We start from the raw sequence: 71,934 nt of genomic DNA on the forward strand, positions 1-71,934 counted from the left end.
TTCCCGAGGTGAAGAGCAGAACCTGGCGTGCGCTGGCTCTTCCAGGAGGACCACTGAGTCCTGCTGCGGCTCCAACCGTATTCCTTAAAGTTCACGAAAGGTGAGGCTGGCGGCATGTGGGCGGGAAGGGCACATCCCACTCTTCAGCCCCAAGGGAAAACAGAACACAGGCCATCGCCACCGCCACCAGGGCACCATGTCACCTAACCAAGCTGGGATGGACATTTCCCTCCCTTGTCCACCCACGCATTCCTCACCAATAGACAGAGAAAGAGAGGAACAGAGACAGGGGTCAGCGTGGGGGACAGAAATGAAGGCGGGGAGGTGGTGAAAGACAGACACAGAGACAGAGACAGAGGCAGAGGCAGAGATGGATTGCCTGTGGCTGGAGAGATGGAGGAGAGTGAGGGAGGAAAGGAGAGAGGTGGCAGGGCATCATGGAAAGGAAAGAAGACGAAAGAGAGAGGTAGAGGCGGACAGAAAGTGAGAAAGATGGAGAGGGGCAGACGTGGGGTGGGGGCACGTGGCGAGTGGCTCCCGGGCAGGCGGGGCCCCCTGGCCAGTTGTGGAGAGGGATGGAGCCTGGCGATCTCAGGGAGGGAGGATGCCAGGGTGATCGCTGAGCAACACATCCATGGCTCTGGACATTTCGCTTCTCCCAAGAGCCAAGTCCATGATGATCCAGGTGGGAAGGGCTGGGTGGCAGGGAAGCCTGCCTGTGTGTTGTCAAGAATCTCAGGCGCTGAGGCGCTGGAGGAGTGCCCTGTGGTTGAAAGTGCAGGAGCGGTGGGGGTGTGGCAGGGGCGTGGGCGGCGGCGTTAGGGGCCAGGGATAGGGGTGTGGTATGTGGGGGCACGAGTGGTGGGTTGCTTGGGTGAGGCGACCTGAGAGCAGGAACCCCTGCGGGCGGCCAGCGAAGAATGGGCCTTCCCAGAACTGGTGCCTGGCGTTGGCGGGCAGCAGCAGGCAGGACAGCAGCAGCAGGCAGGACAGCTCCTGGGGAGCGCGGGGGAGTTGGGGGCGAAGATGCAAGGGTTGGCGGTGGAAGAGATGGGCGGTCTGGAGAGGCTCTGCCTGCTCTGGGCTCAGAAGGCAGGATGAGGCTTGCAGGGGCAGGGCCCCGTCAGGGGGGCGTGTCCGCGTGCGTGTGCGCAAAAGCGTGGGGCTCTTCCTTCGAGCCGGAATCGAACCAGCGACCTAAGGATGTCCACAGCTGTCTGTTCAGTCTACAGTCCTCCGCTCTACCAGCTGAGCTATCGAAGGGTGCACACCGGCGGGGCCGGGTCCTCTGCCTTTGTGCAGATGGGGGAGTCGAGCTGGCAGGTCCTGTCCCGGGGTGGGGTCCCATTACAACTGTCCGCCTTCCATCCCAGGGAGCCCTCCCTGCCCCGCCCTGCCCTGCCCAGACAGGCTCAGTCCTTGCCTTCAGGGCCCAGGACCAACACACACGCACGAACACACACACACACACACACACACACACACACTTACATGCGCACACACCCCTTCGGCCTGGGAGCGCCTGGTATCCAGCGGAAGCCTGGCATGCCCCGGGACCTGGTGGGGCCCTGGCCGGGCGGCGACCACCAAGACGCGCATCGCAGGGCGCGCAGGGCTCTCTCCTCTCGTGCTCTTGCCCTCTTGCCCCTATGCCAAACCTCTGCGTCCCGCCTTGGGCCGGGGTCTAGGAGGATGGCACTAAGGCGGCCTGAGAGGGCCAGGATCCGGGCACCAGGTGGAGACTGACCCAGGGGAAGGTTGCCTTCTCCACACCCCTCCCCGCCCGCCCCGGGGAAGGTGGGGGTGTGGATACCGCACGGGTGCGGGTTGGTACTGGAGGAGAACCAGATGGCGCGCGCGCGCGCGCGCGCGGGGAGGCGGCTGCGCAACTAGCACAGCCACAGTCCCCCGCGGTAGTGTCTGCTGGACACCTGGATCCCATCCGACCCTACCAGCCTGGCCCCTGAAGCCCCGGTCCGGGTTCCAGGTCCCCGTGCCCCAGCGGACTCGCCCTGCCACCCACAGCGCCAGCCCTGCCAGCCGCTCCCTCTTTGGTGCCTTCAGACCCCCTGCACACCACACTTGTGGCGGAAAGGACAGAGGGTTAGGGGAAGTGGCAGCCTCGCGTGCCCCGTCCAGGCCTTGCACAAGCACCAGAGATACTTGTGCCAGGGAGCCAGCCCGGCCCCCAGGGCACAGGAGGCCCCGGCTTCCTGCCTGTCCTCACCAAATAACTCCACCTGGTCCAAAGGGACAGAACAGAGGCGGCCCAGCTGGGCTGGGCTCCTGACCCCCGGAAGCAAGTCTTCTCCCACCCAGATGGGATCCCAATTCTGGTGTGCCCTAAATCCTGGCCCTAAATCGCCTCCCTCTCCCAGCCACTCAGCCCAGATTCCCCGGGGAGGCGCAGGCAGGCCCCTCCGCAGTGACCCAACCCGCCCAGTTTCTTGGGGCTTCGGGGGCGGAGAGGGCCCGCTCGCCCTGGCAGAACCCACAAACCTTCACTCACGCACCAACCCCACACCAAACCTACTCCCACCGGGACAGGGGAAGGGCCCAGCTGCAGGGGCTTCCCAAAACCTAGTGCTGCTGCTCAGCTGCTCAGCTGGCCCGGCTGCAAGAGCAGCCTGCGGGGACCCCCTTTCCTCTACCCAAAGCAACAAATCCAGGTGCCAGGACCCAGGGGACAAAGCCCAGGGGGCATACCCAAAGGGCCATTCCTTCTAATCTGGGACCCCACTGCTGGTCTCTGTACATGGGGTCACTCAAGTTAGGGGGCTCTCTCTGGCCACAGGACTCTTTTATCCTCCCGAAGCCCTGCGGGCGTCACAGTCTCACCCTGGCACTCCTACTGTTGCTGCCACTGGCACTTGATCTCTTTCGCTTAGAGGTACCCACACAGTGTTGGAGGGAGGGGTGCCTGCAAAGGAAGCCGGGCCACTGAGGAGCCCTCCATGGGTAGAGAGGAACAACCCCTTGAGTCCTTCAGTTTCACATACCCCACCCCCGCCATTCCTGCTGGATCCCTCCCTCTCTCCCTCCCTCTCCCTCCCTCTCTCTCTCCCTCTCTCTCTCTCTCTCTCTACCTCTCTCTATCTCTATCTCTATCTCTGCCTCTCTCTCTCTCTCTCTCTCACACACACACACACACACACACACATACACACACGGAGACATACACAAACACCTGCACTCCATGAAAGCATTCAAGCGCCCAGGGGAATGCAGGTCCCAGGCTGTCCCCTTTCCCTCCCATTTCCAGGCTGCATTGAGCTGCCCTCCCATGCAGGTTCCAGTGACCGTCCAGTCTGTGACTGGATTTCTCTGCACATCAAGCTCTGGACATCTCTTCTCGGGAAAGGCTGAGATCAAGGGACACTCTGGGCTGTTGCTCTGGCAGCCTGCACCCCATCCCCTCCTGATCCTCCAAAGCCCTGCCCATTGCCTCCTGCACACTCTCTTTGTGTCCTCAGTATCTTCATATTTAAGATAAATTTAAAAGAAAATATTTGCTGTTTATTTGAATCATTGATGTAAAATGATTTAGACTCATTAGCAGTGGTGGGAACTCCTCCTAGTGACCATAGCTTAAATCCTGAGTCTTATACCAATTTGCTACATTATGTACCAAGGGAGGACACTGCAAGTTCTTTCCCCAAATTTTTTTGATTTGATGGAAGGTGTTGAGCATCACTATTCACTTGAAAATGTAATTCCTTCTTTTCTAGAAAGTTAACTTTTGGAGCTTAGGGTCCTGTCCTGTAAAGGGGAGCTCAGTTCCCAACAAATAACAAGTCCTTATTGATTTGTTGAATGTATTTTATATCTTGATACCATCTCCTATTTGTGCTTTAGAGGAGGGAGTAAGAGAGGAAAAAAATCAAATTCATTGCTTTAAATGTCAGGCGTGCACTAAATCTTCAGCTCTAATCTAGTTACTTAGAAACCTAGAAAGAGCTATAAGAGCCTGGGTGTTACCAGTGACATTAGCCGAGTCTTGTAGTTACTCCCCTTATTGCTCCTGGATATCACAATTTTTGAGAATAAAATCAAAAGAGCCATGTGCAGGTTGGCTGTTGGGTACATCCAGCATACCTGAAGGAAAGAAAGTCCTTGAGTAATCAGTTGAATGTACACAGATTTCAGGGATGACCTGAGCTAAGATCTTACACAGGTCCTCCATAGAAACAGGTGGGAAAAGGTGCAGATAGATGGGCCTTTTAGAAGTTCTATGACTGTGTCTGCTTTTCAGTGAAATAGAAAGCTGAAAGTAAGAGTGCCTGAGAGGGTGTGGGCTGTTTAATAAACAAGATAAGGATAAAATCTTAGATTTTATCATGTGCATATATATTGTATCATGTGCATGTATCTTAGAATAGGATGGTGAAGAGATTGAAAAAAATGATGATTGTACATGGGCCCAGTGGCACATATCTGTTAATGCAAGTAACTCTGGGAGATTGAGACAGGAAGATCACAAGTTTGAGGCCAAGCCTGGGATAATTTAGTGAGACCCCTTCTCAGAATAAAAAGGGGTGAGGATGTAGCTCAGTGGTACAACCCCAGCCCGTTTCAATCATCAGTACCGCAAAATAAACTACAATAAAAAAGATTGTTTTTTAGACACACTTGAGATAACAGTGATGAATTTAAGTAGAGATCAGTTTAACATCACTGTGTTTTTCTCTGGTCTAGTTTATCTAGGTGAGTATGAGGGCAGAATGCTATATTTAGGTAAGAATTGCAATTTTGCTAAATGGATAAGCCTAAGTATAAGAGGGTCAACCGTACTCACATCTCTAGACCAAGGCTTTAGCCAGGAACTTGAAATTTTTCTTATTGCCTCTTATTAGGGTATGGGTCATCTCCTTTCTTTCATCACCCCCTTAAGTGAGTATCCTCCTGTTTAGGTGTTTTATCCTTTTCTATCTTCCCTCAGACACAATGAGAAAAAAATACAATTTGGCTGGATTCAGTCTGGGTTGCTATGGAAGCCAAATTCCATCCATTCACTCTCCAGGACCCACCCCCAACACAGATCTGGAAGTACAGTATACACATTGCTCAAAAGACGAAAATGTCTTATAGGAATTCCGATTATGAGTAAAACATTCTTGGTCTCTTGAGGGCAAGCATGCAGAGGCAATCAAGATCCTTAATCCAAATTGGTCAGAGTTGAAATACACCCCTTTTCCTGTGAGCATTGCCTCTTTGCTGAGGCCACCTGCCTAGAATCTAGCTGCTGTACTGTCTCTTCACTCTCCTTTTTCCTTACCTCCCAGTTAGAAAAAGATAGGGAGGTAAGGGAATAAGCTGCATTGGGAGACAGTAGTGGGACTTGAATATGGGGAGGCTGAAATGGAGAAGAGCAGTGCTGCAGTCTGGCTGGCTCTCAGCAGAGCAGATTAATAGGAAGCCAAGGAGCCCATTCTAAAGTCATGACTGTTCCCAGGAGACAGTAGAGACCATAGGGTCTGTGTCTTGTGCTCTTGCCAAAGAGGAGGTTACTTCCTCACAGACTGTCTATTTATGTGAAAAAGAAATAAAACTCACACCACTTCCTGTCCCTACTCAGTCCTTACACCAGTTCTTCTGCCACATGAACAGATAGCTTCTTCTTTTCCCCCCATATTTTTATTGATGCATTATAATTATACATAGTAGTGGGGTTCATTGCTACATATTTATATATGCACATGATATAGCAATATATTTGGCCATTATCATTCCCCAGTATTTCCCCCTTCCTCCCCTCCTTTCTCCCCCTGGTCCCTTTTCTTTACTGATCTCCTTTCAATTTTCATGAGATTCCACTCCCTCTCCATATTTCTTTTCCTTTTCCCTCCCTAACTTGCACATCTGAGAGAAAACATATGATTCTTGACTTCTTGTTTGGCTTAATTTGTTTAACATAATGCTTTCAAATTCCACCTGTTTCCTGCAAATGACATAATTTCATTCTTCTTTATGGCTGAATAAAACTCCTTTGTGTACCTCATTGTGTACCATGTTTTCTTTATCCATTCTTCCACTAATGGACACCTTGGCTGGTTCCATAATTTGGCTATTGTGAATTTTGGTGTTATAAACATGAATATGCATGTATTGCTATAGTATGATGATTTTAATTCTTTAGGAGAGACACTGAGGACTGGTATAGCTAGGGCTTTGGTGGTTCCATTCCTAGTGTTTTGAGAAAACTTTATACTGATTTCTATAGTTGGTTGATCCTTGCCAGCATTTATTATTGTTTGTATTCTTGATGGTAGATATTAACTGGTGTGAGATGGAAATCTCAGTGTAGTTTTGATTTGCATCTCCCTAATTGCTAGGGATGTTGAATGTTGTTTTTATTTTTTTTTCTTTTTGCACAAATTTGTTAACCATTTGTATTTCTTCTTTTGAGAAGTGTCTGTTTAGTTCATTTGCTGGTTAATTGATTGGGTTATTTATTTTTGTTTGTTTGATTTTTGTGGGGGTTTTTCGTGCTAATTTGTTTTTCAGTTCTTTGTATGTTCTAGTCATTAATCTGTCAGAAGAGTAGCTAGCAAAGATTTCCTCCCATTCTGTAGGTTCTTTCTTCACATTTTTGTTTGCTGTGCAGAAGTGTTTTTTTTAATTGTATGCTATCCCATTTATTAATTTTTTATTTTATTTTCCCGAGCTCTTCCTATTGAGGAAATCCTTGCCTCTGCCAATATGTTGGAGAGTTGACCCCACGTTTTCTTCTAGGAGTTGCAATACACCTCTCCACCATACAGATGAACTTCTTCTTTTAAGACTTATTGGAATGTTACTAATTGGTAAAAGTAGGACTGCTGCACCTAAACCCAAACCGGGGCCCACACCTCACAGTCACTCATCTCCTTGGGAAAAGTCAATGCAGGGCCTTAAGCATGCTAGGAAAATACTCTACTGTTCCAGCCACAGTGTTATATTTCATTATTGTTACTATCAATAGCCCAACTTCTGCAGTGGTAGGATTTGAACCCACACCTCCAAAAAGACTGAAGCTTCAATCCAGTGCCTTAGGCCACTTGGCCACACTACCAGCTGGTACCCAGCTTTCTGCCTATCTTTCCAATGGTAACTATGTTCCTTTACTTTTCAGCGGTTTTCTAGATTGTGTTGTAGGTGCCCTAACTTCAGGCAATCACCTTTGAGTCTGTGGAGGATAGATTTAGGGAACAGACAGTCCCTCAGCAAAAACTTCCTCTCATTGTTGACTCTGGAACGTTCCTGTTCCACTTGGGACTTCAAGGGAAAGGATAGTTTTAGTGAGTGAGTGGATGAATATGAGTAATGAGCAAGTGAAATCTATACCACACCATAGGCTATAGGCCGTTTGCAATTGTAGATTGTATTTAACCACAAATTTCCTAGGAGGATAAACCAGGTTTGAAGGTAGTTAAGACCACAAAATTCTGGCTCCAGAGAAATACAACTTAGAGCATTTGCAAATGACCAAGGGTCTACTTAAAGCTCCAATCTAACCAACTCGATAGCCCTGCTCTTCAACCAGCTAAGATATCACAGAGTCATATGTATATGTAGCTGTGCTATGTATAAGTATATGTATAAGAACACTGTGTGGCTGTGTTCTTTCCTCTGGGAAGGCAAGCACTTCCCAAGCTTTTACACTCTTCCAAGTCATCTGGGGATGTCTCTGTTCTGTTCCCAGAGACAGAATAGATGCTTATGCCATTTGAATTTCATTATTTTATTTTCCTGAGCTCTTCCTATTGAGTAAGTCCTTGCCTCTGCCAATATGCTGGAGGATGACTTTAATAGTCACCCAGGTCTGTTGAAATGTTGGCATTTCAACCTTGCAAATCGACCTTCTGAGCCAGATCTTGGGGCTCCAGAACTAGTTTTGACAAGCAGAGCAAAGAGCTCCAGTTGCTTGCTAACAAAAGCTGCCCCTCCACTGGCTGGCCCAGTGACACACCCAGAACAATTAAGCCCAGACCTTGGGAATACCTCCAGGCCTTCCTCTCCTATAAACCTGATCTAGTTCAATGACATAGTGGGCATTTTTCTGAGAAAAAACTTTGGAGAGAAGTGAACAGGGCCTGTTATCTCATTGAGGTTTCTTGTCTCGGCAGCCATCTTCTTCCCAGCAGGTAGTTTTACTATCACAGAATACTGTGACCTCTTTTATACAACACTCTCATTCTATGAATAAGATTGTTGCTGTTTTTCAAAAGGGCATTTATTCTTCTTCAATTTGAACATAGCACTTCACATCCCAAAATAATTATATCTCTGGAGTAACATTGACTACTCATTAAAATCATGTGTGTGGCATTTTAAAAATTCCAATATCAAGACCACTCCACAGACCAATTACATCAGAATCTCTATGGGTGGTATGGAAGCATCAGTAGTTAAGTATCCCGAGTGCAGCCAACCCAGTGTGAAGCTGAAGATCTCTGAAGAAGCCACATATTAAAGATTCTGCAGACTGATCTTGGCAGAGTAGAACAAAGTGACTGTGGAAAGCTAGAAATTTTGCAGGGTGAGAATCAGATTTATCTTAGACTATCTTAGGCCTTTTAGAAAAACAGCCATTTCCTTTTAACCTTTATATCTGACCTCACATTCTCTGGACAATTAGGTAAACCTCTCAGAATGTATTGTTAAATTTAGTGGATCTCTAGCTACCACCAATCTTAAAGCTAAGAATGCAAAAAAAAAAAATGCCATCTGACACTTATTGGAAAGACTTCCTCACTTTGCTGTAGCCTACTTACCTGATGCCCCCACCAATGTTTTTGTTGAATATGTGGATTTATAACTTTCTTTGGTTACAAAACTTCATGTAATTTCTTCACTTTGTAACGCATCATTTAAGGTAACTTGAATCCATGTTCTTGGACCATGGGCACTCTTATTTGGCTCAGAATTAAACAATTTTCTTATTTCCTTTAAAGTAGAGTTGTTGTTTCATGTAAACATTGTAGAACCAGTGCCTGAATTTACTCTAACAAGCCATTCTATTCCTTTTATGGACATGTCCCTTGTCCTTCCTGCCATGTCAAAACCCCTTTGGGCCAGTTGCTGTTCTCCAGACACTGCTCAGAAAGGCGAGTACCAGTTTCAATGCTTGAGTGGCAGCTGCCAAACTACTCTGCCTGGTGCCTACATGTGATGGTGAGTCTTCTTATATGAATATATGTCTCCTGAGTAAAAGTCCCTTGCTTTTTTTGTTCAAAGAGAACCCTGTTTTACAAATTAAATCCAGGGCTCTGCTTATGCGTTGCAAGTAATAAATCCCTCTCCATTCCTTTCTCTCCTGGTTGTATTTATTGGCTTTGCACTCACCACAAGGCAAACCCATTGAATTCAGTCACAGTAATTTCTCTTTTCTTTTGGTGGTGGTACTGGAGATTGAACCTTGCACACATGCACTCTACCACTGACATCCCCGGTTCCAGTAAATCTTTAGAGTAGATCTCAAGAGCGTTTTAGAAACCTGCCTTAAATAACCAGCCTCCCCTATAAAAAGAAAGAAGAGTGTAGGAAAATGCTTGATTAACAGGAGATAACCAGAAAAAGACCATATACAAAAGGCATATTTAAATGATGCATTCTCTGTGGATTTAGAGTTTCTAGTTATTAATCATCATTTTCTTTTTAAGTTTAAAAAATTTTTTTAGTTGTAGATGGACACAATATCTTTTTTTAATAATTATTTTTTAGTTGTAGGTGGACACAATACCTTTATTTTATTTTTATGTAGTGCTGAGGATCAAACCCAGTACTTCACACATGCTAGGCGATCGCTCTACCTCTGAGCCACAACCCCAGCCCCTGGACACAATATCTTTATTTTATTTATTTTTATGTGGTGCTGAGGGTCAAACCCAGTGCCTCAAGCACTCTACCATCGAACTACAACCCCAGCCCATCCCTTTCATTTTGATACAGAGGAGTCACCCTTTCAAATGAAGACTTCCTTTATAGATGGAAGTCTATTACACAAGGGTAACTTTTGGCTTCTCCTGTGTCCACGGTTTCTGAAAATGACTAGCTCAATAAATCTTTGTGGAAAAGAGGCATGTTTTGGATTGGCTAAGTCATATTTTGAGGTAGTATGTCCTGAACCCCATCAACCACATCGTGGAAACATGTAGGAAAGGCTCTTCTCTTGTCCCTTGGAGTTCGTCTGTTTGCTTTTCAGTCCCATTCTCCGAAGACATGAGACTTTCTCAGGCTCTCATGATCCCTACCACACGTGCCAGGCAAAGTCCAGATTTGCTGCCTCAGCTCTTGGAACAAATGTGTTCACAATGACACCTGAGAATGGAGAATGGGTTTTCCTATTCACTGTCGCATAGATCCCAGGTCATTCATTTTCAAACCTAGGAAGCTGACCTGAGTTATACACAGTATTCTAAAAGTATTGGTTTTTCTGTGGTAGGGCTTATAGAAGAGATGGGACAGAAATCCTCCTCCAAGCACCAAGTGCCCTCTTCCCACAACTTCTGCTGAGAGACTTGGAAGATGTTTGGAAGCCAGAAGCTTTGATGAGGTCTGGTATCAGTCTCAGAGGAGTCTGCCCCTTACACGTTAGAGATTTTGCCGCAGCCCGGCTGGCTGGGAAAAATAACCCGGGGGTGACGAACAATTTGTGTAGATTGATACAGCAGGAGTAGGAGCGGTTTATTGCAGGACAGGAGCAGTATTTATACATTCCACACAGCTTATCTAATTAGCATAAACTAGATACATCAGTCAACCAATAAGGAATCTCCACACTTAATGGCTTGCTTTTGTTACTTCTCAAACCACTCCCTCTGGCATTTTGCCAGGCACCATCCAGACTTGTTTAGGAACTCTAACATTCCCCTGGCAAAATGCCAGGTGTTATTTTGACTTGTTTACAGACTCTAACATTTCCCCCTTTTGTTTAATTTAAATAACGACCATAGTGGTTTTTACAGAAACACCATAAATAACCTGCTACAAACAGAAAGGGAGGATACAAAATGCCACAATACCAAGCCAATTGATGGCTCCATGCAAGAAGCCCTTGGAAAAATTATACCAGCAATGACACTGTTAGCAAAGATACCGAGTTACAATTTGTTGTAGATTATAGTTTGTTGTCTCAGTCCAGGTAAAGCAGTGTCTCAATAGATTAACTCACAGACCAGGTAAATCACAGTCCAGGTAAGTTCTGCAGGCAGCTAGCTTAAATCACAGTCCAAGTAAGTTCTGCAGGCAACTAACTTGATCCGAAGTCTCGTCCGTTTCTCAGCCGAAGACTCGTCCGGTTTTCAGCAACATTGGAAATTCTTCCACCTTGGTCTTTACCGGCACTGGGATGAAGGCAGGAACTCCGGATGGCTAAAGAAAATCCTGTAGCATTCTACTAAGAAAACAACCTTCTGAACAATTTAGTACATTATCTCAAGGTTTTTTTTTTTTTTGCATTTGAAATAAGCATTAATAGTGCTCATTACTCATCAGCTTCCAGGTGTGGGAGAACCATTGTAGCTTAGTTATTGGCATTGAAAATGACCAAACATCAGGGACACCAGTAGCGTCTTCTGCTGGCTGTAGTGCCTGGGCAGCCCCAGATGGCCCTGGGGAGTGTCCCAGACTCAAACTGCTACTGGGAACAGGGAGCAAGAGCCTGCGATACTGTGCCTCCGGGTCAGGCTTGGATTTGGGCTCTTGCAGTGGCATCCCGCTCCCCGGGCAGGGGGCGGGGAAGAGCCGGTTGCTGCCGCTTGGAAAGCCCTTGCTGCGCCATGACCAGCTCGCACATGGCAGCTGCTGCACCGATTCACGCACCCTCCGGTAACAAAAAGTATTCAGTAATAGCCTTTTGCTGCAAACGAAAAGTATTCAGTAATAGCCTTTTGCTGCAACTTTTTTCCTGATAATCCTTCTTCTTCTGAACTTTCTTTTTCTTTCTGACTAGAGTTCCTGGGCTTCCATCAACACATGCCCTAACTATTCTTGGTTCCACTGGGGTGCCTTCTTCCCTTAGTAATTTACTTCTCACCCCTTCCATATTTTCATCACAAAGACAATACAATACACTGAGACAAAACAAGACACAAACATACTGTATCAATCTTCTCCATTTTCTTGAAATGGTCATTTTTCCTCTCGCCCTATCTGCCTAGGGACGAGCAGATTTGCTCCCGTCCTATCTATGGACGGGCAGCTTTTTTTTGTCACTTACCCCCGAGTGTCCCAGGGCTCCCTGTAACGGGCCACCATCTGCCGGAGTACGGCTGGCTGCAGCAAAATAACTGGGGGGTGACGAACAATTTGTGTAGATTGATACAGCAGGAGTAGGAGCCGTTTATTGCAGGACAGGAGCAGTATTTATACATTCCACACAGCTTATCTAATTAGCATAAACTAGATACATCAGTCAACCAATAAGGAATCTCCACACTTAATGGCTCGCTTTTGTTACTTCTCAAACCACTCCCTCTGGCATTTTGCCAGGCACCATCCAGACTTGTTTACCAACTCTAACATTCCCCTGGTAAAATGCCAGGTGTTATTTTGACTTGTTTACAGACTCTAACAAGATTTTCCCAGGTCAGGAAGGCAAAGTGGTCATCATAGTGGGCCCATATTTCCCCCAGTGTCAGACAGAAAAAATCAGAAGTGGGTAGAGAGCAGGGGCTTCCCCCAGGAGACATTTATACAGATCATGATCCTTGTTTGATCTGCGGCCTTAGCTTCTAGTATCATGGCCTCGGAGAGTAAGTTGCAATTACTTGAGCCTAAGGATAAGTATCTGCTCTTTTTTTCTTCTCTGTCAATTTTGTTAGTCGTGGAACAACAAAATGAAGATGTCTCCTAGAAGAGCAAATAACACAGTACTATGTCTCAAGGGTTCGTGCACCAGGAGGTAACTAAGGTGAGTTCTAGCACCCTTTGGGCTCCAGTTATGGCAGTTTTTATACTCTGGGATTTATTTACCAACCTCAGATAACTTCACTGGTGAACTTTAGCAAATACTTCAGTAATTATGCCAGGTCTACACAACTTCTTCCAGAAAAACTGCAGAGGAGGTAATGAGAAATTGATATGACTCCATTTTTGAAAACAGCTTCTACCTCAAGGCCTGTCCAGAGGGAGGGGGCGTGACCCTTGTCCTTGGAAAAACCCACAGAGCACTCCTAGGAACATAGCCACCCTGCTGAGTTGTTTATCTGCAAATAACAGGAGAGATCTTCCGGCTCCAGGTGTCCCTGACTCAGTTAGGGGACCCATGGCAACCCCCTAGCAACCACCAATCAGCATGAGACAGGGAAAATACCTGGGATGCCAGAAGACCCCCTCAGTAGTCTTGATGATTGATAACATGTTAGTAAACCATGTAGTTTAGCACGTACACCCCTCACGGATTAAACCAATCAGTTCAAACGAATCCCCCTCATCACACACCTCCGGAAAATCAAATAACAACTCTAAAACATGATTAGCACATTCACTGGCGGGAACAAGTTGGGTAGGGGTGATTGGTTACTACAAGAGGGGGATTCGTTTGAACTGATTGGTTTAAGCCAAAAGGGGTGTACTTGCTGAACCACATGGTTTCCCAACACGTTATCAACCACCATAAACTACTGGGAGGGTCATCTGGCATCCCAGGTATTTCCCTGTCTCATGCTGATTGGTGGCTGCTAGGGGGTTGCTATGGGTCCTCACCCAGCCTGACTGAGTCAGGGACACCTGGCGCAGCAGATCTCTCCTGTTATTGGTAGATAAACCACTTAGCAGGGTGGGAATGTGCCTAGGAGTGCAAGGACAAAGGTGATGTCCCTTCCTTAGACAGGCTTTGCTCTGAGGTAGAGGCTGGTTTTTCAATTGTACTCAGCAGTAGAGCTCTTGTCTAGCACGTGTGAGACCCTGGATTTGATCTTCAGCACCACATGAAAATAAATAAATAAAATAGAGATACTATGTCCAACTACAACTAAAAAATAAATATAAAAAAAAAAAAAGAAAAGCAACTTTTCATCTAACATCATACTGGTGAAAGCCTGAATGTTTTCCTTGTAAGATTAGGGACAAAGACATTTGTTTTCCCACTTTTAGCAACTTTGTACTAGGGATTCTTGCCTATTCAATGAAGAATAAACTAAAATGGAAAGCATCAGGCCTGGGGATGTTTCTCAGTAGGAGAGCACTGGTCTAGCTTGTGCAAAGCCCAGAATTCAATCCCCAGCACTTTGGGGCGGGGCTGGGGCAGGGGAAACTGCCTGGTGGATGGAGGACAAAAGAAGCCATCCACGTTTAAATGAAGAACTAAAACTCTTTTGGAGCTAAGTCATGAGGTAGAGTTGAATTAGGGACTTTATGAATGCACCTAAAGCTAGCTAAGCCCCTTTTGCTTCTGTCCCTTCTGCCTTGGGTGAATATAGGACACACAATCTTGAAGGTAGAAACTGTGCCCTCAACAGACGTCAAAACTACTAGTGTCTTGATCTTGGACATCCAGCTTGCAGAACTATGAGAAACAAATTTCTGTTGTTTACAAATTGCTCTAAGTATTTTTGTTATAGCAGCAGGAAGGACCAAGACAATAATTAAAAATAGAGCCAGGCGCAGTGGCAAAAAAAAAAAAATTGAAGGATACAAAATTAATATTTAAATTAATAGTACATATTATTTTCTATATTACATATATATAATTTTATATGAAACAATGAATAATCAGAAGGTGAAATTTTAAAAAACAATCCAATTTTTTTTTTTGTTTTTGGGGAGGTACCAGGGATTGAACTCAGGGGCACTCGACCATTGAGCCACATCTGCAGCTTTATTTTGAATTGTATTCAAACTAAAGAATCTCAATAAGCTGCTTAGTGCCTCGCTTTTGCCGGTGCTGGCTTTGAACTTGCAATCCTCCTGCCTCAGCTCCCCACCAACCCCGAGATTCTGGGATTACAGGCATGGGCCACCGCAACCAGCAAAAATTCCAATTTTATAGTGGAATCATTAAAACTGAAATACTTAAGAATAAAATATGTCCAAGGCATATACTCTAGAAAAAAAAGACAAGCAAAATGAAATACCACCTAAATACATGGAGCAAGTTTTTATATTAGTGAATGCAAAGACTCAATGTTGTTAGGATATCAATTATCCCTAAAATGATTTATAAATTCAATTCAATCTCAATAAAAATCTCAACAGGGTTTCTTAAGAAGAAAATTGACAGGCCAATTCCAAAATTTATATGAAAATTCAAAGACACAGTGTGCACAAAACAACTTTATAAAGAACAATACATTGTTTTTATTTTATTTTTTTTAAAGAGAGAGAGAGACAGAATTTTTTAATATTTATTTTTTAGTTTTCAGCAGACACAACATCTTTGTTTGTATGTGGTGCTAAGGATCGAACCCAGGCCGCACGCATGCCAGGCGAGCGCGCTACTGCTTGAGCCACATTCCCCGCCCCAATACATTGTCTTTAGAAAGACAATATTTTGTAGCAAAGTCAATGGGAGTCTAGAGGCAGTCAACAGTAGGGGACACAAGGACACTTTCAGCTCTGGGCAACTACCCAAATTCCTTCAGGCTAACTTAGGAGTAAAGGAGACCAAGGTTCACTTCACTTGATGATGCTCAGCACTCCCTACTTTTTCACAGATCACATTTTATGCTTGGAAGATTATTTCAAGGTTCCAATAATAATGTCACTCCTTAAGGTCTTACTGGCTGCTTTCCAAAGGGAAGATGAGGATGAAAAGGAGAATCTTTTAGGGGATTATGTGGGACTGAATTGGAAGCACCTTGCCTGGTAGGCAGTAATAACCACAGCACCCCTCCCCCAATCTAGTAGTAGGTGTTCATGAAGTTCATATGAAAGCTTCTTGCCAGTGGTCAAAGCAAGACGCTGGGGACATTTAACGATGATTACAGAATCAAAACTTGGCTGTGATGAGATTCAACACCCCCCCCCCCTCAGCCACAGAGACTGGAACCTAAATCCAGGGCCTTAGTCCACCCAGCCACACGACCAACTAGCAACAGAGCCTCTGTCTACTCTTCCTAGCTACATCATTCTGTACTTTTTCCCAGCACTGTATTCCGGACCTCTGACTTGGAACCATTAATTCCAGGTATCACCGAAGGGCTAGAGGAGAAGTTCCCCAGAAGAACCTGATTTTCACTTACCTCCTTCCTCCACTGCAATTGGAACCTCATCCACCCAACACAAAGACTTAAATTACATTGCTAGAAAAAGTGGCCATACTGCAGGTTAGAGTTTCTGACATAGGGTGCTCCCTGTATGAAATGGAATTCTCCCTCCTGTTGCTTATGTAAAGTGACCCACTTTATGTTTTTAATGTAACGGTCCCTGCGCTGCCACTGCCATTTATTTTTAGAAGGGACATGTTTCTTACTCTTCCTCTCTCCCTGCTCCTTCCTAATCTCTCCCGCTCTCTAATCTCAGCGTAAACAGGATTACCTTTCTTCCCCATCCTAGACAGAGTTATCTATCTTTGAGTACATACCCACCTTAGAAAAGAAGTAATCCAGACTTTATGGATGTACCAAAAGATCTCAGAAATGACTGTCGCACAAATTAACAAGTAAATTTCAACACCAACAGAGAACACATGGAATGTAGCCTTTGGATCACCTCTTTAAAAGCCCTCATTCCCCCTGATGGGCAGAATGACAGCCTCTGGGACAGGAGTTCCCTGTGTTTCTCCTTTGCTAGCAAAGCAATACACCTTCTTTTTCTTTTTTCTCAAAACCATGTCCTCGTTATTGGATTGGCACCAGGGACAAGGACCGAGCTTTCAGCAACACTTAAAAGTGGAAATCACAGAATGCCAAGATGCTGATGTGCCCCTTTGGTTGATGTGTGGCAGTAGCAGAGACTTTAACTCAGTATTGTTGAGAGCATAGATGATACCAGTGATGAAAATAAGAATCCAGTCCCTGTTCCCCTGGTGCTAAAGATGAACACCTGAGAAATGCCAAGGCCAGAGAAAAAAGTTTTACTTAAGGGATAGAAGGGAGAGAGAGAGAGAATGAAAGAGAGGAGAGATTCCTCCATAGAGGAGGGGATCCAAAGCTGGTGCCCGAGGGAGTGGGGGTGTCCTGCCCTTTCTATCCTTTCTTCTCATGCCCCCTTCTCCTCTTATATTGCCTAAGTGAATAAAAGGTAGGAAAGGAAAGAAACTTCCAGGGGTGCTTCTCCATATCTGCAGAAAGGCAGCCACCCAAGAGGTATTTTCTTAACCATTCTTCATTGGGAAGAACAATTCCCTGGATGTATGTAACCTTGGCAACAGGTGGGAAGGAGGGGGAAGTGTCCTGAAAGTATTAGCCTCCATCTTCCCAATTTGACTGGAATATCTATCTATACTAGCTGCCTGTCCTTTGTTCTTCCTTCACTGTTGTCTAGGCTTGCAGGGATTGTTCCAGCAAAATGCAGGGGATGGGATTAGAGAATGTTTTGGCAAATTTTGTACCTTCCAAGGGGAGAAAATGGGGTTCTCTGGTAACACTCAATCACATCTTTAAAAAATTTGGTTTATGGTGGGAGGAATCATATCCACAAAGAGCTGTGAACCAGGAAATTGTATGTGTTCATGTTCTGGTTTTTTGTTGTTGTTGTTGTTGTTGTTGTTGTTTGTTTGTTTGTTTTTTCTCTCTTGCAAACATATTGTCTACGTTGGAGAAAAAGCACCCAGATCTGGCATACTTCCTTAAACTATGGTCACTACCTATAAATCATTTGTGTTTTCCAAGAGAAGGTAAAGCTATTCTCACTGCATGGCAGGGAGGTGGTGGGGGGATATTCTCAGGACATATATAGGGGATTTTCCCATTAGTCTCCCATAAACTTCTGTGGTCTTTGTTACGGGTTGAATTGTGTCTCTCCAAGAAAGATAATGTTGAAGTGCTAACCCCCAGTACTTCAAAATGCATCTTTAATGCTGAGGACCTTATTTGGAAATAATATTTCACAGGGATAATCAAATTAAAATGAGGTGAATTTGAATGTGAAGTGTTTTCTAAAATTCTGACTATGCTAAGAACTTGATTTTCTAACCAGTAAAGATGAGAGTTGACCCATAATCCTAGTAGCCCTAAGAAAAAACACTGGATTTGTAAACTCTGATCGAACAACAAATGTCCTTCTCAGAGTTTCTGCATTTACTTTTCTTCTATATTAGGGGGGTTTTGCTTGTTGGTTTGTTTTTGGGACCAAAGATTGAACCCAGAGGTGTTTAACCACTGAGCCAAATCTCTGGCCCTTTTTGTATTTTATTTAGAGACAGGGTCTCACTGAGTTGCTTAGGACCTCGCTAAATTGCTGAGGCTAACTTTGAACTCATAGTCCTCCTGCCTCAGTCTCCTGAGCCACTGGGATTACAGGTGTGAGCCACCTTGCCCAACTAAATTGGGTATTAAGTGGTGGTAACTCAAGAGACTAGGGACTGGGAATGCTCCAGGGAAAGAAAACTCAATGTATAGAGGGACCTGAAGATGAAATGAAGAACATAGAAATTGTGGTTACCCTTTCAAGTTTGTGCTTAAACTCCCCACTCTCTTCCTTTTCAGGATCCAATCCTAAAGCGCTGTTTGAGTATCACTGCCTAAAAGGTCTGCAAAACTAACGTGAAGGGAAAACCCTGGACAAAGTGGTAAAAACCAGGCAAGGCATCAGTCTTTTGTGGCATGTTTCTCACTAGATTGTAACTCCTCAGGTGTCTTGTAGATTGCTGGCTTTCTGTGATTCAGACTGAGTTGAATTACCAATGATCTTTCTTGTGATAGCCCCAAGGTCCCATAAGTCTAACTCCACAACTTTCACCCCCTTTCTTCTTGGAGGATCATCTCTAATGTGAGGTTCCGGACTGTTCCTAGGAATGGGTATGATGAAAGTGTGCACACTGCATTAAGCTTTATACTGAAATCACACTAAGGGGAAATTTCCTTAAAGAGACTCCAGAATTACTCAGAACAAGGACATGAGTGACTGAGAGGATTCAAAACGAAGAATTTGGCGGGAAAAAAATGAAGAATAGAAGGAAAAGAAAATGTGCCACAGATTTAATACAAAGCATGTAATATATACTCAGAGGGTATCAGGATGTATACTAGGGTCTCAGCAGTCTTGAGAGTAGCTTTCTCAGCATTCATTACAACACCCATATGAGCTGACTTCTTCTACTAAAGTGTCTGGAAAGCTAAAAACTATATTCCCCAATCATCACAACTAAGATCCTATTGTGACGTAGGCTCTGGTGCTTAAAGGAAGCTAATAAGGAGAAATGAGAATCATAACTTAGCATCATGAAGGATTTTTTTTTATTTCTAAAATAACCACATAGCTGGTCCTCAGCATTAAAGATGCAAAATTGCATGAAGCACCAATGGCTTGCCAGATATTTTCTTTTGTTATGTAATACTTTTCCTGCCCTTTCTATTGTCTGCATACAGAACACTGGAAGTTTGAAACCTCTCTTTTCCAGACTCCCTTGCCAGTTGGTTTCAGCTTATGCTTTATCAATTGGATTTACTGACAAGAGATTAGCAAATGGCATCTACAATGAAGCCATTCTACTTTTGGCTCTGGTAGAGATATCAGCAATGATGGGTCAGGTATCTGCAGGCCACACAAGCTTGAGGAGTCCTATTGGCAGGGGCCACTTTCTGTTTGGGTAGCACTGATGCTTTAAACAACTCAAGGGCAATGTGGCTTTTCAGCTCTAGCTCAGAAGTGATAGCAGGTTTCTGTCCCAGGTAACAATTTCTGTTCTCTTTTGCATCTCCAAGCTTTTCCAACATCTGTGTTACCAATTTCTCTCATTAAAATAGTCTCTGCTTTAAATATGTGGTATGGTTTCTATTCTACACATTGGAGATGGTCTAGAATCATCCAGTGATGTACTTGTTTCTGGTATGGGCATCTATAGTTGGTACTCTAGCACCCTAGAAAATCTGTAAGCTACTCAATACCCAATAATAGATACTATTCAAAGTAAACTAGATAGAGTGAATTCAAGTTTCAAATAATCTGCAGTGATACACAGGCTCCAGGAGCCAGGTAAGAAAGAGACAAATAATCATTGCACTCAATGTGCAAAAATAAATCATACACTAAAGAAAAACCCGAAGAACTATTCAGAGCTTTATAATGGCTTTAAGGAGTAGTTATTATGAGCTGAGATTTACCTTGGAGGAGGTGATGGATCATAAGGAGGATCTTAAGGAAAGTATAAAAATATTCAGGGCAAGAATTTTTATGATATTCTTAGAAAGGAATATGTGGGGACAAGAATGAAAATCGTGGTGTTCTGCAAACTGTCTTACACTAAATGTAAGGAAAATTGGAAGATATGCTGATGATGGCAACGGTAGTAGCAATAACAACAACAACAACAACAAAACATTTTCTGAGTCCTTAGTAAATTGGGTCTTAATAAATTCCAGGCATTGTGTTGGACAAGTTACATATGTGGGTTTTTAAAAAATATTTATTTTTTAGTTGTAGTTGGACACAATACCTTTATTTATTTATTTTTATGTGGTGCTGAGGATCGAACCCAGGACCCCACATATGCTAGCTGAGCACTCTGCTGCTGAGCCACAACCCCAGCCCCTATATATGTTTATTTTAATTTTCACAATAAGCCTATGAAATAAGTAGAAAAGCCTGGATTCAAACCCTGCAACTTATAAGTCAGAATTCCTATCTTCCTTTCATTGAAAAGTAGTCTAAACTACAAAGTGCATTAATAACACCTAAAAAAACTTCTTTTATTGTTTCCATTTGATTAAATGGCTTTCTATTACCTTCAAAAGTAAGTCTAAAGTCCATAGTTTAGCTCACAACCAACTTCTCTATGATTATCAAATTTATTAAATGTGACATCCTGGTCACTGTTCATGGAACTGTGAGGAAATACTTGATACAATAAGGTATAATCCAAAGTCTTCTCCCAGAAATGATGGAATTGAGGGATAAAATACAAATAGTTATGGCTCTACACTAAGGGCAACCCAAATACCCATCAATAGTATAATATTTTAAGTACATTTTTGTAAAATATTCATATAATAAATATAGTTCAGCAGTGAGAACAAATAAAAAAGAGTTACGTGCAAAGATGTGAATGAATGTTAAAAACATAAAATTAGAAGAAAGGAGAAAAAAACAAAATAATAGTATGCTTCTACTTATATACATTTAAAAACAGATAAAGCAATATACTTAGAAGTGAAGATATAGGCGGTAAAACTTAAAAGAAGTAAGGAAATAATTAGTGTAGGCCTTCAGCCTTCAACTGGGGCTTTGATCCCCTCTTGTTCTAAGGCTTCCAGCTTCTGAGATTGAGTAGCTTCTGCTTTCCCCGGCTCTCCAGCCCGCAGATAGCCATTGTGGGACTATTCAGCCTCTGATTACCTGTTATGTTTGAAATCTATAAATGTCCCCTGAAAAGTCATGTTTTGAAAGCATGATCCCCAGTGCAGGAAGGCTTAGTGGGGCTTTTAGGCCATGATGAAGGCTATAATATCACCAGTAGATCAGTGAATCAGTCCATTTGATGAATTAATAATTTGAATAGACTACTGGGTGGTAACCGCAGACAGGTGAGGCATGGCTGGAGGAAGTAGGTCACTGGGAGCATGCCTTTGGGGATTATATTTTGCCCCTGGCCACACACACATATTCTCTCTCATTGTCCTCTCGCTTCCTCCCTCCCCCACCCCTCTCTTTCCCAGCTGCCACAAGTTGAGAAGTTTTTCTCCTCCATCCTCTTCCTCCGTGATATTCTGTCTCATCTCAGGCCTAGAGCAATGGAGTTAGCCAATTATGGACTGAACCTCTAGAACCATGAGCCCCAAATTAACGTTTTTTCCTTTAAGCTACTCTTGTCAATTATTGATCAAAGCAATGAAAAGCTGACTAACACATTGTGTAAACTAATCTAATAAGTCTAATAAATCCCCTTTTACATATGTATTCTTTTGGTTCTATTTCTCTAACAAATACAGGAATACTCAAACCATATCCAAACCAAAGCATCACCCCATACTATATATCTTTACCACATATGGTAAGATGTCAGAAAATACATATATGATTTTTTAAGCATTCAAGTCTTACTTACTTCTGAATTGTGGCTCCCCATCTATCTTAATATCAATTTTATTCAAAACTTTGCAAAGATATAAACAAAGTACTGAATTAATAGGAAGAGAGAAAGCACTCAAGTCTGGATTCACTTATTTTGTTCTTAGATTCATGTACATTTGCCTAGTATCAACCATGTCTTCAGCTTACTTATGACAGTTATGTGATTTATATTTCTATTTCTCCAAAATATTTAAATTCTTGACAGGAGGAACAAAAAAATTGTGGCTATGTGGAGTGCAAAGGAAGTTATTGCCCATGGGGATATAGAATACTATGGAATTCTTCAGTTTTTTCTTGGAATTTATGAGTCATCTCTAACTTCCCTCTACCTCTGATATTGTATGAGTATGAATTACAGAAAGAAGTCTGCATTCAGGTGCTAGTTCTGTGTGTGTGTGTGTGTGTGTTTCCCAATGGATGTACATTCTCTCCCCCACACACACACGCATACACACTTTACAGAAAAATAGGAAAATTAATTGGCTATATATTGAGGGTACCTATCTTGAAGTCAATGTTCTTTAACAAAACATCTTCTAGAAATAGTTAAACATATATATTCCGTCTTATTAGGCCAGGATTTTTTGAGAAATGCTGAATTTCCTTTCTCAAGACAATGCGTGATAAAAAAGCCTCCAAAAGATGTACTTTGCATAGAGAAGCCCCACCCTATGATGAGTGATTGATTTATTTCTTCTTCCAGGTAGCTTTTTATTGGCCAAAATCCAGGGCTGTCTTGGGTATGATTATCATTCCAACTCTATTGGCTCTTGAACCACAAAAGTTGAGTGACTTCTGAGGGGAGGCAAAGGGAGGATCTAAGCTTCTTGGATCTCAGCTTCTATAGGGCTCCATTTGTTCAAGTTCTGGCTGTGACTGTTTCCCATCCTTAGAGGTTACATTTACATATCCAAGGGAAAGAGATATTAGATTTTAATATTGAGTGTGGAAAAAAACAAGTTTGAATAATTTTGGAAGAAGAACAAATAAAAAGTGGAGAAACAAATACCAAAAGACTTTTCAGATAAATTTCATGGTGTTAAGAGTGGAAATGGGGCTGGGGATGTGGCTCAAGGGTAGCGTGCTGGCCTGGCATGCGTGGGCCTGGGTTCGACCCTCAGCACCACATAAAAACAAAGATGTTGTGTCCGCCAATAACTAAAAAATAAATATTAAAAAATTCTCTCTCTCTCTCTCAAAAAAGAGAGTGGAAATGCACATCATTTATTATTACTATCATTATATTTGTGGTGCTGGGGATAAAACTGAGGACTTTACACGTTAGGCAAGTGCTATATCACTGAGCTATACCCCCAGTCCCAAAATTCACGTCCTTTAAACAACTAAGATCTAACTAGCGCTTAGCCCTTTGATAATTTTGTAAGGTAATGATAGATTCCCCATACTGCAACTCCAATTCAAATCCCAGATGAGCTTTCCTTTTTCAAAAACAGCCTTATCAAACAGTAATTGGCAAACAATAAGGTGAACAAATTTAAAGGGTACAATTTCATAAGCTTTGATGAGAAACCATCACCAAAATCAAGATAATCATTTGTAAGTCTCTTTTTACTCTTGTGTATTTTCTCCTTTCCATTCTTCCCTGTCATTCCTAGGCATTTCCTAGAATTGGCACACTTATTTTGGTACTCATCCATGTTTTGCACATTCTACATTTTCATCAGATATGTATGACTTTTGGTATGGTAACTCTTAAGTTTTAGCTAAAGTAATATCACATTGTGGTTATGATTTTTATTTCCCTAGTGATTAACAATGTTGAGCATCTTCTCATGTATTGATTTTATATTCCTATACTTTTTGTGTGTGAAATATCTGTTCAAATATTTTACCCACTTTTTGTTTTCTTACAGTTTTGCAAAATATATAGACACACACACATACACATTATATACATACATATATATATATATATATATATATATATATATATGGTGGGCACATACACATATCATATATACTAGCATATATATTATATAATATTTATATGTGATGGGTATAAATACTTTTTCATATGTGTGATTTATAAATATTTTCTTTAAGTCTGCTTTCTTTTTTCATTCTTTTCAATATGTCTAGAAGAGTGAAAGATTTTAGTTTTAATGGGATCTAATTTATCCGTTTTTTTTTCTATGAATTATACTCTTTTTTTTTTTTATACCAGGGATTGAACCCAGGGGTGATTAACCACTGAGCCACATCCCCAGCTCCTTTTTTATGTTTTATTTAGAGACAAGCTCTTGCTGAGTTGCTAAGTGCCTCACTAATCTAATGAGGCTGGCTATGAACTTGAAATCCTCCTGCCTCAGCCTCCTTAGTTATTGGGATTACAGGCATGTGCCACTGTGCACGGCTGTGAATTAAGCTTTTGATATTACTTCTGTTAGTCAGCTTTCTGTCGCTGACAATACTTGGGAAAAATCAACTTAAAGGAGGAAAAGTTTATTTTGGCTCATGGTTTCGAAGTTTTCAATGCATGATCACGTGTCCTTATTGCCTTTTGGTCTGAGGTAGGTCAGTATGTCATAGAGGAAGCATGTTGAAGAGAAAATATCTCATTTCATCAGAGAAGCAAAGGGAGAGAGAAGAAGGGACTGGGGCCCCCAAAACCCTTCACAGGGACACTCCAATGACCTACTTCCTCCAACTAGGCCCTAAGTTCCAAAAATGTCTACCACCTCTCAGTAACATCAACTAGGAATGAAGCCTTTAACACATGAGTTTGGGGGCAACATTTAAGACCCAAACTACAATAATATCTAAACAATCTTTACCTCATTCCAGTTCACAAATATTTTTTTCTGATCTTTTTTAGAAGTTTTATAGTTTTGGATCAGTGATCATATATGATGTCAGAGATGAATCCAAGTTCATTGTTTTGCATGTTGATATCCAATTGTTCAAGATTCATTTGTTGAAAATATTATTCTTTTTTTTTTTTTGCTACAAAATAAGGACTCAGTTTTAAAGTAAAATAAAAAAAATATTTATACTGAGCCAAAGTAAGTGACCATGGCCCAGGAAGTTGGATTCAATTTACCTCAAATGACACGAAAGGGGTTACATAAACTTTTACAGGCACAGAACAAGGAAAGTCATAAATCAATACATTCTCTAAATACACTGATGGGGGTGGGTTACATAGACGGTTTAAGATAAAACTGGGGAAATCTGACCTTTGGACTAAGACAATATTTCACTGTGTTCTTAGCAAGAAGACTGGTAAAATCAGTGATCAGTTCTTCTACCTAATAGTCATGAGTATGTAAGGTCAGACAAAAGAGAGAAAGTAATGTCCTGTTTTCCAAAGGACTTAGAGTAGCTTTTCTCTCCAGCCTCCCAGTCCCTTTCATGCATGCAGGCAGGCCCATTTTATCTCCTTTTGGGAGAAAGACGTTGTCCTCTGGAACATGCTTGAAGAGTTCTATTGTAATATAGCTTCTTAGGGAAATGTTTATTTTCACATTTTACTAAATTGTTTTTGCACCTTTGTTAGAAATTGGTCATTATGGTTAGGATATGAGGTATCACCCCAAAAGCTCATGTATTAATGCAGAAATGTTCAGAAGTAAAATGACTAGATTGTGAGAGCTGTAACCTAATCAGTACACAGATTGAATGGGTACTGGATGGTAATTGTAGGCAGGTAGGATGTGAGGAAGGTCACCAGCATGCCCTTGGGGATTTTACATTGTACCTGGCTCCTTTCTCTCTCTGCTCCACAGCAGCCATAAGCTAAATAGTTTCCTTTCCCCATACCCTTCCACCATGAATTTTTGCCTCATCTCAGGCCCAGAGCAATGTAGTCAGCCAACCATGGACTAAGTCTCATCAGCAAAAGGAGGGAATAAAAAAATCCCTTCAATTCAAATGGGTTGGGTGTGTAACAGAGTTTCCTTCCCTTCTTTGTCTTCTCATTAAGTTATTTCTTTGTATCTTTTGTAGCATTTTCATAAAGATGGACATGGGAGTAGATAAGATACTACAGTTCAGAAGTAGTTCTGGAATATTGTAAAAGTAAGATTGAAATATGCTTTATCTTTATCTTTCACATGGGATGAAGTATGGCAAGGAAGACAGGACAATTTGAAGATTTCATAATTGACAGAATATATGCACATAAAGCATGATGTTGAATCGATAATGTCAGTCTGGCTGTTTACTTTTAGGTGCCATGGGCCACCTCTATTTCATGTGTCCTGTTTAATATCTTTAGAGTGGGAGTAAAGAGAAGATAGCAAAGATAAAAAGGTGTTATGGACCTAGAGAAAGGAGGAAGTGCATCTGGGTGAGCAGTCAAGGCATTATAAATAAGAACACTGAAATGGCCTTTCTAGGATAAGTAATTTTGATAGGCATGGAGAGACAGGAAATCATTCTGGTTTAATAAATAATAAGCAAGTGATCATAATTGAAAAGATGTGAATTAGATTTGGGAAACTATAAGAAGATCAATTTGATTAGAACAAAGATCTCTACAGGGCAACCTGTTGCCAATATATCACTGTAATTTGATAAATGTTGAACTGAATATTAGAAAATAAAGGTAGTAAATAATGTAGATTGTCAACTAGCACTGAGAGTAAATCTAGTCTTAGTCTTTAAATTGAGAATAGTTTTATTTCAGGAAGTGTCACAGAATCTAGGAATATAGGATACAGCCAGGTCCCTGAATTGGAACTAGGGGTTTGGAGGGTATCCAGGCTTCCTTCTAGCTATCACCAGTCCTCCTTTTTATGCTTTGGCCTATCTCTCTTAAGTAATATAGATATGCTTTGTCTGCCTCTCAGTCATATAGTAGAATATGAATGATGTAATAGCTCCTACAATTTCAATCTCATTTCTAGCAATGGTAGGATAATTAATTTAAACTGTTCCCTTAAACAAAAATGATTTTAAAATACTGGATATGATTTACCAAATCTCTGTAAAAGCATCAAAGTGTTGATATGGTAGTTAAGTGACTAATAGGCCAAGATTTATGGGAAAGACAAAATCTAGAGAGTTAAGAGAAGTATTTGGACATTGAGTTTTGCTAATTGCTACAAAGTTGGGCTTCATTTTGGTAGCCTGTTTGGGTGGGAGAAACATGAGGATCAGATTCCTAATATTAAGTTGGGACTCTAAAGAGCTATTCATAAGGTAAAGAGGAATAAGAAGTAAACCTATATTTATTTTCCCATTTATTGAAATAATTGTGGAGCTCAGCAGAAATCAGTTGAGTTTAGCAAGGGAAAACAGAAAGAGTAAGGTCATTTCCTAAGAAGCTCCGACAAAGGTCAGCATTCTCTCTGATATGCAGCTTGTATTAACATATGGTGGCCCCCCTCACCAATGCCTAACCAAGAACTTTGTTTAGGTTGATAGCATTTTAGGTGCCTGTGAGAAACAAAAGGAATGTTTGATTTGTTTCATTTTAAAGGAAGACAGCTGGACTTCATGGAGCAGGCCTGTAATTCCAGCAGTTTGGAAACCTGAAGCAGGAGGATTGCAAATTTAAAGTCAGCCTCAGCAATTTGGCAAGACACTCTGGGTTCAATCCTCAGTATAAAAAAAAAAAAAATCACTGCATGTAATTTTGCGAAGACATTGAGCAGTATACATTGAAAGATGACCAATCACACAAGGAAAAAAAAGAACATGAGTGAGAATCAACAAAAACAATAGCATAAAATTAAATTAGGATGATCAGTCTTATAGATATCAAAACACTCTAATGATTTTTTTAAAACAAGCTGAAAAATATTCATAAGGAACAGAAAACACAAAATTTGGTCCAGCAATTTTGAAGAAGAATCAACGAGAACTTCTAGAATTGGAAATTACAATTTAAACCAAAATAAGTGATATGATAAGCATACTTTTTTTTTTTTTTTTTTTTTGTATTAGGGATTGAACCCTGAGCCACATCCCCAACCCTTTTTTTATAGTTTATTTAGATACAGGATCTCACTGAGTTACTTAGGGCCTCATTATGTTGCTGAGGCTGGCTTTGAACTTCCTGTCTTCCTGCTTCAGCCTCCTGAGCCACTGGGATTACAGGAATGTTCCACTCTGCCTGGTGTGGCAGGCATATTTAACAGTTGATTAAACATAACTGTAAGGAGAGTTAATGAGCAGTATTATAGGTTAAAAATGTGTTATCCAGAATGCAGTATAGAGAGACAAAAATATATGGAGAGAGGTTAAAAGAAATGGAAGACAGAAGCGAAGCTCTAATATAGATTTAACTTCAATTTCGAGAGAAGAATATAGAACACAATATATGAAAAAGAAAATGGTTAAAATATGTCTCCACACCCCAAAATCATATGAAGTCCTTAATTGCCAGTATCTCATAATGTAGCTGAATTCGGAAATAAGAATTAAAAAGAGTTGAGGCCTCTAATAGGCTTTAAATCATCTTTAAAGAGATAATTAAGTTAAAATGAGGCCATTAGAGTAGGCCTTAATTCAATCTGATTGTATCCTTATAAGAAGAAATAAAATACACCAACATCTTGATCTTTGATTTCTGACCTCCAGAATCATGAGGAAAATAAATTTCAGCTGTTTCGGCCACCCAGTCTATGATATTTTGTTATGGTAGCTCTATCAAACTAATACAACAGCTGAGAATTTTCCGTAAGTAAAGAAAAACAACAGTCTACGGATTTAAGAAAATTCAGACCCCTAAAACTTAAATCTATTCCATATTTGGAAAATTGTAGGTTTTCCCTGTGGGATTATTAACCTTTGTTTTCTACTTCTAAACTGAAATCTTCCCTGGCTTTATCTGACTGGTTGAACCTCGATAACATGCTCACTTCCAGCAGCAAACTGGGAAAGCAAGTTTTCTCCCAAACACTTACTTATAATATGTGAAATTACCAAGTGTAAAGAGAATGTTTAAACCATGTTGGACAACACTAATATGACAAATACCTACAACAGGGCTGCTCAGAAGGCTCATGTTCAGACCTCTGCTGTTTTCTCCTTTTATTTTCTTCCTTTAAGAACTCATTGCTTGGGTTTGGGGCTCAGTGGTAGTGTGCCTTCTTCCAAGGTGTGATTGAACCCAAGGTGGGTTCAATCCTCAACACCACATAAAAAAAAATAAATAAAGATATTGTGTCCATCTACAACAACAACAACAAAAAATTAAATTAATTAAAAAAAAAGAACTCATAGCTCTTGGAGGCCCTAACTCAATGGATGACTTATATGATTTGATCTAACCTTGACTATTAAATTCTAGACTCAAGAGTATTCTGTTGTACAATTCCCACAAATTGCTCCATCCTCACCTCAAATTCAGTCTACCTAAATCCTAGCACTTCTTTTTCCCTTCTGTCCTCTCCACATACCCGGAAGGAGTAGGCTTTCTTTTCTCCCTGCAAAGATCATCTTGCTTCTCCAAGGTAAAACTGAAAGTCCTCTCTCTTTCCTCTTTGTTGTAATTTGTATTTAAGTTCAGCAGAATCTTCCTTCCCTGTATCTCTCATTCTTTCCTTCCTTTCCATCTCATAACTATTAGCCTTTGGCCTCTTTAGGTTTGATCCTTTGGTGTTGACTCTGGTTCCTCCTCCCTTCAATTTATTCTACAATCCATGCTTGGAGAGTTTCCATCTTCTATTCTTGAAAAGGGTCTAACTTCATTCTATTAAACTGTCTTCTCCCCTACTCTCACTTCAAGGGGTGGGGGTGGGGGGTGCATCTGCTCCTGAGGGTGGTCTATCATAGACCCTTAAAATACCTCAGTCTTTGTCTCCGACTGTGCTCCTAATTTTCTTCTATAGTGGATTGCCGGGCCCCTAACTTGTGTAAATCTCAACCTCTCCTCAGAATGCAGCCAGCAGCTAGCTAAACATCCCTCAGGAAGGATGGCTCACTTTGCAAGTTTGTGCACCTTGGAAAACAGCCACCACCCCTATACATCTGACAGAGCTACTTTTCATTGCTGTGTTTCTTGAAAACTATAGTTTTTCTATTCCACAAAATTATGACAGTGACTTCAGGATAAAAGTCATCTCTGCACCTCTAGTTCCTAGTGTAGAACCTAGCACAGTATTGGAATTCAGTGTTTGTTGCCTTAAAGGATGAATTAAATAGCGAGATAGTGACTGCTTGCTCTGGCCCTGACTTGGAGCTGTGAGACAGTTTCATACTTCTAAGGCACTTGGAAGAGAGACTGTTGCAGGTTCCTGTAAATCCCGAGTCCAGGAAAAAAACCTAAGTGTGCAAGTTGCAGTTTCAGGAGAGACCGTGGCAGATTTCTCTTTGCTGGGTTTCCCTTCTTAATTTTTACAATCTGAAGGGGTGTGTGTGTGTGTGTGTGTGTGTGTCTTTTATTGTGTCAGTTTGTGTCGGGTAGGGCACATATCTCCAGTCTTAAGATAGTGGTGGTTTCTGTCACTGGCTTCCTTACTGCACCATTTCCAGTAATCCCACATTCCGCAGGCTGAATTCCAGTACCGTTAACTGGGAAACAGAGTGAAAAGAAATACAGGTTTTGCTTTCTGTTCTCACGTGGTCTAGTGGAAGCTCAGCGACACGTTCCTTTTCTGAGAAACAAGGAACGGCTGCCCTCGCGAGGCCCTATAGCTCAGGGGTTAGAGCACTGGTCTTGTAAACCAGGGGTCGCGAGTTCAAATCTCGCTGGGGCCTCATGGGTTTGTTCATTTTTTTTTTCCTTAATTAATTTCCCTTCCACATTTACGAAGAAAATGGGCTAATTCCAACTTGCTGGTGCTCCCGAATGAACACCAACTGAGAGGAAATCTCTTCCTTTTAGGTTCATGTATGAATGCGCATGTGCTGCTCTGTGACTGGAGTGTGGCGGAGTCCATTACAAGCTGCGGGACGCGCGGTCAGCCTCCGCGGACACTCCAGCATTGTGGACCCTTCGACTGGTACCCCGCGCCTGCAGCTCTGGAGCAAGGAAGAAGGGGGGCCCAGGGAGAACAAACCGAGCCCTCAAACACTGGGCAGATTTCGAGTCGAGAACAAGATCTTTCCCTGAAGGGAGAAAACCGGCGACAGCCGTTTAGGTCAGTCATCCAGAAGGCGTGCGCCATCCGGCCAGGGTTCATGATCACTGGATCTTGGACCCTTCGCTGTCTCATCGGGGAGAACTAAGTGCCCGTAAATTTGGGTGCGAGACTTAGGTCTCTAAACTTGATAATGACAAAAATAAATTGTGGCTTCCTATTTGAAAAACTTAATATATTTTCTTCAGACGCGAATCATCACAGAAACACTAGATTTACGCTTCTGTATTCTTTTCCGCACGCTGTCCCACCCCCAAGCGTAAGGACGTGGCGGCTGCAGGGAGAGACCGCCCGCCAGAGCCGACGCGCCGCACCCTGCAAGCGCCGGAAGTGAGGCACTGGGAAGGCGGGTTCCGGAGCTGGCGGTTGGGCGGGCTGGGAATATCTAGGTCCTCAGATCTTCGATGACGGAATGCCGGTCCTATTTGCCACACACAAAGGCACATGTCCTGGAGGACAGCAAGCCCCTTTAGTGAAGCAGGAGAATTCAGCTCCAAAAGAGCTGTCCCTATAACCACAGACGCATGACTTTCTTGCAAACAGTGCTTTAGCGGTGGCCATGCTCTAAAATCGTCTTGCGCCTGCTTCGGGTTGTTTATGCCCTGAACAGGGAATTCTTGAGAGGCGCCTTTGTGCTACCTTCGATAGCTCAGCTGGTAGAGCGGAGGACTGTAGCGTGTCCCGGTGTAGTCATCCTTAGGTCGCTGGTTCGATTCCGGCTCGAAGGAAAAGCGCTGTTTTTGGATTCACACTACTAAATTAAGAAGTCCTTTGTACCCGTATTCTGATCAACCGTTGAGGAGACCTAATTGGCTTAGGAGAGAAGTACACTTATAAAATTGAGTCCCTATCCTCCAATTCTGAGGAATGTGCGAGTCTATCCTCCTTGCCGGCCTACTTTTGACTTCTGTGCATCCTGGGTTTCCTGAAGTCCCAAAGTGAAAGACCACTGGATGGTACAGAAGAACATTGTTGATATGCATGTTTGTGTATGTAACCCCGCGTCCTGCAGAAATCTGATTTGCAGAAGAACCCTCCTGTGACTTTCAGCCCGTGTGATTGTCCTACTCTACACACACATACGTCCTTTGGGGAAAAGGGTTTTAAGATACTTAAGTATTATTTATTTATATAGTTCTACCAAAACATTTTCATTTGAGGCAGGACAGGAAAGAGAAATAGAATCTGACATGAGTTGGGATGAAAGTGGGAGCCTGAATTCCAGAAAGATGAAACAATTGAAGCAAAGGTGCGCCTGTCCTGGGCTCAGGACTCTACTGTCCTGCGACAGAGGTCCGCTCCAGTCCTGGAACTCCAACCTGGTTCGCTTCAGGCTCCAGCTTGAAGTTAGACCCTCCCGGACCTGGCTCAGTGGAACTGAGCGTGTGGCCTGAATTCTGAAAAGCTGCCTCTCCGATCTCCCTGATGTCCTGTGTCCGGAGGTTTACAGGACGTGGGAGGGAAGGAGAATAAACGGGGACGGGTCCAGTGTCAAACGTGGAAGTTGGTAAAGATGGGAGAAAGAACTAAGCAAGATGGAAAGAAAATGTTACCAAAAGAAAGAAAGAAAACTAAAACTCAGAACCAAGAACACCCTGGCGGCCAATTGCTGGCACAGAAGTGTAGTTCAGAAGGAGGATGAGAAAATCAGCAGCTTCGTGGCTCGTTGGTCTAGGGGTATGATTCTCGCTTTGGGTGCGAGAGGTCCCGGGTTCAAATCCCGGACGAGCCCAACTGAGGTTTTTCTCTTTTTACACCTTTGACAACCGCTGGAAAAAGCTAAATTCAGTATAAACTAATCACACTTGAGTTACCCTGTTAAAGAGGACATCCCTGAATGAACGTGGCAAATGCGGCTAGTGACTGGTAACTGAACAAAATTCCCTGGGTTCCCTGGGATGCCTCCAGGGCGACCTCGTTCTTGGGAGGAAGTTCTGCTCTGGTCTGATCTTCCCTGAGGCTGTGTCCTCCCTGCTGCTGCCCCTCAGGTTCTACCTAGCGGAGGGGCGGGGTCCCCCCCGGCTTGCATTCTGTCCGGTGGGGATTGGCTAGTTGCCCAGGGGCGGAGGTTGTGGCGTCTGAAGGCGGATACAGGCGGGAGGCGCCTCCTCTGCGAAATCCCGCCGGGTCCCAAGCCACGTCGAAACTAGAACGCGGACCCTCTGCTCTGCACCCTATCCGGACCGGTGCGCACACGCAGGCGCGCGCTCACACCGCAGATCTCCACCGAGGTTTAAAAGCACATCCGTACGTTTTCTACCAGCTCTCCATCATCTTACTAGGGAGGAAGAAGCGGGTGAGAAACAAAATCTTCTTTCCACTGTTCTGACGTTTCTGCCACCTAGTTCCGTGGCCGAGGTTGGGTTCGCACTCCTGCTCCTCTTCCCGCTTCTTGGTAGCTTTGCCAGGAGCGATTTGGCCGTGGGAATCCCTTCTTGGCAGAGGCGGTGTGGGACTCATCAGAGAGGCGCTGGAGGACCGGACTGAGGAATTGAGGAGAGGGGAAGGAAACTAAAGGTTTTTTTTTTTTTTTTTTTTTTTTTTTTTTTTTTTTTTTTGCAGGAGTAAGCAATATTTTGTTCCCTCCCCGATTTTTACTTTACTCAGCTAGGCAGAGATGCCAGCGCGAATGCCCCAAAGTCCTGAATCCAGGCTCAGAAGGGACCACAGAATTTGCAAAGTGAGGAGAGGCCTGGGGGGAAGTCTACGGTTGATCAAAACGAGCAAAACTTTGCCAGGTGCCCAGGGTGATCATCAGATTTGTGAAGCAGGCCTTGTCCAATTTTTGCCCACATACTAACTTTTGGAGACGGGTGTTTCCGTTTTCTGTTTTCTGTCTCCCACCCTTACCACACCCTTAGCCAGTGTTATGAAATTCTTGGAAACCTTTGCCAACAGCCTCTTCTCTAAGCTTTCTTACTGGTTTCTAGTTCTCCTTCTCTGAGACAACACATCAAATGGGAACATAACATTGGTAACTCAGAACATCTTTCTTTTAGAAAGGGCAGTAAAAAACCATTTCAGTAACATTCCCAGAGCTGGGAAATTTCGAAGGAGCCAAGCCAACTTTTCAGAAGCAGTCTCCAGTATTCAAAAATCTGCTTAACCACACAGCTAGGTCGTTAATGCTGAAGGGTAATTTTGTCACAGCGACTTTAATTCCAGCAATTCTTTTGCAGATAAAATGGGGAATAAATATTTTTGGAACATATGGAAATATTCAATATAGGCTTCCTTTAAAAGACTCATTCAGTATCAGCTTTAAAATTAACTTTGATTAGCTGGGCCTGGTGGCCAAACATGTAATCCCAGGGACTCAAGAGGATGAAGCACAAGGATCACAAGTTCAAAGACAGCCTCAGCAACTTAAAAAATAAAAAAAAATTAAAAATACAGGCTGGGGATGTAAACCCTCATGGGTTCAATCCCTGGTACCAAAACAAAACAAAAACTTTGATTTTGATTTTTCAGAAATTACTCAAATGGCATCTAAAAGTTATGTGGTACATTGGAAAGCTTCTATTCCCAGGAGCATCATAAGTTATTGGGCAACTAATATCTCCGATTCTCAGTTTCATCATCAGTAAAATGCATCTTACTAGGGAGGAAGAAACCAATGAGAGATAAAATCCTCTTTAGTTCCTCAGGGTCCCTCCCTCTCTTATTCCCCCACTGTGTGGGGTAGTGATGCATAGTAATATAACTCTTAGATAAAAGAAGGTACTTAATAAAATGGAGATGAATTAGGGGGAAAATTATTCAAGGAAAAGAGGAATGGCCTTGGCTCTAGTTAGAAAGCAAATGGCAGGTTCATAAGCAGATAAGAGTAAGAGGTTTCTTGAGTTATCATTGGAAGCATTTGCCTGTGACTCAAATTAAAGTAGGTGGATTAATAAGAGGACCAATGCACAAGGGTGCAACCTGTTTTAATATTTTTAGTTTAATCTGTATTTGAGCCAAGAAAAGTCTCTGTAAACAGCTGTTCAGAAGAATGCCTGGGAAAGAGGGAATAGGCAGGCACAAAGCCCAAAGTTTGTTGAAAAGTGAATGTTTAATTTTTGTCTTTTGAGATATAGATATGTCCCAGGACTTTGTTCCCATTCACCTTCAGTCAACAGTGTCCCTGTTTCCTGGAGCTATGACCCTTCTTTTCATGTGTTTCCTCCTTTAACTATTACCTCTGTTACTGAATAAGTGTTGTGTTTATTGCTATAAATGTTACTGTTATAACAGAATTTAGAGTACATGTAAATCATTCCTTCCATCATCTAATTTTGTAATTACTCCTAAAGGACAGAATCACACATGTATACTCTGTATAAAGGAGGAAAGTACATAAACACTAGAATCTTTGGAAGGAAAATTTCATGCTTCTTGTGTCTACATGTGAGGACACAACTGGCTGGGGAGAGAGACATAGGAAAAAAAATCCAGAAAAATGGAATAACTTAAGTTCAAGTTGTCAGAACAGTTTTTCATTTTTAAATTTACTTATTTTATATATTTATTATATATAAATTTCATATATATTTATGTGGTTCTGGGATGTGAACCCAGGGACACTTTACCACTGAGCTACATCCCCAAGTAGTTAAGTTGCTGAGTGTCTTGCTAAATTGCCCAGGCAAAACTGTGATCTTCCTTCCTTAGCCTCCTGAGATACTAGGATTACAGGCATATACCACCATACTCCACAGAAATTTTTTTTATGAGTATTTTTTTTAAATCAGCAATGCTTTGCATGTATTAAAATTACTGACAAAGATATAATGTTTGTTAATCATAGACTATAATTTCTTGTATTTTGAAACATACATGAGTAAGTACTAGATGTATTTTAATGAAATAGCAAAACTTTCTTTTTTGTACTAGGGTACTTTACCACTGAACCAGTCCTCATCCCTTTTTATTTTTATTTTTTTTAATTTTGAGACAGGGTTTTGCTAAGTTACTTAGGGCCTTGCTAAGTTTCTGAGACTGGCTTTGAACTTGCCATCCTCCTGCCTTGGGCTCCAGAGTCACTGGGATTACAGGTATGCACCACCATGCCTGGCTGATGTGTTTGTTTTTAAAAAAACAAACAACCCTATTTTCTCTTTCAATGTAACCTCCTTCTGCCTAGTTGAAAAGTAAAGAAATGGCTTTTTGCATTATCAACTATGTGAGCAGGTTGTGAATCCTCCAGGGTTGTCCGGCAGAGAAGGGACCTGACTGTATTCAGAGGCCTGAGGCTACTCCTTCCCACTACCCCATGACTAAAAGTAGAGGCAGCTCTGTTCTGGTGAGATGGTGCTTGAATTGGTATTTCAAGGCCAGAGGCATGTATGGGTGTGTGTGTGTGTGTGTGTGTGTGTGCAAATTGTGGGTTAGGGTAGAGTACCTTATCTTAGTTCTTGGGCTATTTATCAGAGAAGGGACATATCAATCAAGTCGTTTCCAGCTGTGGGAGTTGGCTGCTGCTTCTACTGATGACTGCTGAAGCAATGGGGTGTTGCAATCAGTCTGGCATCTCTCCTCCCTAACAAACAAGTGGTCCATAACTTTTTAGAACTTAGCTCTCCAGTGTCCTTTTAAATGGTAATGTGTGATTAATTTAAAATAGGTACCATTTGCAAATGGTGTTTGCCCACAAAAGGAACCGAGCATTTGGGCACTCTGTTGGATGCCAGTTGAAGCCCCATCTTGTGGGCTCCTATGTCCTGTTATTTCTCTTTGCTCCTGAAATGCTTTAAACTTTGGCACTTGGCAGAACAAACTTTGGCTTTTGGTGTTTGATGGTACGTCAGAGGCATGCCAGCCCCTCCCTTTCCAAGGACTCCAGGACCTCTGAGGCATCAGGTCGTATGGGCAAGCAGTATGTGGCAGTTTGCTTTAGTCCTCTTCTCATTACCCCCAACCTCTTTTCCTTTTAGCTCAGGGTTTGACTGGGGATGCAGGGACAAGGACAATAGTGAAGCTCAGGCAGGTCTGTGCTCCAACAAAACTGAAAAACTGGTCCTTTTCCATACAAGGGGTGCTTTGCCACTGAACTACATCCCCCAGGCCTTTTTATGTTTTATTTTGAGACTGAGCCTTGCCACCCACTTTTCTTCTGCCTTAAATCATCAAGCTCCCCCAGTTACCAGAAACTGTTCTTAACAAAGGATCTGAAGCACATTCCTGACGTTGTGTAAATTACTGTCAGATATGTAAAGACTTTACCCTCCTAGGGATTTTTCTCATTGGAGCCAGGACCAATACCTCAGAAATGAAGGGAACTCAGTGGGAATTTCGGAATGAGCAATAAGCTAGAAGCAGAGCCTTCCTGAGACCCTTGAAAGCCTTCCTTCTCTGTCTGGAAATCAGGACTACCTAAGTTAGTGACTGCTACCATGCCACTCTCATTTGTAAGCCTTCAAGAGAAAGGAGTGATGGTTAGCAGACTATTTTCCTGGTTACCCTATCCTGAAGTAAAACCAGGTTGGTCCCATCCAATTATAAGTACTCCAAATCAGTGCACTTTTTTTTTTCTGAAGTTCCCAGCCTGCAAATTCGCTTTTAACCTACACAGTAAGGCTGAGTTTTTACCTGTCCTGTTTCAGCTCCCTCCGAGAGGTCTATTCCTGCCATACAAAGTGACCCATGCTTCTGAGAGTGACTAAAGGTGACAATACACAGTGTCCTCTTCCTTTCTGGTAGAGCAAATGGAATGAATGCTCCAGTTCTTGTGTCCAGACTTGCTTCAAAAGTGTCCCAACATGATTCCCATGTGGGGGAAGGTAGTTTGCCCTTGCTCCTGCCCCCTACTTCACTCCTGTAGTGAATCCCCCAAAGAGAAGAAGTACAGCTTTAGTTATCTATATATGATTATACATAGAAAGATGGAACAAAATGTATAAATTGACAATCAATTGAAGTGAATATTAGGTTTTCCCCTAGATACAAGATTACAAGGTAAGCATACAACAATCACAGTGAATTTCTTCCTTTTTTTTTGAGAGTGGGGATTGAATCAAGGGGTGCTTTGCCACTGAACTACATCCCCAGCCCTTTTTATGTTTTATTTTGAGAATGAGCCTTGTTAAGTTGCTTATGGTCCTGATAAATTGCTGAGGCTGGCCTCAAACTTGTGATCTTCCTGCCTGAGCTTCCTGAATCACTGGGATTGTGGACTTAATTACACTGCTTTGCTATTGACTCTCTGAGTTTTAGAGAGATTTCATGAAATAGCTAGGTGTGGTTCAATTCCCAGTACCAAAGAGAGAAAGATAGATTTTATGAAACAAAACTTATTTTTATTTAAGTTGTGTGTGTGGTATGGAGATTGTACCCAGGGCCTCACATATGCTAGGTGAGCACTCTACTACTAAACAACAACTCTCCTCACTCCTTTATTTATATTTCTATTGCAGGGTCTTCTCCCTAGGACTCAGAAAACTGAGTCAGAAGGGAATGTAAATGACACAGAGTGTATTCCCCACACTGCTGTATGGCCTATGTATCTTTCTTCTACCCCTCATCATGTTCTTCTGTTAGGATGAATCCTTTCTGGAGGCATTACAGATCCTTACACAAACAGACTTCCTTCAGGCTGACTCACCTGCTTTTCAGACAAACTAGCACATATCTGAGGTTAACTCAGTGCTGTCATCTTGGGACCTCTGCCAAATGCTTGCCTGGTTGCAGGTATGTACTGGATGTCATGACTCCACAAAGAAAGAAGTGGGCAGCTCCTCAGGGGATTGGATGGGGATTGACAAGAACTAGCTGGGACTCAGAGGAGGCATTGCTGAGCGGAGTCTGGAAAAACAAGTAGATTTTCTCTCTTCAGTTTAAGGGCTTGAAGTCTGACTCCACCATTCATCTGCTGTTTGATCTTGGAGTTTCTAATAAGCAAAAGAGACTTATGTAGTACCTACCTCACACAGCCCAGAGGGTTAAATGTAGTCATGTATATGAGAGCTTCACAAAATAAAGGGTAACACTGATTATTATAATTACTATAATGATTTCAAGTGCAGTTGCTTTACTGGCAGCCAGCCTGTCTTGAGTTGTCATTTTCTCAAACATGGGCAGATTGAACACTTGGTGTGGGGATGACAACAGAGTGTTGAGGATTTAAAACAGGATGACAGTGTTCTAGATGCAGCACAAATTTAGGTGAGTACTGGGAGTTTGGAAATTTTGGGCATCCCACTTTTGCTTAATATTTGAAACTATAGGATGTAGAAAGTGATACTGGTGACTGAGGCCCATGTTCCTATATAAGCAGTGATGCTGCTTTGTGAGTGTCTGAAAGAGCAAAGTTGTATCAGTGGTGGAGATAATCAATTTTGCAACTGTTTGTCAAGGAACAGAAGCTGGAGTGCTCAGAGTTAGTATTTTGTGCACAGGTAAAGATAAAAGGAAGGTGAAGCCTTTACCATTTATGTATGATATATTAAAGTGCATCAATGTATTCTGCTGTCATATATAACTAATTAGAACAAATTACAAAAAAAAATTTAAAAAGGAAGGAGAAGCCTAAGAAATACAGCAAGGTTATTTCTGGGGGTAGTATCTGGGAGGCTGAGGTAGGAGGCAGGGTATTAATAGCTGTCACATAACCTTCACTAAAAGTGTTTTTCTGGTTCCATGAAATTTCTGGTATAACCTTCTTAGCATCCTTTCATGAAACCAAATTCTATAGATACACAGAAAGTACAGTAGAAAAGCAACCACAGGAAGACCATAACTTACTCTATAGAATTCTTCCAAGGCAGTTCTTGGAGTTGGCTCATCAGGTCAAATATAATGTCTTAAAGATCCAGATAACTGTGTGTGAACAATGAAACCTCAGTTCTGTTGTGGGCAAGAATAAGAACCATGGACATCAGAAAGAGGCAGCTTTGGGATGAAAGGCCATGTTTATCAAACTTTTCCCCCAGGACAGTTTTCCAGTCCATTCAGGTGGGTTAATATTTGACCCAGTCATGCCCAGGGAAAAGGTGAATGACTCTCCTCGTTTGTCTAAGAGCAGGGTCCTTGGTTTGCTTGTCTCTGCCAGGATTTGGGACCTTAGGTCAGTTCTCCCACCCCTTCATGTGAACACTATATAATCAGAGCCAGGAGGGACCTCTACGTTCACACAGCTGGAACTCATCTCCAGGAAGAACAGCCAGATCCATCTCTAGTTGGAGGGAAACTGCCAGATTTTTGTAAGATTCTTCCTCCTGGGTAATCTATTGTTAAATTTCTTTATATCTATATACTATTTCTAGTCATTCATCCATTTCAATGAAATGCTTTATCCCTTTTTAAGATCTCTGGGACCAAGTTGATGAGATAAAAAGAAAAAAAAAAAGACTCTCAGACTCTCAAATTTAAAATGTTAACAGTTTTCTTTTGGGATAACCTGTATGTGTATAATAGGAAATTAGTGGGATTAGGAGCAAGTGGAGGTTTAAGGCCATTCCTAAATTGTAATAAAATCCCCAGATATCTGGAAAGCCATTTGCTAAAGGGCATCTGAAATACTTCTGCTCCTGCCCCCATTATAAGCATTATATGTGGTTTAGGGAGAGATACAGAAAGTATGCTTTCAGCACTGTTTCCTTCTAACATCCCGACAGATTTCTTTACTTAGAAAAGTTTTGGAAGCTCTTTAAAAACAAAGTGGAACACTTTGTTTGGGATCAAAAGAAGGTACACTGGCCAGTTGAAGGGAAGAAACAAGAGAGATAATTGGAGGAATATGCATTTAGTGTTATTGTTTCCCTCAGGAAGATATTGCCCTAGAATGTATAAAAGGGCCAGACTACATTTATGAAAATGATAACCATAATTACTCTGTCATAAACTGTCATGTTAACTCGCTAGTACCTAAAGGTTGGTACATCCCTTGGATACAAAACATTACCTTTGAGAAAAGGATGGGGATATTAATTGTTATGAAGACTTAGGGATTAGTTTGAGATAAAAGATAAAGGAGTCTGAAGAACACTGGGACATATTCCACTGATAAAAAGTCAACTGACAGTTCCATGTTTGGGTATAGATGTGTATCTGAGTAAAGCTCTGTATGTATAATACACCAAAATACATTCAGATCCTTGGCCTAGGTGGATTCATTTCTACCTCACAGATAATCTGGCTCTTACTTGTTTTCTCCCAATTCCATTTTGCCTGGTCTTGGGAAATTTGGGGTTGAATATGTAAATAAGGAGGTTGAATATGTGAGGAGGCAGATTGTAAATATCACTGGTTGTGGTGTGTGCTGATTGGGATTTGGTTTCTATGTGTTTTAGGGAGTCAAGATTACAATAAAACTGAACAGTCCGAATTACAAAATGAGTTTACGAATTCTGCAAATTGGAAACAACGTTACCCCTCCCCCTTGCCATATTAAGACCTGAGGGCTTTCAAACTCCAAAGAGTAACCTGTGTTTTAGGAGGTAAAGCCCTCCTATAGTATCAGTCTAATGCCTTAACTAAAGACGATATGTGGACTTGACTTACACACCTAGCTTTAAGAGATGATGCATCTCAGTAAGACAGGATTACAGATCACCCTATTACCAGTTTCGGATACCCTTATGGTCAGATTATCATTTTCTTCTTCCTCTTCCTCCTCCTCCTCCTCTGCTAGCTGGTGCCTTATGCCACCAACCAAACTTACATAAATCTGTCTCTACAATTCCATTGCCATTGGACTTATGCTACTGATACAGATAAAGACTCTGTTATACCTAGAACCATGGACTTTCTGACTTTAGAGTTAGCAACTCTTGTTTTATAAGTGAAAAAAACCTATGCCTGAAGAGGAAAATGAAATCAGTCATTTAGACAATATTGACTCTCTATTTGAGGCAAGCACAGGATTCAAGGTAAATAATGTGGGCCCTGCCCTCCTGTAGATTATACACCAGTAGGAAACACTGACAAGTAAATAGTCTAATGTTTGTTCAAGATCACATGAGTAATAGCATGCTTGGAAAGAGCACCCATAAAACCTGACAACAGGTAAATCTATTTTGTGATACCCTTATGGTCAGATTATCATTTTCTTCTTCCTCTTCCTCCTCCTCCTCCTCCTCCTCCTCCTCCTCCTCCTCCTCCTTCTCCTCCTTCTCCTCCCCCTCCTCCTTCTTCTTCATCTCCTCCTCCTCCTTCTTCTTCATTCTTTTTCTATGTACATGACAATAGAATGTATTTTGGTATATTATACATCATGAAGTATAACATTCTAATTAGGATTCTATTCTTGTGGTTGTACATGATGCAGAGTTACCTTGGTCCTGTGTTCAAATACAAGGAAATTTATGTCTAATTCATTCTACCATACTTCGTATTCCCTTCCCTTCGTTCCCCTTTGTCTCATCCAAAGGACTTTTATTCTTCCCCTCCCCAAGACCCTTGTTGTGGGTTAGCATCCACATATTAGAGAGAACATTCTGTCTTTGGGACACTGGCTTATTTCACTTAGCATAATATTCTACAGTTCCATCCATTTACCAGCAAATAATTTCATTCTTCTGAATGGGTAAAGGTCTTCTTGGTCTTAATATCTAGAGCATAGAAAGTTTGGACAGAAACTCAGCAGGGTTGCCAGCTCAGACTCCCTTCTGTGAACATTAATATACCCATAACCTGTATATTGGCACCTCTAAGGACCAACTGTCCTTCTACTTGAGGGAAGATATTACTAACATGGCTCTTTTGAGTACTATCTGCCCTTGTTCTGCTTCCTAATTTTTGAACTCAGGGATTCTGGTACCAGAGGGATGTTGACTATGTGACTTCTATGTTCCTCTCCAATCTTGAGAACTTGAGATTTTATAGTTGCCTGTGACGTTTGAAGTCAATATTTGTCCAATATACGGCAATATATTTAATTGATTACAAATCAGTGAAAGGGATAAGATTGAAAAAAAAAAAAAAAACAGAAAGAGAAAACACACCCAGGAGACTGAAAAGCACAGTATAAATGTGAAGAACTTGTCACACAGGTAGCAAGGTACCCCAGCCATGTGTGAATACTTGTTATTATTTTAGGGATGGCTGTCACTTTTGCAATCATTGCCACATTCTTGGTAAATTCCAGAACACACTCTTACTTGATTCTCTTACAAATTGTAGTCTCTTGCTTAATGGAAACTTTTTAAACTGCAATTTATTTCCGTACTGTGAAATGATTAAAAGATTCCTTGGTGTCTAACTTGGCATTCTTCAACAATGTCTACAGTTACCATGAAACAGACAAGGAGGATCAATGCTTCTTAGAAAGACAGCTTGCTTTCAATCATAAATTAAATGAGTTATTGGTAGACAAATTACTTAAAAATAAAAGTTCTAAAACTCAGTTAAAATTTTACAGTGAAAAGCCATTTTTATTTATTTATCCAAAACTAATAATAAAAATAGCAGCATTTATAGATATTTGATATGAGATGGTATAGATCTGTGGTGTTTTTTTAAAGGCTCAGAATGGTTTGGGTTTTGTGGGTGTTTTTTTTGTTTGTTTGTTTGTTTTTGGTACCAGAGATTAAACCCAGGGGTATGTGCTTAACCACTGAGCTGCATACACAGTTCTTTTTTCTTTTATTTTGAGACAGGGTCTCACTAAGTTGCTTAGGGCCTTGCTAAGTTTCTGAGGCTGATTTTGAACTTACAATCCTCCTGCCTCAGTCTCCAGAGCTACTGGGATTACAGGCATGCACCACCACACTTTCTTCCAAGAACTAAGGTTACTGTCAGAAACTACTTGCTGCACGCTGGGCATAATGACACACACCTCTGGTCCTAGCTACTTAGGAGGCTGATGTGGGAGGATCACTTGAGCCCAAAAATTTGGGACCAATCTGGGCAACAGAGCAAGACCCCACCTCAAAAAGCAAAACAAAATAACAACATCAGAAAAATACCTTTTACAAATGCCAAATACCTTTTAATTCTCAAAAATTCAAATTTTGTAAGAAATAAAATCTCAGAAGTTTGTAAGTGTCTGTTTTCTATTTTGTTATAATCCACATTTAATTCTATTTTCAATGATCTGTCATTGAATTAAAGTCATGCTCCAAGAGGGAGTTTATCCTGTAGCTGTGTTTGAGTCACACACATACCCACACACACACCCACATATACAATGGTGTGTGAATTCTACAGTTCAAGGCTGATAGCTCTTGACAGATGGTGGCAGGGATCTTCTTCTCTTTTTCTTTTCAGAATGATGTTGAGAAAACATTATAGCCAATTGCAAGTCCTTTGACTTTATGAAAAGATCTTAGGAATTTTTGTTTAGTTTTTTTACCACATGGCAACATCATTTGCCAATTGTGGGACAATTTATGTATATATGCAGAGGGAACTAGAAAATATTCTCTAGAATAATTCAAATTCCCCCAGTGTGAGAAGCCCCTCAGAATAAACTTGAATTGCCTTTTCTGCTCTGTGGGAATTAACCTCAGACTCACTTCCAAGCATAGCATGGCTTCTTCCATATTCCTCCCTATTCTTTCTTTAGAGTATGAAACAATTCTGCCTTAGGCCATGAACCACAGACTTCTTAGAGAAGTGGAACTGCCTCTTTTCACCTCTAGGTGACACCACTCTCCACTGCTCTCCTCATAGAGAGATGATTGATTAAAATATATGTCCAAGAACCCATCTAAAGCAGTACTCAGGTGACCTTTTTCTGGGCTCAGGATCCCTTAAAAGTCATCCTTCATAGCTCTCGAGTATTGTGGTCTCATCTCAGCAAATTGGAGCTGTCACATTCCTATTTAGGTTGGCATTTGGTGTGTCTTTTCTTTCTCTGTTTTAGGCAAGGTCTTATATCTTACCCAGGCTGGCCTGGAGCTCCTGGGCTCAAGTGATCTTCATCTTAATGGTCTTTAATGTCCCAGGGTCTTACACAGTGCCCAGACCCAGTAGAGACTTATGTAATGTTTGGTATTAAATGAATAAATTAAGAGTGTGAATGGATTTTTGTTAACACTGTGACTGATAGAAAGGCAAACACTCAGTGATCCTAATAGATAAGGAAGAATGGCTGGGGTTGGAAGTTGTATTAGGAAAACTATTAAATAGACTTTCCAAAGAAATGGATTAACCCTAGGTAGTAAATTTAGTGAGGAAGACTAAAGAAAAGCTGTAATTAGGTGACTGAGGATGCCTGAGACATGATGCCCTGTCAGAGAGAAAAGTACCTGTCCTTTTTAGCCTAATTTGGAATGAAGATATGTGCCCCTACCACTCCTCCTTTTGCCGTTGGCAGGAACCTCTGTTGGAAGCGATGGTGCTGGGCCTAGGCCCTTTATTGTTGGTCTTCATGCTGGGTCTGGTTGTGACCCCACCGACCCTGGCTCAGGATAACTCCAGGTACAAACACTTCCTGACCCAGCACTATGATGCCAAACCAAAGGGACGGAATGACAGATACTGTGAAAGCATGATGGAGAGACGAGAGCTGACCTCACCTTGCAAAGACACCAACACCTTTATTCATGGCAACAAGGGCAACATCAAGGCCATCTGTGGAAATAGAAATGGAAACCCTCACGGAGAAAACTTAAGAATAAGCAAGTCTCCTTTCCAAGTCACCACTTGCAAGCATGCAGGAGGGTCCCCTCGGCCTCCATGCCGGTACCGGGCTACAGCAGGGTTCAGACACATCGTTATTGCCTGTGAAAATGGCTTACCTGTCCACTTTGATGAGTCCTTTTTCCATCTATGACCAGCAGGCCACTGCTGGCCACTGGCCCTGAGCTGGTTTTGCTTTCCTTTCCTGAGCTTCCCCTCTATACTTCAGAATAGTGACAGCAGTATTCACTTCCAGGCGCCCAGAAAATAAGCCATCTGCATCTTTTGTGTTTTACAACCTACGTTTAATAAATAAAAATGTCTCTGAAACCAGTAAGAATCACTCCACTGCTTCCAAAGAGGATAGAATGGAGTAGAAACATCTTTTTCTTTATCACCAGTTCCCCATCAGTCAATGGGGAGGTATACTTTACCTTTGTGGGAGGGTAAAGTTGATAAGCTCATCTATAGAGAGAGTTGGGAAAACTCTAGGGCTTACAGTTATAAGAAGAATTTTCAAGAGATGAAAATTGTTGTTTTTTTTCTTTTAAGTAATGAGCCAACATTACTTTCACAATTATGAGACCTTGGGAAGAAAGTTTAAAACCAACTACCAATACACCAATTATTAATTATGCTTTCTATCTCTCTCTTTCCTTTTCCTCTCTCTTTCTTCTCTCTCTCTCTCTCTCTCTCTCTCTCTCTCTCTCACACACACACACACACACAAATGGCTCTTTTCCAGGAAATCACATGGTTATGGGAAGAGGCTCTGTTCTGCTGAAGTTAGAACCCAAGTACCAAGTGAACCTTCAGAAGCTTGTTTCCATTGGTCTGGGAAGTAGAGTATATCAAGCGTCAGCTCTTCCTGCCACTCTTCTTCCCAGAACCACTTTACTTCCTCTCTTTCCAACACAATTATCTTGAATCTTCAGCTGTAATCAAAGGAATAGGATATAGAGGTTTGTGTCATTCTGTACAAAGGCAAAAGGTGACTATGAAATAGGAGGTGACATTTAAAAGAACAATAGTTATGTTTGGTAGTGGTCACTATCACCAAATCAAAGGATGGAGTAGTGGTGGAATGAAGTAGTCCCTCATAAGCCATCGCAGTCACTCTCATGGTGGGCTCTGCCCTCAAGAAGCAGGATCTTTGAAAAGAAAGAACAGTAGTAAGGCTGGGGATATTTCAGTGGTAGAGCACTCATCTAAGCCTATTTGTGCAAATCCCAGGGTTCCATCCCCAGCACTGCCAAAAAAAGGGGACAGGAATCCGTATATGTGAAACAAGGAGTTCAGCTGGGGCCAGACCTTGAACTACACAGGTAGAGATGCATCTGTTTGACTCTCAAAAAACTATCTTTGCTGCTTCAGATTGCTCACTTCCTTTCAAATCAGAGCTGATTCCTCCCCAACATCCCCATTGCCACCAGTAGAATCAACTCAGACCAGCATCACAGTTCAAGTCAATTCTAGGAGCGACTGCCAGATGGCAGTATTGGTCTAGTCAGAGTTGTCAAGTGATTTACACCTCCATCCCTGAAACCTCAAGGGAGAGAAGCAATTCTGAGCATGTCTTTAATATCCTAATTTAAAACACACACACACACACACACATACATACATGTATGAAATCATATGTATGTATGTATATACACATATGATTTCCAAAGGACCTGATTTTATTCCACTTGGAGAATAGTCATATGAGAGCAAAGGCTAGTCTGAAGTTTTACTCTATTCTCTTTTCTCTACCTCCCTCAATTCCTAGATGTAAGCTATTCAAATTGGTGCATAAACTTTCTTTGACCTGAGTTTGTCTAAACTGTTGGAGCGTCCAGTAAATCAAACATTCCCCATACCAAGTAATTATATCACAAGACAGACAATTCCAGTTCTGTGTAGATTTGCATTTCCTCTTTTTGTACCTGGACCACACAGGCTTGGACAGCCACCCAGCAAGTCCTGTTCTGATTCACTGTACTGGCTACGCCAGCTTCTTTCTGGAAAAGAGAGTTTTGCATTTAGAGAAGTGCCGTGTTGGAAAATTGTTCACTCGTGGGAAAATGAGGGTGGGAAAAGTTGGGAGCAGAAAAGAGTGGGGAGATGGTACATAAAAGAAGGGGAAAGACGAGACTGTGGTGTCAAGGAAATGTCAACGTGTCATTCTCAACCCCTCTCTCCAGAACCCAGTTCTCACTGTCCCTTCTCCTGCCTCTTGCTTTCTCTAGGCACCACTAAGGCGGTGATGGCTCTGCAGAGGACCCATTCATTGCTTCTGCTCTTGCTCACCCTGCTAGGGCTACAGCTGGTGCAGCCTTCCTATGGCCAGGATCGCATGTACCAGCGGTTTCTGCGGCAACACGTGGACCCTCAGGAGACAGGTGGCAATGATAACTACTGCAACTTGATGATGCAAAGACGGAAGATGACTTTACATCGGTGCAAGAGCTTCAACACCTTCATCCATGAAGACATCTGGAGTATTCGCAGCATCTGTAGCACTGAAAATATCCAGTGCAAGAACGGCAAGATGAACTGTCATGAGGGTGTAGTGAAGGTCACAGACTGCAAGGAGACAGGAAGTTCCAGGACCTCCAACTGCAAATATCGGGCTAAGGCAAGCATTAGGCGGGTGGTAGTTGCTTGTGAAGGTGACCCAGAGGTGCCTGTGCACTTTGACAGATAAATGCCATCCTTGGGTGCTATATAGCCAGTGATTGGCCTCTGATTTACTCCAAGAATAGCAATGAGTAATGCATTTAAATTGTTTTGGACTCTGTCTCCTCTGCTCATTACTTACACTTTCCCTCTATGTAACCCATTTTATTAAGTATCCAATAGAAATGGAGACAAACTATGGTGAGTCCAGGCTTTTCTATTATAAGCTTCTTTATGAAAGACAAGTCAACTTAGCCGTTTCAGATCCTATACTCTGGAATTGAGTCATTATGTGTATTTATATCACATTTCAAGCATTTTAAAGTACTTTGTTCTCAGTTATCTCATTTTCATACCCCTTGTACCTCTTTGATGCTGACAATGCTGTTAAGGGAATTTACTGAAGACCATTAAGTTAGTGGAAAATCTGAGACAAAATTTCAGTTGAATTGGCTCATTCGGGGCTTTTTCTGTTCATTACAAGGAGTGTTTTGAAAGTGTCTGCTTTTTATTATTCCCAAAAGTCAGCTGTTTGGGGAGTCATTAAATGTTTAGAAATAACATACTGGTAAAATTAGAGCTGTGTGTGATTTGACATTGTTATGTTTGTGTCTGATTATATCAAGGAATGGTATTAGAAAATTTCTCTTTTTCTTCCCAAACTTTTGATTCATCCTAAGATGTTACGGTATTAAAAATGTACTAGATCATTAAGATTAACTTACTTTTAAAGTCAGGCATAGTGGAACAGGCCTGTAATCCTACCTACCTAGGAGCCTGAGGCTGGAAGATCACAAGTTGAAGGCCAGCCTGGATAACTTAGTGAGACCCCCATCTCAAAATAAAAACTAAAAAGGGCTGGGGATGTAGCTCAGTGGTAGAGCATCCCCGGGTTCAATTCTCAGAACTGAAAAAAAAAAAAAGACTTCCTGTTTAAAAGATTTTTCATGTTTCCCTTGTAATTGTAATAAAAGACTTAATCTGCAAGTATCTAAAGGGATTTTTTAAATTTTTACTTATTATTTTTATTTATTAATTTTTCTCCTATACTCTAAGTTCTGGTCTTCCATATATATACCTGAATATCCTCATATATTCTGGCCAGAATGCACATCAGATCCATGACCACAGCACAGAAACCTTTATTTTGTTTATTTCAGAAGAAGTGATTCATCTCAAAAACAAGTCTCACACCCATTCCCTCACCCTTTGGAGATTCAGAAATAAATTGGAGAGCAGAGATATATGAAGATGCTACCTGCAAGGAGGGAAGTGTGTGGGGAGGGGAGAATAAATTGAAAATATTTAAATAACAGAAGATACAGAAAGAAATTTTATTTGAACTCCCCTTATCTGATTAATGCATAGCTTCCTGAAAATACAGCCAGCATTAACTTCCCTCCATGGGTATCTCCAGGCATGGAGGTATTCCAAGACAATTGTACAAATAAACCTTACCTGAACCTTTCATTTATACTCTCTAAAAGTCCATTTGCTTTCCCAGAGAGCACTTCCTCTCTCTAAAAGCACGTCAGTGCCCCAGTGTTTGAAACCTGTGGAGGGGCTTGGTGGTATGGCAACAGTACTTGCAGGGACAACAGAAGCCATTTCACTCCATTGCAGAGTTCAGACATTGCTTCAAGATCACAAGCATCATGACAAATTCACAAACACTTATCAGGCTTTCCAGTCACTGAAATGCCATGGAATTGGAGAGTATTACTGAAGTTTGGTGCCTATTCATTTCCATAATGGATTCAGCAAAGTCCTTTTCTTTGGACTTCAAAGTTCCATTAAGGAGCATCTCCCTACTGCAGTGATTCATGATGCTCTTTTAGTCAATGACCTTATCTGTGGAGGTCTGTTGGGTGCCATGGTGGGATTCTTGGTTTGGGGATATTTTTTCCCCTCAATTAATGTTGTAAAAATTCTTATACAATCTCAGATTGGTGAAAAATTTCAACCTTTCCTCAAGGTTTTAAAAACAAATCAGAGTAGAATAGGACAGGAGACAGACAAATCTTTTCAGAGGTGTCCACCTGAATGACCATGGGTCCCTTATCTCTTGGCGCATAATCAATGCCACTTACGAGTTCTTGTTGAAGGTTATATGAAAAAAGTCATTGGTGAAGTTCCATTTATCAACTAAACAGACCTAGAAATGCAGTTTGGTCTTGTTCCTAATTGACTCAAATTCAAGTTGGTGTCATTAAGTCCACGTCTCAGGAATTTTGGGCAAAGCTACTTTCTTTAAGCTTCAGCAACAAGAACAAAACAATAAAAGGTTTCAGTAGGAAACTTAAAAAGAAGAAGAGGTAGAGGGTAAGGAGGAGGGGAAGGAGGAGAAGAAGGAAGAAGAAAAAAATCTAACTTAACCCTTCATCCTAGCCCTCCCACAAGTTATGAACAGAACCAGTTTCCTTTCCTCCTATTGATCTGTCTACTGTTGATTCATAGGTCCTTGACCATAGAACGTTGGTAGATGGAGGGCAAGGTTTTCCTCTAACAGTTTGTCCATATATGAGTAAGGACAGCCAGGCACAGTGGCACACATCTATAATCCCAGTAATTTAGGAAGTTGAAGCAGGAGAATTGCTAAGTTTAAGACCAGCCTCAACATCTTAGTAAGATCCCGTTTCAAAAATTAAAAAGGATTAGGGATGTAGGTCAGTGGTAAAGCACCCCTGGGGTTAATCCCCAGTCCAAAAAAAAAAAAAGAGTGAGGACAGAGAATTCTGCCCTTGGCACCGACCATGTTGTCATGGGAGTTGGTAACTGTGGAGCAAAATGAAATATATTTTGTGTTTGTCCTGATTTCTGTCATGAAATCTACTTTGTCTGATAGTATATTATAAGACCCCCCCTTTGGGAAAGGTCCTGTTACATGTCCAGGAGGAAGGAAGGGAAACTGGGAGCAAACTGAGTAGACAGGACTTGCTGGGTTTCCCCATCCAGTCTATTAGCATTAAATATGTGATGGGGTCTCCATAAAAGCTCAAAAGGACAAGGTTTGGGAACTCCCAGATTGCTGGAACCTGTACAGGTTCCTGGAGGCCTGGGGAGGGCATGGAAGGAAGCTCTGTGCCTCTTTCCCTATACCTTACCTTATGAAGCTTTTAATATGTATCCTTTGTAATGTCATTCATAGCAAACCTCATTTTAAAAACCTTTTGGAATTTCTGAATTAGGAATATTTTGTTAATAATGAGCCCCTTCTCATCATCTGAGTTTTTGCTAATGATCTGACTTAGATTAAGTTCCCTAGATAGCCTCTAGATGGGGCTGGTGACCAGAAAGAACAAGTGATAATGGAGTAAAACTTTCAGCTTCAACTATTGACCTCCAATAATGGTTGGCAGGCAAGGAAAACAATCTCCATAAAAACTCACAGACAATGCAATTTGAACAGCTCCCAAGTGGCTAGGTACTGGGAGGGAGGCACATCCTAAGAAGGCATGGAACTTCTAGATCTCCATCCCTTGCTCTGTTCATCTCTTCCACCTGGCTAATGGAAGTTAATAATACAAAATGGAGTAATTTATGTCAAAGTTCTAACCCAAAGGAGTTGGGAATACCCATAAAGCTCTCTTGAGTGCATTTCTAAATTACCTTGATACTTTGTAACCAGCTTATCTCAGCAATTTCCTCTAGCCATAGTATTTCAGATAAGCCAAGACTGATGCCTAGCAATGGCTATTTCTGCCAAAACAATAATGCCAACTTCAGCAATGAATTCCTGAGACCAATTACCTAAGTTTTGAAGCTGTTTACCTGATTTCTTTGTCTTTAAAAACTCCCCCTTTGTTCCAATTACTTGTGTGTGCCTAGGATTTTCTTAGTCTGTATACCCCAAGTTGAAAAACTTTACTAATAGTAAATAAAATATTTTGTTCCAGAGGTCCTATGTTTCTTCTTTCTTCCTTCCTTCCTTTCTTTTCTTTCTTTTTTTTTTAGATTAGCATAAACTGATGTCAGAGAAGTCAAATCCAAAGGAAAATCACCCTGGAAAAAGAGGTGACCCATGGAAATCAAGTGTAGTACCCATCAAGGAACCTCTTCAACGATAAGGATGCAAAGACTCAGTGTACTGTTTGCTGATCCAAGAGAAAGAATTTGGACTCAACAGAGTGGGTTTGGACATTTTATTACTTGGGTACTCCTCGGTAGTGGCAGGCCAGGACAGTATAGGGGCCACACCATGCCTACAAGCAGTCGGAATATATACAGGACAGATAGTGTTCCTACTTTATAGGTGGATTCCTTTACTTCATAACCAAGTTCATTCTGCTTTGATTCAGCTAATTTCATTCAGCTAAAGATCAGACATTCGAGAATTGGCCGGATTCTTTCCCCCTTACCCTCTATAACATTTTTTAAAATGGTTCTTAACTCACTGCCAGGGACAAAAGACTTCCTAGGTACTAACCTGCATTAAACCCACAACACTCCACACCTTCAGTGGCTCAAAGACCCTTTAATGACTCTAACATTCTTATGCCTTCCCATATCTTCCACAAAGTCATCAGAACAGGCTTCAGAGGCACCTTGCATTCATATTCCACAACAGCAGTACAAAGAGCAAGAACCTATCAGCAAGCATGGAAAATATTGCATCATGTTAAAGGAAGGGACATTAACCATCTAAAGAATGGATCAATCAAAAGGACATCCATAGCACTAATTTTTTAGACAGTTGGGTTGAGACATGAAGGTGTCTTTACTCCAGTTCCATTTCAGTCAAGTCCATTCTGTCTCATCTGTAGGTTGGACTACTCAAGGGGAATGCATGTGCTGTGGTCACAGTGAGTCCTGAGCAGATTCAAGAATCAGTCTGATTGGCATGATGTGTAACTTCTGTTGCCCAGTCCAGGAAGAGGTTACTTGTTGCTAACCTATGGAGATTGAAAAATGTTTAATAGGCACCAATAATGAAAAACTCAACTCCACAAAGCAATATATAGGCCACTGTACAATCTTGTTAGTAGAGTATCCTGTACAGCAGACTTGCCCAAGCACATAAACCAGACTAATCTATCTGTTTGCACTTCACAGGTATAGAAAGAATAAAACACCTTAGGAATATATGACTGCCACAAACTGTTACAAAGCGTTCCTGTCAAAATTTCGATGAAATTTCTCACAGAAATAAAAAAAAAAAAATAAAACCCATCTGGAATCCCAAGAGATCCTGAATAACCAAAACAATCCTGAGCAAAAAGAACAAAGCTGAAGGCATTAACATCCCGGACTTCACAATATGAAGGAAAGCTATCATAACCAAAACAGCAAAGGTACTAGCAAAAGGTATATAAACAACACAGAGATGAATGGAACTAAACCCAGAAATAAGTCCATGTATTAACAGCAAACTGGTTTTTTGGTAAAGGTAACAAGAACATACACTAAAGAAAGATAATCTCTTCAGCAAATGGTGCTTAGAAAACTAGATCACCCCCACAAGAATGAGGTCCTAATTAAAATAAGATATATTCCATGCTTGTATGTTTATATCATAATGGATTCTACTGTTATGTATAACCAAAAAGAACCAATCAAAAAAAAAAAAACTGGATCACCATACACAGAAAACTGAAAGGAAACCCGTATCTCTTACCTTATACAAAAATTAACTCAAAATGAATTATATATAAACAAATTGTTAGGCAACTATCTTGGCTTATCTGGTCTTAATTAGAAGACCCAAAATTATAAAGCTCATAGAATAAAACATAGAAGAAACACTTTGGGACATTGGTATAGGCAAAGATTTATTTGGATAAGGTCCCCAAAACACAGGCAACAGAAGCGAAAATAAGCAAAACAGACTATTAATCAATTAAAAAGCTTCTGAAGAAAAAATAATCAATAGTGAAGATAAAAAGTTCAAAATGAAAGGAAATATTTGTAAAATATCACTCTGGAGAGAGAGAATATATATATATATATATATATATATATATATATATATGAATGATTAATATATATATATGAATGATTAATATCCAGAATAACATATAAGGAATTCAAATAACTCAACAGCCAAAAATAAAACAAAATAATTTGATCAAAAATGGCAAATGGTGGCCGGGGCTGGGGCTCAGCAGTAGTGCACATGCCTGGCATGTGTGAGGGATGAGTTCAATTTTCAGCACTGTGTAAACTAAATAAAATATAAAGGTCTATCAAAAACTAAATATATATATATATATATATATATATATATATATATATATATATATATATTTAAACAGAAATTTAAAATGGCAAATGAGCTGGGTTCAGTGCCACACGCCTGTAATTTAATTCCAGCAACTCAGGAGGCTGAGGCAGGAGGATCATGAGTTCAAAGCCAGCCTTAGCAACTTAACTAGGCCCTAAGCAACTCAGCAAGACCCTGTGTCTAAAAAAAAGTATATATATAGATAGATAGATAGAGAGGGAGAGAGAGAGAGAGAGTGAGTTGGGGGATGTGACTCAATGGTTAAGCACCCCTGAGTTCAATCTTTGGTACCAAAAATAAAGGCAAATTATCTGAATAGACGTATCTCAAAAGAAGACACACAAAGTGCCAAAGAGTATATGAAAATTTTTTTTCAATATCACTAGTCATTAGGGAAATAGAAATCAAACTGGCTATCACTAATCACCACACCTGTAATTCCAGCTCCTCAGGAAGCTGAAGCAAGAGGATTGTACACACAAGATCAGCCTGGGCAACTTAGAGAGACTCTGTCTCGAAAAAAAACCTTGGGGGCTGAGGTTATGGGGTCAATGGTAGAGCGTTTGCCTAGCTAGCATGTGTGAGGCACTAGGTTCAATTCTCAGCACCACAAAAAAAAATAAATAAATAAAGATATTGTGTTCATCTATAGCTAAAAATATTTTAAAAATAAAAGACTTAAAGGGCTGGAACTTTGCACAGTGGCAGTATCATATAAATGATGTTTATCTGAGGCACAACTACTGCTAATTGAAAACTTTTCCCAATATCTCACCATAATGATTTGCTATATAGTCTCTAAGGAGACTGAATAAAATCAGTTAATAAATAAATAAATAAATAAACAATGAAGGGCTGGGGATGTAGCTTAGTGGTAGAACACTTACCCAACATGCTCTAGGTCCTGGGTTCAGTCTATAGTACAATATATATATATATATATATATATATATATATATATATATATATATATATTTTTTTTTTTTTTTTTTTTTTTTTGGTCACATCTTCTTTTTATATCTCACTTTAGTAAGGATGCTATCATTGAAGCCAAGCACATTGATGCTCTCCTATAATCCCATGACTCAAGAGGCTGAGGCAGAAGGATTTCAAGCTTGAGACCAGCCTCAGCAACTTAGTGAGACCCTGTCTCAAAATAAAAAATAAAAAGGCCTAGGGATGGGGCTCAGTGGTAAAGCACCCGTGGAGTCAATCCCATGTACCAAAAATATACCTTTATTTTTTATTTATTTACATGTGGTGTTGAGGATCGAACCCAGTGCCTCACACATGCTAGGCAAGCGCTCTGCCACTGAGCCACAATCCCAGCCCCCCCATGTACCAAAAATAAATAAATATTTTTTAAAAACTAAGAAAGAAAGAAAAAGAAAAGACAAAAAAAGTCTGGTGAGAATGTGGAGAAAGAGAAACCTTTTTTCATATATTGTTGGTGGGAATGTAAATTTGTACAACCATATGGAAAATGGTATGAAGTTTCTTAAAAAACTAAAAATATGACTATCATATGATCCAACAATCCTACTACTCATTATATATTCAGTGAAAAGGAAGTTTGTATATCACTGAAACATCAGCACACCCATGTTTATTGCAGCACTATAGCAATATTCATAATAGCCAAGATGTGGAATAAATCTAGGTATCCATCAATGAATGATTTGACTGGGGTATTCACTGATGATTGATTTAATATAGAAAATGTTGTGTGTGTGTGTGTGTGTGTGTGTGTGTGTGTATATATATATATATATATATATATATATATAGAGAGAGAGAGAGAGAGAGAGAGAGAGAGAGGCAGGAGTTCATTTTTTTCTTATGAATAAATAATATTTCATTGTGCAGATATATATACATACATACACATGTATGCACAGTAGAATATTATTTATTCATAAGAAAAAAATGAAATCCTGTCTTTTGCAGCAACATGGACAACCTGAAGGACATTTTGCTAAGTGAAATAAGCCAGGCACAGAAAGAAAAATACCATATGATCTCACTCATAAATGGAACCAAAAAAAAAAGCTAATTTCTTAGAAGTTAAATACAGAATAATAGTTTCAAGAGGCTATAAATGAGTAAAGATTAGAGAAGTGTTCATTAAGTTATTCAAAAATTCAGCTACATAGGAGAATTATGGGACTTTTTGTTTTGTTTTATTTTCTGCTTTCCTCATTCTGTATAACACAATAGGTTGAGTATAATTAACAAAAATTTACTGTATATTTCAAAATACCTAGAATGTAGGATTATGAATGTTTCCCACACAAAGAAATGATAAATGTTTGAGGTGTTCAATATACTAATTACCCAGATTTGAACATTGCACAGTGTACATAGGTGTCAAAATATCACACAGCACCCATGAGTATATATAATTACTATATGTCAATAAAAACGTAACCATAAAAGTAGAAAATAAAACAAAACAAAAAGTCCACATAATTTGCTTCACTACAGACAACAGTCTCAAAACTGAGGCAATGAAAATATTAAGAGGATAAAAAACTTTAGCAACTAAGAGACCTTGTGCTCCTGAGCCTTCTCCTCCTCCTCTGAAAGCCCCTCTTCCTCCTCCTCTTTAGTTTTCTCCTGCAGAGCTCCCTTTCTTTCCAGACTCCTCAGCCTCCACCACTCCCTAAATTTATTCCATTAAAACCTGTCCCTTTAATATAAAGCCCACTGATGAACCCAGATAAACTCCAAGCTTCCAAGTTTCTTGGACTAAGGCTTATCTTAGAATCATTCCCAGGAATTCCAAATGTCACTGAAGACCTCATCAATTTGCTCAGAATTTAACACAGAAATTCAGGCCTATCAGTCAGGTTTTTCTGGTCTATAACGTTTGGTTCACATGACATCAGAAAGGCCAGGCCCAACAATGGATGGATGAAGCTCTCTAGACTCCTTCTGAGGTAGATAATGTCCCAACATTGAGATCAGATGTGAAAGTTGTCCAAAAATCTCCTCAAAGCTATCCTTGAGCATTTCCTAAGGTTTTAGACTGGAATAAAATTTAGGCTTGTACTGGGGAACCTAAAGAATCTGTTTACAATTACTACAACTGACTTTAGTTCATTTTTAAGGAAAACTCTGACCTTCCTGTGACTGTCGACTCTACTTGAGTACACTTCCCTTCTGTGTTTGTGAGTGGCCAACTTCAAAGCTCTCCCACCTTTGTAAAAGAACCCACATGGAATAGGAAACTATGCCCACTCCAGATCTTGCAAATTTGGCTAATCAGTTAGCTTCTATTTTAGAGGATTCCAATAAAAAGAAAATTGCTAAAAGTCTCTCAGATACAAGTCCCCAAACAAAATTCTAGATGAAGTCCTCCTGGCTTATACTATTATTACAGAAATCCTGGAAAAGAGACTGCTACAAGGCAAAACAACAGCAACAAAAAAAGACCTCCTTTCAGAACCATCCAGTGACAGGTCTCTGAGGAAGACAAGGGCTTTTCTCAGTCTTTGCCCTTAATACCTTGGGGGTGGGGAGAAGTCTCTTCATATTGGGAATGAAGTTCTGATTATCCTTATAGATACTAGGACAACCCTCTGAGCATTTCACCTCACTGGCTTTAAAAACCCCTACTCTGGAGTAATAAGACAATCCAAATTGTGCATTCTCTAACAAGCCCCAAAATGTTTTCATGTCTTTATCTCTTTACATCTTGGTCTTTCATAAACACTCCCTTTTCCTTAATAGCTGTGTTCCAGTTCGCATTCTTGACACACATTTTGAAAAAAAAAAAAAAACATGCAGGAATTTATTTTTCCTCTGAAAAGGGTAGATAATTTTAGAATTTGGCAAACCAGATAAACTAAGACCAATTCCAGGTCTTCTGAGTTCTCCTACTTCTCTCATTTGCTAAGCCACTCTTTGTTTCTATGGTAAACAAAAACTAACCTGCTCTTTTTTGTTAGAACATATATTAATGAATGATATTGTCAGTAGGTCAAATAGGCTCCTTAGTGTACTCACTATTAAGATTCAGATCAACCCATTGAAAACTTGACCTAGAATTAACCAGTACTCTTTAAACAAAGAAGCTCTTTTGGACATTAAACTATTATAAAAGAATAAAAGACAAAATCTCATTATTATCCTATGTACCAGTTCTTGTAATATTGTTATACCTCACTACACAGTTGCCCCAAACCCACATACCTTGCTGACCTTGATCATGAACAGCAGCAAACCAGTATGTAAGCCATCTAATACCTTTTAGCCTTCTCTTGGGCCAGCCAGCAATATATTGGGAAAGTAAAGGCCTGAAGTTTCAGTGAAAGTCCCTCATTTCTCAAATCCTAAAGGATGACTATTTTTCCCTCAGTGATGTACCTTACAGCCACCTGTGTATGACTCTTCTTGTGCACCTCCCTCACAATCAGTGTGCAAGAAAGATAGTCTACACTTGTTAAAACTCTAAGATGCTACAGGTCATAGGATTCATAAGAAATATTGCAACTGGTAAAAATTCAAGTAAAATATTTAGGTCACCTAATTTCAGGAAGTAGATTACAAATTAGATTCAGAACTGATACAAGGCATCTTACAATTTCTTAACTTCAAGTTCACTGTCACTCCATGGTTTCTTGGATTTGCCAGTTATGGCTGCAACAATATCCCAAACTTCTGGCCCAACCCTTATATGCTTTACTTAAAACCACTAAACCTGATCTCTTTGTTTGGAGAGACCTTGAAGACATGGCTTGGCTAACTATCAACTCTCCTTCTTCTTTTTTTTAATATTTATTTTTAAATTATAGGTGGATACAATATCTTTATTTTATATTTATATAGTGCTGAGGATAGAACCCAGTGCCTTAAACATGCTAGGTCAGCACTTTACCTCTGATCCACAGCCCCAGCCCCTCAACTCTCTTTCTTCTGTTTTGTGTATGAAAAGGAAAGAAATGCCCTGCAATTTTTCCCCTCAGTGGCAGGAATACAACCAAGACTTTACATATGCTAGGCATGTCAATCATTACTGATCCATGGGGTATAAGAATCAGAAACTGAGGTCAGATGCTCATGGTTCCTCCCCTTGTCTGTGGGCTGTCCCTGCTATAGCACTATTGGTCAAATCCACTAAAGAAATCATCTCTGGAGCTCTGTTGGCCATTTTTGTTCCTATTGCTGTGGAATCTCTTTGAAAGTGTCTTCATACTTAACATCTTACTTTAGTTTTCTCAACTAACATGAAATCCTATTAACCACTCCATTTGACTCTTCAAAGGATTTACAGGACACTTCCTTGAACAATGCTGAGATGTCCTGGTTCACGGATGCCTCATACTTAAAAGGCAATACTGGTAAATATTATGCAGGTCATTAATATTAGTCCCTTTGAAATTAAGGAAGCAACCTCTTAACTTTCAGTTTTTTTGCCCAGCAGATGGAAATGTTTGCCCTAGTTGAGCATGCTCTCTTGCTAAAGGAAAAGCTGCTAACACTTATGTAGACACTAGGTATGCACTAGATATGGTCATGATTTAGGAATATTATGGAAGCTGACAAGTTGCCTCACTTCTAGCGGAGACAAAATATAAGAATGGGCCATATGGAAAAATTCGTTAGATTTAATAGTGACCTGGTGTGTAGGCCAATATTAAGATTTCAGGCCATTCTCAATTAGGCTCTGTGAAAACTAGGGGATTACTACTCCTATATCTCACTGGTCAAATTTCTTGTCATATCCCAGATAGAAAAATTTCTGAATCATGATCTTAGAACAATTACTGAAGAATCGCAATTTTGGCACCAGAAGCCAAAAACTAAAAATAAGGAGATGGTGGCTACTTGTTTGTATGTTCTCCTTTTAAGCTGAAATATTAATTATATTTTTAAAATATTCCATCCAGGTGCAGTAGTGTACGCTTGTAATCCCAGTGACTTGGAAGGCTGAGGTAGGAGGATCACAAATTCAAGACCAGCCTTGGCAACATAGTGAAACCCTGTCTCACAATAAAAAGTGCTGAGGATGTAGCTCAGTGGTAGAGCACCCCCTGGGTTCAATCCCTAGTACCACAAAATAAGATTAAAAATATTCCCTACCTAGTAAACCTCCATTGTAAATTAAGAACACACTTCACTGGATAAATTACAACATGGCTATGTGCTCTCTGTCCCATCTTACAATATTTTCTTTGTGTTATCATCCCCAATTAACTGTACTGGTTGAATGATACTCCTAAAAATCAATCCACAAAATTTTATGAAAACTTTGCAATTTCCCTGGCCAGAAATCCTATGTAAGTTATTATACATAAACCCTATGTATAACAATTTTGAATTTACAAGCTGCTTTCCCCTCTTTGGATTGCATAAACTCTCAACCTTTGAAATAGTCATGGGCTGCCCCAGGCATTTGGCTCTTGCTGTTCTTTTGACCATCATTTTTAAAAAGGTACATACTTTTGTGTTATAAATATATAATTAACACCAGGGATAAAAAAAATTATATAAAGGTATAATCAAAACTATGAATAAACATTATATTCTGGTAGCATACACAAATTATACTCTGGTAAATAAAGACTTGAAACACTAGAGCTTTTGTGTATTGGAAGACATTTCCAGGTCTGCCTCCAACCTTGTTGGACAGGCCACTAGCAGCCCCTTTTAACCAACATTTATGCTGCCAAGCTCCAAGGAGCTGATTTCTGGATAAGCATATCTCATTTACAGAAGGCACCAACCTCTTGTTGTACTTGGAGTCCTCTCCGAGACTTAACACTAATAATTTTTAGGAAATGAAGCCGATGTCATCTGATATGGACAGCTCTCCAAAGGTGACCAGACCAGACCTGTTTAAAGTCTTTATCTCTCTGTATTTATTTATTTAATCATTTGGTGTTGAAGATCAAACTCAGGGCCTTATGCATGCTAGGCAAGCACTCTATCACTGAGCTACAACCAAATCCCCTTACCCCCACTCCATAGTCTTTACTCTCTTCTTCTTTTTCATACAGGGACAATACTCTTATCTGTATTTCCCAGTCTCTTGCCAAAAGCAGAAATTTTATTGACTATTGGGTCTATTATCAAAACCCCCAATGCTTCTCTTTTGGTTTACAACAATGCACAAGTCCCATAAGGAACTATGTGCATCATACTCCCTGATATAAAGATATAAAGATTTTTCCACTTTCTTGTTGGTGCATAATAGTTGACCCACAGATGGAATTTATACTTATTTGTACATACATACAATATAACAATGTAATTTGGCCAATATCACTCCCCACCTCCCACCCCTTGGACCCTTTCCTCTACTGATCTCCCTTTGATTTTCATGAGATTTGCCCCCAATTTTCTCTTCAGTTTTTCCTCTCTAGCTTCTGCAAATGAGAGAGAACATTCAACTCTTAACCTTCTTAGTTTGACTTATTTCACTTAACATGATGGTCTCTAGTTCCATACGTTTTCCTGCAAATGCCATTACTTTATTTCTCGTTATGACTGAATAAAACTCTATTGTGTATACATACATCATTTTCTTTATCCAGTCATCCATTGATGGACCTAGGCTGGTTTCAAAGTTTGGCCAATGTGAATTATGCTTATGCTGCTATAAACATGGGTATGCATATATCGCTGTAGTATGATGCCTTTAATTCTTCAGGATAAATATTGAGATGTGGTATAGCTGGATCATATGGTAATTCCTTGCCTAGTCTTTTGAGGAGCCTCCATGCTGACTTCCATAGTGATTGTACTAATTTATAGTCCCACCAACAGTGTAAAAGTGTGCATTTTTTCTCCACTATTTATTTTTGTTGTATTCTTGATGGCTGCCATTCTGACTGCTGAGATAAAATCTCAGTGTAGTTTTGACTGGTGAGGCACTGGGTTTGATCCTCAGTACCACATAAAAATAAATAAAGATATTGTGTCCATCTACAACTAAAAAAAAATATTAAAAAGAAAAAAAGAAATGTATCTATTACTTGTCTTTGCAGATTCCACTGCAAAACCTACTGCCACTCAGAAGCATTCACTATATTCTGTTGCTGGAATGTTCTGAAATAACAGAATTGCTCTTAATCATTTACTAGCTGAACAAAGAAGTGTCTGCATCATCAGTAACACTACATGTTGTACCTGGATAAATCCCTCTGGAGAATCTGAGACCCAATTAAAGGAAGAGAACAGGCCACTTAGCTACAGAAGGTCTCACCAAATTCTCCATGGTTATTTGATTGGTTGTCTTCAGGCCTAGGCTCATGGCTCAAAACCATTTTGTAAACTGGAAATATAATATTGCTGTTATTTTTACTATGAGTTCTACTTCTTAAATTTTGTACCTGTTGCTTGTTGAATTTCCACAGAATGCTAACCCAGTAATGCAGGCACAGTGCTTTGAGATGATCGCCAATGCTCATGAAATAGAAAAGCTGAATTTAACAATAAACTCCATGCACTCTTAGCTCAATAGCTTCTCATTGTGGCCCTCCTTGTTGCTCAGATGTGGTTGAAAGGATTGTCTTGTTTCTGACACAGATTCACAATTCCTAAGGATTTTCTAACAAGGAATCAGACCAAGAAGAACAGGTCCTTCCCAGTGGTGAGGGACAATGAAGCCTGATTGAAGGGTTGATCAGTGATGCCTCCAGAGAAAGATCTTTGTTGCCACAGTCTGGCTGGGCACAAATGCCGCAGTCTGGCTGGGCACACAATCACGAGCCACCACACAGCTTGTAGATTCAAACAGCAACTCTTTATTCCCGAACTCACACCAGCCGTCTACAATCACGTTCTGGGGAAATCCACGTTCTCTGCCCAAATCCAAGTCCACTGGGCTTCTATCTCCAAAATATACTGTCTGAATCCCATGAGAACTCAAGGGGAACTCAGGCAGCAGGATACGCCCTATTCCCAGCAGGAATAATCTTAAACCTTAAACCTGGAACCTAAACTGGGAACGCCCTAAACACGATTATCTTAAAACCGGGAACACCCTAATCTGCCTTGGTCCTTGAGCAAGGTCACGTACATTCAATGTCACTGCAACATGGGGTACGCTGGCAAGGAAATTGTCATACCTACTTGGCTAATGGCTCCCAGCACTTTGTCAAAACAGAAAAAGGGGAGGGCTGGGGATATAGCTCAGTTGATAGAGTACCTGCCTTGCATGCATAAGGCCCTGAGTTCAATCCCCAGAACCAAAAAAAAAAAAAAAAAAAGGGAGGGGGAGAGGTGAAAGTGGGGTTAAAATAGGGTCATATATCAAACCCTCAACCAAAATGGAGACCGAGAGGGCCAAAATGGAGCTCTTATGCATGAATTCCCAAAAGGCCTGGCTTTTTGCTTGTAACTTGTAAACTGATAAACAAGTCAAATTATTTGCAAATTATTTTAGCAAATATGGAACCTGATGAAGGAGTGGGTAGAATGCTGATTTATAGCTGGTGGGTCAAAAATACTAGAGGCTGGGACTCGACATGCACATCTGAAATAGGAACTGTTTTTTGGGATTGAGATGTTAACTTGTGGGATCTGAGGCTAACTTCAGGTACATCCAAAATTAAATTTAACTGTAAGACAACCAGCCTGCATTTGGAGACTTACAGAATTGTGTGGTTGAAAAAACCCATACATGTGGTATCAGAAATGTTGTGAGAGAGTGGAGAGAAACAGAGTGTGTTTTCCTTAAGTGATTGTTTCACTTGGGGTGGAATTTATCTCCTATTTCTGTCTTTATACCTCTGCCTCTGTTCTACTGGTTTTGGACTGGAACCTCTAGGATCATTAACTAAATAAATCCATTCTCATTTTATAAGTTAATTGCCTCCAGGTTTTGTTGTAGTAATATGATGCTGACTAATACTAAGAGTGTACCTGATCTATTCAATAAGCTTCATCTTCCCTCATTCTTACCATAATGCACATGGCATAACTGATGCTTTCACACTCAGAATTTCCTTATTATGATCAATAAGCAGGTGGTATTTTGATTGTACATGAACATTCTTGGCACTCTCTCAATATCCAACTTAAAGAGGAAGTCTCTAGTGATGTCCTTTCCTCAACTTCCTCCCAGTTGACCTGGGGAGGGGGGACAATAGAGCTAAACTTTGGAGTTAAACAAGTGTGAGGGCACAATGTATTTCTGCCAGAATGTGGCTGACCTGGGACTTCATATATTTACCCAAACCCTAATAGCAACAACTGCAGCATTACCTTTTTTAAGCTTTTTATTTATTTACTTACTTACTTATTTTTGCAATGTTTATATCCTAGTTCTCTTTATTTAAAATAGTTAAGGGAGAACTGGTGATGTAGCTCAATGGTAGAGTACAGGCTTAGCGTGAGCAAGGCCCTAGGTTTGATATACCACCACCACACACACACACACACACACACACACAAATGTTAATAAGGTATAGTTGTATCATAACTTTTTTTTTCAGTACTGGGGGTATAATCCAGGGCCTCACACATTTTAAAGCAAGTATTCTACCACTGAACTGTATCCTCAGCCTGCATCATAACCTTATTAATAATAAAATAATACCACATTTATCAAAACTGTAAAAGTAATCAAAAGGGGGTTAGCTAGGGTAAAAGTAGGTTTTGAAAACAACACAGTAGTTTAAGTACAAAAAATTTTATTTCTTTATCACTTGAGAATTCTTAGGTAAATGATGAAAGTTATTTAAGGATCAAGATTCCTTTCATTTCTTAATAAGACTCCTATAGCACAAGAAATAAAATCAAGAATCAACAAGTGGGACGGATTCAAACTGAAAAGCTTCTTCTCAGCAAAAGAAACAATCAAAGAGGTGAATAGAGAGCCTACAGAATGGTAGCAAATTTTTACTATGCACAACAGAGAGAGCACAAATCTCTAGAATATATAAAGAACTCAGAAAACTTAACATCAAAAAACCAAACAACCCAATCAGTAATTGGGCCAAGGACATGAACAAACACTTTTCAGAAGATGATATACAATCGATCAACAAATATATGAAAAAATGTTCAACATCTTTAGCAATTAGAGAAATGCAAATCAAAACTACTCTAAGATTTCATCTCACTCCAGTTAGAATGGCAACTATTAAGAACACCAACAACAATAAGTGTTGGCGAGGATGTGGGGAAAAAGGCACACTTATACATTGCTGGTGGGACTGCAAATTAGTGAAGCCAATATGGAAAAAAGTATGGAGATTCTTTGAAAAACTTGGAATGGAACCACCATTGACCCAGCTATTCCACTCCTTGGTCTACACCTAAAGGACTTAAATAGCATACTACAGGAACACTGCCACATCGATGATTATTGCAGCACAATTCACAATAGCTAAATTGTGGAACCAACCCAGATGCCCTTCAGTTGATGAATGGATAAAGAAACTGTGGTATATATACAAAATGGAATATTATTCAGCATTAAAATAGAATAAAATGGTGGAATAAGATAGATATCATTACCCTAAGTACATGTATGAAGACATGAATGGTATGATTCTGTGAGCAACCAGAGACATGAAAAATTGTGCCCTGTATGTGTACTAGGAAGTGAAATGCATTCTGCTATCATGTATAACAAATCAGAGTAAATAAATAAATTTTTAAAAATTGGATGTATATATGAATAGCTGGTAATCAAATATGATGTGAATTTGGTACTTTGAAAAGGGCTTTTATATTAAACGTATGGTGATAGCAGAGCATCACTATTTTTGAATCCTTTGAGATAAAACTATAATACTTTTATAATAAATAGTTATTGATGGAAAAAAAATTCTTTCATTGGGTTACTCTACCATCCCTTGGGAAAGGGGGTTAAATTGTTTTTGTTTTGTTTTGTTTTTGTGGCATGCAGGCCTTTGGCATTGTGGTGAAGCCAAAGAACAATTAAGAGCAAACATAATAATTGAAAACAAGAGAACAAATTTCATCAAGTATAATCCTTTGGATTATAAAGGGAATTAAGTATCAAATATTTAAAGTTTGTGACCTAGTAATACATAATAATACATGTATTTATTAATGTTTTTAGTAATAAGGTGTAAATATGAACATAATTATGACTATAATTTTGAACTTCTAATCAATGTAAATGATTTTGAGATATTTGTAGCAATGTAAACAGATATAAAAATCTATGATTTCTATTTTTTCCCCTACATTCATAAATGAAGGAATTGCTAAATCCAGTTGTGGCTTAATGAAAACAAAAACATTTTTTTCCCCCAACACATCAGTTCCTGGACCCTGGGAATTCCATCTTTGGAGCCCTTGTGAGACAGTCAGACCTCTCCTACAAAGTTCAGAGACCTCAATGGCCAGCTTGATAGTTATTAAAAGCATGGTATGTGCTTTCCCCTGCACTCTGTTTTAACTCATGGCTTTTTAGCTATGAAGAGCATAATGTGTGCCTTTCCTGTACCCTCATTCACTAACTCTGTCACTAGCCTCAGAAACAGATATATGATTAAAACCAGGATACTTCCCCAACAAACAAAAAGGATAAAACTTTTGAGGAGTCACCAACACAGAAAATTGCCAGGGCCCTTAACTTGTTTCTGCCCTAATTTGTGTTCACTCCCATTTCTCATCTGTGTTCTCTTAACAGCTACAGCAGCTCATCCTTATCCCAGGGCAGAACTATTTATACCAGATGCAGCAAGATAATAAAAAAGTAACATTTTACACCAAGACGGCCAGCTGACTACCCCTCCCTCAAGATTGAAAAGTTTGCCCAAAGAAAAACACCTTTTAAAATGCATCTAAAGCCAATTAATAGTCCTAAACTCTGGTGCACCTCCTCCCCCTTTCACATGAATAAAACTAGCTCCTTTGTCCTAAGAGCCAGCTTGACTCTGTCACTGCTGGGTCTCCCTTCTGCTGGAACAAGAAGTCCCAGTAGACTTGTTCTCATCCCCCAGGGCCTTTATCTGATTCTCTGATAGACTGCACAGGAACCCACTGAGCTGGCAACCCTTGGCAGCATGTGCAGCCCACATGAAGCCTCCTTGAGACATTCTTGTCATCTGCATCAGGAAACTTCAGTCTCTATTATGGTTCTGAAAACAGGTATAACAAAAAAGAATTGAATAGTGGTCAACAAAGGAAATATCAAAGAACTAATAGAAAAAAGAGTTAAAGAAAATGTTTAAAGAAAGAAAATGATTAATAAATAACTGAAAATTTATATTCAAAGGATAATATCACTCTAATAACTCAAATCAGAAGTCACCAACTAAGAAGCTCCTGCTACAAAGGTAATATAAAGGCATACTGCTCCCCACAATTTAGTTCTGGTTGCTTCCTACATAATTTGCTTTATATCCAAGAGGCCTTAGGACTTTGGGCTTAGGGTATTGCAGAATTCCTGATGTGTGCCTGGAGTTCAAAGTAATTTTTTTCTATATTTAAAGTAGAATATCACTTATTTGAACATACTAGATTAACTAGTTGACACTAGAAATGTCTAGGATAGAATAATCCAACATGTAATAATATTATCAACAATAGATGCCAGCATAACAATTTATTATTCAAGAACTACTTTCACACGCATTCTTCTTACAAGTCTCAAAATTGCTTGCTGATATTCTATAATATCCCATAAAATATGATGCTTTGAAAGACTGTGGATCTTTTTCTTGTTTTTTCAAATATTGGTCCCCCATCTTTCTACATTTATTGAAGCACTACTTGAATTTTAATCTTCAGTAGGTAACACAAACTTGTTAGAAAGGGCTGTAGATAAGCCAGGCATGGTGGTATATACTTGTAATCCAGCCACTCAGAAGGCTGAGGCAAGAGGATTACAAGTTCAAGGCAAGCCTGGGCAACATAATGAGATCCCTTCTCAAAATAAAACATAAAAAGGGCTGGGGATATAGTTCAGTGGTAGAGCATCCCTGGGTTCAATCCTCAGGAAAGAAAGAAGAGGGAGGCAGGGAAAGAAAGACATATGTGCATGTGATTGTGACCTTATTTGTCCTTGGAATCATCTCTAAGGTATCCAAACTCAGATGCTCAGAATTCCCCCTTGGTCACCTAAAGAACTAGGGTATAAAGGATAAAAGAATGTGCTTTGAGCCAACCTCCCAGCCAGTCTACTGGCACATGATTCCCTATTATTCCAAGAATGCTTAATATGAGTTAGAGTCTGAAGGTAAATTCTGGATGTAAGCTGAACATTCTGATATTCTAATAATAATGTGGCTCAGTGAGAAATTCCATGATGGTAGCTTAGCTATAAGCCATCCTTGAAGATGTTGATAGAAAGCATATTTCAGTGTCTCCATCTATCCATAAACTGCACCTTGGACTAAATACTCTTTCTCCTTTCAGCAAAGTTCCCACAGTTTGTACCTCCAGAGGTGGTTTTTTCCCCTGGAGTTCCCATAGAACATAGCCCAGCAAATTAAAGCCCAGAAGTTAGTCAGGCAATGAGTTTAGAAGTCAGATCTCTAGTTGTCTTCTGAAAACTATAGATAACCCTCTCTAGGGTCACTCTTCGGTGCCCTGTAATTCCTTTGTACCCAGGAGTCATTCTTTGATGTTTGCAGCCTTTGCTCGAGGCTATTCTCAGAGTGAACTCAAGTGTTCTACATGAGAAGGTGTAGGATCAGGTTCACACAAAAAGATATCCTTGACCCTGCCCTCCATTCCACCAGCAGCACAAATCATCAGGAGTGCTGTGCCTCCCACTGTCATTCCTTTGTCCACTACTGAATACTCCTTGGGCACTAAGAGAAGAAAGACGCAGACTCTGCTCTTCCCTTCCCTATACTGATACCAAGCGCAAACAGTGACAGGATCGCAGAATCTGAACAAGGTGAGTTAGAAAACTATGCATAGGAAGCTTGGGTGAAAGGCCCAGAAACACTGGAAGGAGCTTGATCGACTTTTTAGATAGAAAAGATAGAAATTACAGAAAAAGGAGGCTTCAATTCAACTCCCACTAATGTAGTCTTTCCCCCACCTGCTCCTCCAAACCCTGATCTTCCAAAGCATATACACATCCTAGTAGACTCTCTCAGGTCTGTCTTGAAGGAAATATTATTGGGTCCATTGAAGGACACTGGTATTCAGAGTTGCAAATCAGGATAGAGATTCAGTAGGGCCAAGTACATTCTTCATGCAAATGAGGGCAGAGTCCTAGTTTAAGGAGGAGAGTTTTCAAATAATTCCCTCTTCTAGGTCAGAGTTACTCCTGTGAAGGCAGTTTTAGTCTTAGTACTTACTTGATTAGAGCAATATTTCAAAACTCGAGTTCCTTTACCACAACATTCTCAACAAGCAGCTCTGTCAAATTGAGATCATTTGTAACCAGGGTTGGGGAAATGGCCCCTGAGAAGGGATGTGTAAACCCAGGCTTTGGGTGGCTGTTTTAAGGAAGTTAAGGTTAGAGAAGCATCATCATGCAAAGTCAGCATAATTGCAGCCTGGGCTATGATTTCAGGGAACCAAAGCCTTTCACCTAGAAAATATCTCCCAAGAAGTTGTTTATCTTCTACATGCCCATAAAAGGTGACAACCATTTCTACTTTACAGACATAGGTTTAAAATGCCATATTCTTTAGGACACATGATTTCCTGCAAGTCAATTGTGGGAAAGGAGCTTACTAGAGATAGCTATAGTCCTTTGGGTTCCATGGGTCTTATAGAGGGGAGGGCAATAGAAAGAATTCTTAAACGTTGTCTACTTTTTCCAAATTTTGTTCTTGGTACACTCAGTCTGCAACACATTTTTATTTTCTATAAATATTATTATCTAAAAGAGTTGTCATCTAAGTTGGGCACAGTGGTACATGCTTATAATTCCAGCAACTCGGGAGGCTAAAAGCAGGAGAATCACTAAGTTCAAGGCCAACCTGGACAACTTAGCAAGGCCCTAAGCAACTTAGTGAGACTTTTCTTAAAAAATAAAAAGGGGATGATGTAGTTCAGTGGTAAAGCATCTCTGGGTTCAATTCCCAGAACCCCTCTGCCCAAAAAAAGAGTTATCATCTTCTAGTATAGGAATCAAATAGTGAAATTAGGCCCAAGTGCCCTCATTGGCAGGAACAGGAATTTTGAAGTGCCTCGCAACCCTCCAGGCATGCCTTAATATTTTCCTCTCTCTTCCCTGTGCATACACAGGTGGTCCTGGTCACTGAGATGGCTTCCTCTCTAAAGGTCTGGGTCACTCTCTTGGCCCTGCTGTGTCTCCAATGCAGTTTACTTTTGCACAGTGAGAACATTTCCAGGAGGAAATTTATGGAAGAACATCACCTAAGTCCAAGCCAAGATTTTGCTTCCTACAAATGTAACAATCTCATGAAAAAAGGAAATCTGAGCCACAAGCCCTCTCACATGTTCATTTATATCTCATGGTACAAAATTGAGCATATATGCGTTAGTAGCAAATGGAATGACCGTTATAGAAATACATACATATGGGCCCAGCGTCCCATCAAAACACTCACTTGTCACTGGGAGAAATTAAATAACTACAGAGAGACCAGGAGCTATAGCCATATTCAATTCCATTGTAGCATGGATGGGTATGTTGACAATATAGAAGATGTGAAGCTCATAAAGCCTCTCTTCAACTAGACAGTCTGTCTGGGACCTCAGGTTGGGGAGAACATTTCGTGATTTTCAGGTGATGGCCCTGCATACATCAACGGCCGCTGCCACTCCCCAGTTTGCATTTTCATGTCAATGTTTTCCAACCAGAGTTATGGATCACAGTCTCATGATACTACAATTTTGATTTTGTTGTTCTCTGCCTGTAATAATAGTCTGTCCTCATTTACCTAAGTTACTCCTAAGTGTTCTTTCAAGGTTCAGCTCATGTGACATCTCTTCTCGACTAATCCAGGACTTTTCCTGACATTGACATCTTTAAACCTACCAAGCTGAATGACCTTTCCTTCTATAAATAAAGTATGTTATTCCAATGTGTATGATGAGCCTATTTATGCATGCAGTTTGTATTATATCACTAGTATGAGCAGTATGGCTGCACTTACTACGATGTATGAATAGATGTGATTGTATTGTACATAGGTCTGTGTGTGCCTAAATGTATGGAATATGTTTATGTATCTGGGTATATAAACGTGTTTGTATGTGCTAAGCTGAAGGCAAGCCATGACCTAAGCATTGTTGTGGTAGCATCCTTAGATCCACCCAAATGAGTGGCACAGGCAGAGCTGACTGATAGTCACATGGCTCCTGGCTCACAGTAGGTACTCCAAGGAAAATTGACTTTTTCTTTCCTCATTCTTTGGATAAAACATGAGACTTTAGTCATCTGCTCTCCCTGAC

At 40.7% G+C, this 71,934-nt stretch overlaps 3 protein-coding genes, 4 non-coding genes and 1 pseudogene across 11 annotated transcripts; 7 read left to right on the forward strand and 1 right to left on the reverse strand.

The window, feature by feature from the left end:
- Positions 1–1,169: 1,169 nt before the first annotated feature.
- Positions 1,170–1,263, reverse strand: Trnay-gua (transfer RNA tyrosine (anticodon GUA)). The gene is made up of 2 exons: positions 1,227–1,263; positions 1,170–1,205 (listed from the first exon to the last, which is right to left on the reverse strand). It is a non-coding gene; the product is annotated as a tRNA-Tyr (tRNA).
- Positions 1,264–30,746: 29,483 nt separating this feature from the next.
- Positions 30,747–30,819, forward strand: Trnat-ugu (transfer RNA threonine (anticodon UGU)). Its single transcript has one exon. It is a non-coding gene; the product is annotated as a tRNA-Thr (tRNA).
- A 1,021-nt stretch (positions 30,820–31,840) lies between these two features.
- Trnay-gua (transfer RNA tyrosine (anticodon GUA)) lies at positions 31,841–31,930 on the forward strand. The gene is given in 2 exon segments: positions 31,841–31,877; positions 31,895–31,930. It is a non-coding gene; the product is annotated as a tRNA-Tyr (tRNA).
- A 932-nt stretch (positions 31,931–32,862) lies between these two features.
- Trnap-ugg (transfer RNA proline (anticodon UGG)) lies at positions 32,863–32,934 on the forward strand. The gene has a single exon. It is a non-coding gene; the product is annotated as a tRNA-Pro (tRNA).
- Positions 32,935–33,334: 400 nt separating this feature from the next.
- Positions 33,335–52,298, forward strand: LOC124090348 (ribonuclease 4). 5 transcript variants are annotated; one of them, XM_046441003.2, is made up of 2 exons: positions 33,335–33,449; positions 47,972–52,298. In XM_046441003.2, exon 2 carries the CDS (start codon positions 47,989–47,991, stop codon positions 48,427–48,429), a length of 441 nt encoding a protein of 146 aa, XP_046296959.1. In that variant the 5' UTR covers positions 33,335–33,449; positions 47,972–47,988; the 3' UTR covers positions 48,430–52,298. The 5 variants fall into 5 exon arrangements, with proteins under 5 accessions (XP_046296959.1, XP_046296960.1, XP_046296957.1 ...); XM_046441004.2 differs by having other exon boundaries at positions 33,366–33,498; XM_046441001.2 differs by lacking the exon at positions 33,335–33,449 and adding an exon at positions 40,248–40,378.
- Ang (angiogenin) lies at positions 45,454–46,070 on the forward strand. Its single transcript, XM_046441009.2, has one exon. It carries the CDS (start codon positions 45,454–45,456, stop codon positions 45,892–45,894), a length of 441 nt encoding a protein of 146 aa, XP_046296965.1. The 3' UTR covers positions 45,895–46,070.
- LOC124090347 (mitochondrial nicotinamide adenine dinucleotide transporter SLC25A51-like) lies at positions 49,975–52,298 on the forward strand (annotated as a pseudogene).
- An 18,469-nt stretch (positions 52,299–70,767) lies between these two features.
- Positions 70,768–71,342, forward strand: Eddm3b (epididymal protein 3B). Its single transcript, XM_046441085.2, has one exon. The coding sequence runs from the start codon at positions 70,780–70,782 to the stop codon at positions 71,215–71,217; it is 438 nt and encodes a 145-aa protein (XP_046297041.1). The 5' UTR covers positions 70,768–70,779; the 3' UTR covers positions 71,218–71,342.
- Positions 71,343–71,934: the final 592 nt, after the last annotated feature.

Source organism: Marmota monax, unplaced genomic scaffold (assembly GCF_021218885.2).
Source record: "Marmota monax isolate L192 unplaced genomic scaffold, Marmota_monax_Labrador192_F-V1.1 WCK01_AAM20220418_F8-fsc00017, whole genome shotgun sequence".
NCBI lineage: Eukaryota > Metazoa > Chordata > Mammalia > Rodentia > Sciuridae > Marmota > Marmota monax.

What these genes read in the sequence shown, in the direction of transcription:
- Ang (XM_046441009.2), top strand. Translation starts at nt 45,454, where the DNA reads ATGGTGCTGGGCCTAGGCCCTTTATTGTTGGTCTTCATGCTGGGTCTG.
- LOC124090348 (XM_046441003.2), top strand. Translation starts at nt 47,989, where the DNA reads ATGGCTCTGCAGAGGACCCATTCATTGCTTCTGCTCTTGCTCACCCTG.
- Eddm3b (XM_046441085.2), top strand. Translation starts at nt 70,780, where the DNA reads ATGGCTTCCTCTCTAAAGGTCTGGGTCACTCTCTTGGCCCTGCTGTGT.